Genomic DNA, 60,948 nt, shown 5'->3' with positions numbered 1-60,948 from the left:
TATATTGAGATACCAGACAGATTCAAAGGAAGCAGGAGTGGCAAATTCTACAAAAGATTTATTTCTTCTCTGCAAAGATGTTTTGAAGATGCTTCATTGGAACTGTATAGATGAATACTAAGAATGAGTATGTAACAAATCTATATATATTTATAAACGGGTATGCAAAATTGTCTGTAAATACATACTGGTATGTACAGGATGTTTTGCACCTCAGTGCCACTGTATATTTTTGGCAAGGAGTAACATATTCAAGGCACTACCTCTGAGAAGTAAAATTAGAAGCAAATGAGAAACAAATTACTCATTCGCTGATGTCTGCAGTGAATCTTCCAGTTTTTCTCACTCATTTTTACTCAATAGTTGAATAAAAATCCTGATTCTCAAACACTCAAATAGTTAAATCTACAATTAATGCCATGTTCATCATGTTCATTGTGTAAATCTTCACAAAAATATTTGATGTTAACTGTCATGCTGGTATTGTCATAAAAGCACTGATAGTGAATGAATCTTTCAATTTATTTTGTAATGTGTTCATCCATCAAGGTTTAATGCAGTCTACTATATTTTGTCTGTTTGAGTTTGCAGTTGCAACTCATCAGGTGATGCTGTGTTAGAGTACAGAAACAACACAGACAGGAAGATGTGTTTGGTCAGAGGAAGACACAAATAGAGGACAGAACGTGTTGTCTAAGAAGGTAGCTTACTTCAGTGGTCCCAAACCAAGGGATCAAGCCCCTTCCAAAAGGTCACACAATAAATAAATAAACAAGAAGCAAAAAAAAACAAAAAAACAAAACAAAAAAAACTCTGATGCGCTAATTTGTCTTCATCTGTTTTTCATTGTTTCTCTAATCTTGTGCAATTTGTACCTCTGTGGGCCTCAACCAGTTATTGAAGTGAGACCATCTCAGAAGTGTAGAGAGGAAATCGTTCGTGGAGGAACTGTTCACAAGTCATAGACATGTGAAACCTGTCAAGGGGCCCCAGATGGACTCCAGCAGTAAAAACAGTGAAAAATTTTTTTTTTACTAAACTAGCATTAGTTATTTCAGTGGTGGAAAGTAACTAAGTACATTTACACATGTACTGAAGCACTCTACCTGAGAACATTTTAAGGTACTTGTACTTTACTTGAGTATGTCCATGATAGATAGATAGATAGATAGATAGATAGATGTTATTTATTTATTAAGTACTTTAGAGCGCGTTAACCGTGTGGTGCTTGTTTTCGTTTTACGGTAGAGAAAATCAGATGTGCGCCTTGGTGTAAGCGCGGGTTATTACGGTAATCTGCTGCTCTCGGATTGTTAGCTGCTCCGGTTTGTGAAAGCACGGAGCGCTGCGATGAACCTCCTCACTATCCAGTCTGCTCAGTCACCGAAATAACGGCTAACGCTTCACTGTGAGGCAAACTCTGGACACCACTCCGCTCCTTACTGTGAGTTACACATCTTATATCTTTACTGTTGTTTTCCCACGAACTGCAGTTTTACTTTAAGGTGCTTCAAGATGTTTTTTAGCGTCTGTTCTCGTCTTGGAGAGTTAACAGTAACTGCTAGCTAAAAACATAAGTCATTTCGCGCTGCTTGATTTTAAGAGCTCATCGACCGTTTCTGTGAAGTATATCTAATTTAAGCTTTTATTTGAGTTGTTTTGTTGTAGCAGTAGTTTGTGTTCATTGGGCAACCTTACACACTCTGGGGAAGAAGTTGAGCGAGCGTGGTGGACAGCTCTGTCAAATGAACCGTTGAAAAAACAAAAACTAGATAAATTTCCTTCGTAACATCTGTATGTAAGAAAAAAAAACCCGCCTCGTTAGAGATTGAACCCCTTCATTTCTTTACCTGTTGTTTAGCTCCATAACCGTATTAACGACTGAGCTGCTACACCCCACCCAGCAACCTTAACTGTGGAGTTATTTAGCAGCCAAAGGTTAACATTGGCGAGTAACTAATTATTTTGGTTACCCAGTTAAAAGCTCTCTAATTAAAAAAAAAAAAAAAAAAAAAAGTCCTATCATTATTCAACATGAAAGAGGTCTTTCATACTCTCTTCCGGTTGGGTTTGGCCCACCGAAAACATCCCACATTTTTAAAATCTCATTGATAAATTGTAGCTTAAAAAATTACATAGATTATCGTGTTGAGTAAATGTTGCTTTGTAAATGAAAGTGGATTAACCGGTGTGTTAGGGCAGTGAGAGCCAAAACAAAAGGAGTAGGAAAAACATACACAGTGATGTGCTGTAATGTTAATGTAAAAATTAAATAAGTTTGCTTACATTTATTACCTTTCCCTTGAAATTTTTAAGAAACATTAGGTGCAATAATCAAAAGGCGGTGAGGTGTCCTGGAATAGCTGCAGGTCATTTTCAGGAAACATCGATCACTCACACTGTGAGAAGCAGCTTAACACAGTCTGGGTTAGTGTTCAGTGTGTTCAGACTTGTCCCAAGTACAGTTCAGCAATGCAGCAGCACTCTCAGCATGAACAATCATTTTGTTGGTGTTGTGCAGGGAGATATGGCTTAGTGTTAAGCAGTGTGCGGGGAAGCCCTCAGTCCTGTTTCCCATGAGGGTTGTTAATCGTATGACTTAAATGTAAGCTTAACTTGTTCTTCAACCTCCAGCTGTTGAATTTTTTGACGGCCTTAGGTGGAAGAAGTCACAAAGAACACTTGTATTTTTCCCTCAAAATGACACCACTACTTATTGTGCATGAACATGCCCATGTTTGTAATGGTACAAGCATTGCAACACACAACAAAACCTAACCCAAGGTGCTGGCTTGAGTCAAACAGATGGCAGTGGCATGAGGGAAATGACATGGTGGCTAATGCATTCCTAATATTTCACAATGAAAGAAATATGACATCCTATGGGGAGACAAATGAAGGATTTTACCCCTCAGCACGAAGCCTTGTAAAGTCCTTATTTGGTTTGCTTTTCTCATGACTCCAGCTTTATTCCCATGGCAGCAGTAGCACAGTTGTTCTCTAATCACCTTGTGATCAGGAATCAGCATATCATCCAGGCTCTGTAGTTAGATGGGGGTTTCTCTGTTCTTCAAAAAATTCAGCTTGGTGGAAAATGAATAAAATTGATGTGGAGTGTGCTGCAGTGGATGTCTGTTGAAGATACTGTGGCTGGGCTGATGTGGCCATCAGCAATTTTTCTGGCTGAGGTAGGTGTTCAGCAGCATCTCTGTCCTTTTATTCTATGTAAGCATTATCAAAGCATTAGATATTTTCACTGTTAACATAGTAGCACTCAGCTGTCTGAATGCAGAAGTGGCTCTGGAAAATGGGTCAGGTCTGGCCCGATGATGACCTTTCAGACTGTTTTCCTTTTCCATGAACGCCTGTGACTGCAGGATATTGTCACCTCAGCTAGCCCTCAAAGACTCTTTCAGCTTTTGTTGCAATCTCTCCTGACTAATGGCTCTCATGCAGAACAACAGCAAGGCTCTCTGTGTCACATGGTAATGGTACACATTGTCATACAACTGTGCTTAATACCTGTCTGAACAATGGAAATATTACAGTACGTTATGACCTTCCCATTTAAAGCAGTCACATTCACTGGTGGGTGGGAGTAGTACTATTTTTACTATGAAACCAAGTGAAAAATAAGAATACTTTCTCTTGGCAACTTTTGAATGAGTCCCGATGCACTCCACCAGACTGGATAGCGTTAAGCTGGTCTCTGTGGAGCTGGGCTGTGAGGCACAAATGATCCTTGGAGAGTTAAGCAGTAGCATATGTAGATAGTTCTGTGTCTCTGTGTAGTTTTTGTAAAGAGGCACAGAGGCAGGCGGTAGCGCTGAGTACAGCCCTGGGCAGTCCCACAGGTCCTTCACACACTCTTGGCATGCAGCATGCTGGGTAGCCAAAGCAGATGGTGACCCCTTTTTTTGTTTTAACCCCTCAGTGGTTAATTAACACTTCTGTTCACAACGCAGTCCACCAATGACACAACAAACTGTAAGCATCGTAATTCTATCGGTTATTTATAGTTTAGCTGTATAAATGTACATTTGCAGGCCATTGTATGTGTGATGGTAGTATTTATGCTGCCTGAGGCATTTGTCCCTGACAGATCAGACATAGTAGCACAAATAGTGGCTGTTTAGGATCTTTGCCTCAAGATGTTCTTTTTCATTAATATTTTTTTTATCAATAGGAGAATGGATAGATTGTTTTTTTTCTGTCTTTTGTTTTTTTTTTTTTTAACAGGTATAGCACTCAATGTGGGTCTCTTCTTCTAGTGTTGTTTTGGTGATTGTTGCTTTAGATTTATTCTTAACATTACAACAAATATGATTTACCTAAGCAAAATGATGGTAAGCTATATTTAGTTTCATCTTTCTGTACTGACTTCTGGTTTGTCTCCAGGGACTACTGCGCACTAGCAATATTGTTCTGCCACTGAGGATGGCTTTCTTCCTGGCATCTTCGCTTTTAATTTCCTACTGTCTGGTGTGACAGTGGGTTAGCCATAGGCTTTAATAATGACCCTGCAGCAGATGTTTGCTTATTTCCAGTGGACAAGATTAGAAAAGCTAAGACCATATGCTGCTTTTCAGACTTTGTTGTTTTATGGCAGTGAAAGGCTGCTCAACTCATTGATTATATCTGGGGAAGACAGAAAAGCAATTCCATTGTTGAGTTGTGGCAGAACACTGTGGACAATTTCTGTGTATATTTGGCAAGTCATTTCCCTCAGGCAGTTCCAGCTGCCAGCATAAACTTGGCAAAATCTCATTTTGGATTCATTATCTTTGATTACCCCTTTACTTCATATTGTAATGTTGTACAACATGTGGTACTGCCTTTAGTTGAACTTGCTTTCATCCTCTTTTGTTTTCTCAAAAAAATCTTTGGCTTTTATGAGGCTACTCTTAATTTGGTCAAGACATTCCAGCTGTAAGTTGGAGTTTTTCCATTGTAATACATGGTATAATTTTCAGTTGACAGGTTAACTTTGGGGCACGACGCAGGACATTTGGAAAAACGTGCGAGTAGTGGCAGCAGGAGCATCATTTCCTTTATTTGAGGTCAGGAACTCAGTGTGAACTCCACTTAACCCAAAATCAGTGAGTAAAAGTTTCATTTTTCTTTCACTTCACTGATGTATAATTATTTAGTAATTGGTATGTCTGTGGTAAAAGCCCTGCAGTCACCCGAAATGAGGAATATACCAGGCTGTGCTGGTCAACTGTTCAGTGAGCTATGCTGTGGAGTCTGGTTGTTTGGAGTCTGTATGTATTCATTCTCACAGTAGAGCATTGTGATTACTTTGGCTGCCTCTGTCAGTGCATGCATGGAACTTTTTTTTTTTTTTTCTTTTAATGGTTTCACATTTCCCCATTGCCATTTGGACAAAGTCACCTTTCATTTCTCCTCAGAATCACTCACACATCACATCTAACATTTTCAACACTAGCATTACATATCTGCTTAGCTGACCCCTTGGTAACCTTTTACTGGGAGGACTCAGTTCATGCAAAATAATGGAAGAAATGGAAATGTCTCGGCTGCTAAATGTTAAATATTAAGGCAGCTTTATCGGTTCAACCTGCCACCTCAGAGCCACCCCTATGTGGGTCGTTCTGTCTCTTTCATTTACTCACTGATTACATTAATTGTTGGAGCTCAGCAGCAGCTCATCACTGAACATTTGGATCCCACTGACCTGACAACTGGTGCATGTTTAGTGCATTATGGATCACTTAACATCCCAGTGCATCTAGAGGTAGCGAAATAGAAAACAAGGCACACCATCAAAGTAGTCAGTATCATTGTATCATTGTTGCAGTATCACAGATAAAAACTTAACCTCTGTGTTGGTGCTAATAACTTTTAACTGATTATCAAAATTGTCTCCAATTCCAAATTTGCTTAGTGACTAATCAGTTAATCAGCCATCTTAGCTCCAAATTAACAATGATATTGCTTATTTTAAAACAAATAAAACAGAAAGTTTGCAAGAATTGTCAAATATGGTTGAATGAAGGCCAACACTTTCTCCATCTGTGTTTGTCAGCAGATTAGATGAAGGTCCCTGGTCCAACTTGGCCAATGTGGTTTTTAAATGACTTTTCCTGTTGGGATTGTTTAGATAAGGATGGAAATCTCATGACGCAGTTCTGTGACGCAGATCCCAAATAGTTTTTGTCTGAGTTTTGTATGTTTGGCATAATCACACACTCAGACCCTTCCAGTCCAAAATGGAGTAGTACCAATATAACTGGCCAGACTGATCACCAGAACTCTCTCTAAGCCAGTGTTGCCCATTCCAGTACCATGGAAGAGTATGCAGGGTTCCAGCTTGTATATTTTTTGTTTGTATGACAACCAGCCTGCATAAAATTTAACGTCGTCAATTTTAATTAAGAAGCCACAAATCCTTAATTTGCCTTAAAAGTCATTACAGCAAACAACACCCTCTGTCTTTGTCCAGTCTGTGTATCATTCACAGGAAATTGTTTTAAATACACAGTATTTTAAAAGCTTTAGAAAACGTGGACATATAGACAGCCGTAAGACTGAGTATACTGCTCTGTATGTAAATAACAGAATTCACACATGGTAACTCAACACCAGGACCTCCTGTTTTAAACCCTCACACCTGGCGTGCTGCGAAGAGTTACACATGCAAGTGGTTGCAATACTAAATGTCACCATCACACTCCATACACTCTGTACAAACATGACCACCTGTGGGCATTGGACTTCCACATATTTGCTTTATATGTTTGTTGATTGAAGGATATTAGATTTTTTTTAATTTGAATGTCTTTTTAAAGTTTTCAGACCCCCAAACAAACTCTATTATAGGACAAATGAATTAGTAATAAATCACACTTCCTGAAGGATGAAGCATATTAAATGCAAATGTATGCAAATGCATGCTGATAACTTAGCCCTCAGTTGTGCAAAATGATTGAACACAAAATATAATTCAGGCTGGAAGCCTACCAAGTCCTATCGTGCACACAGACACGTGTGTTCAGTCACACATAGAGTGGGGTCCAAAAGTCTGAGACCACTTTTCCATTGTCTTTGTGGATGTGTTAGTGGGCCAGATTTGCAAACACTTTTGCTTGACACTGCTAGGAAAAATATGCCTCCAGCCCTAATAGGACACCTTAGGTAATAGTTTTTGACACTTAGCTACCTTCCTCAGCTCCAGATCTCCAGCAGCTTTAACACAGAGACTCTAAAAGACTGGTTATAACACTCTGGTAAAAAGGTCATGCATTTTAATGCCTGTTGACTCATATGCCCCACTGAGTAAAATAAAAACTAAATCCATTACATTGCATCCATTAGAAATCAAATACCACCTTTTCAAAGAAAACCTCTTCAACAGCAATACTCAACAGTGTTTCCAAAAGAGTTGCACAAATAAATAGTGCCTCTGCTAAGATGAGAAGAAATTATTACATCTTTATGAAATATAATATTATTACATTTGAATTCATCTAGTAAGTAAAGGTAGGTCATTAAGTAACAAGAAGCTAATATTGATATTGGTATCAATTGGGCTTTGCCAGTCAGAAAATGTATCATTTGCTTCGCAGTAATTAATCAGAGCAGCACCTTGTAATGTCGGGAAAAAAGTAAATCTTTACAAATTGGGGAAGTATGTGAGACATATGGTCCAGTTGGTCACAAAGAGGTGCTAATGTGTGAACACACACACACACACACACACACACACACACACACACACCAATGCAGTTCAGGTCAGACACCTCCACTAATCAGTTTCCCGGGGGGGGGGAACTCTGTCTTAAGGAATTTTTGGGGAATTGCATGGCCCACCACATACTATTTTTGTATTGTGGTTATTCTTCCCTATAGAATGTGCTTGCTGCTCAAAATAAATGTCAGTGATGGTATTCTGCATGTTAACTTTTTGGCAATTTTATGGTACTCTGTATATTATATCCTAAGCCAATATTTTAGTCCGTATATTTACTTCATACATTTATATACTTATATATTCATATTGTGTTGTTTCACAAAACACTGTTGGTCATATTAATGAGCTTTAGCAAATTGCAATTACAGATAAAGAAGTGGTGTTATTAAAGTGTTTTGTTTCGCTAACATTTGCTGTATTGTAGTAAATACATATTTAAAAAAATATTTTTAGTAACACGGAAATTCTCATAACTATATTACCCTGTCTTAATAGTGTCATTTACATCTGTTGATATTTTGTTTAGATGAGTGCTGGTCCTGACAAGACGTCTGACATTAATGAGGCAGAGAAGTGAACAATTTTGTGCTGTTGAAAAGAAAAATTTTCTTCTAAATGGATTAAAATCATGTAGTCACAACCAGGCTCTTGCCAAGGGAATAAACTGAAGCTAATTGGGCCAGGAGACAAATGCAACCTTTTTCTTGATTAGATATCTACCTCATCGTGCTTGAACATCAGCCATCCTGTGCAGGCATTGATTTGCCGCTGGCTAGGGTTGATTCCCTCATTTGTTTCTGTGTAAACTCAGCCGAACCCTCATGGCATTTGTGGTGCTCAGTAAAAACCTGATTAGCAAGCTGCGTGGGTGTATTCACATTTACCAAGAGGCGGCTTTGGCATATCTGAAGATGAGTTAACAATGTAGACTGTGATAAAATTGGGAGTAATGACCCTTTTTTACAGGGAACCTTCTTCTCGATGTAAGTTGGAAACCTCAGAGTTTTGTTTATGGAAATATTTGGAGCAAACATCAGGTACATGAACACAAACAAATTATTCAGCCACAATATATTTTCTTTTCCCACTTTGAAGGTAAAAAAGGCTCTGTTTAGCTTCAGGTCTTCACAGAGATGACCCAGAGCAAAGTCTGCCCACAGTTTAAGTAACAGGCTGTCTGTGTCTGAGCTGTGGTTTGAATGTGTTTAGGGCAAAATGGTGATTTCCCTACATTAAAGGCTTTACACACAGAAATACACACACACACTCAAAAATGCCTGTACAGACTTTGGTGACATATTAAAGCATTAGATCTGTGAGGGGGGAAAAAAATCTGTCGCAAGCTTTGGTGCAGATGAAACCAGTAGGCTTTACAAACAAAGACTTTACTTAGGAGTTCCTATCTAGTTGTAAAATGGGCTGTGTCCACCACTCTTCACGAGCTGTAGACCAAATTACACACCCTCAAAGAAAGAGAGAAAGAAAATGACTGAAATTCTGTTTTTGTCTCGATAATTATGCACAGTTCATTGCTGTCTACTGACAAACTAAAACTGTGATTATCTCTGTAATTAAAACAAATTTGTGTTGAATGACATGCTGTTAGAGGTATTTTGCATTTTTTAAATTTTGTACTTTCTGATGTCAAGAGGAAAGTAGGGGCTTTAGCAAGATTAGAGCATGCATTGTTTTACAGTATTGATTTTCTGTCACAGAGAACCTTTTATTATTTGCACTCTGTCTGCAGTGTGGGAAAGAGATGGACAAACCAATCAGAGGCTGAGTAGTAACAGGAATAGTATGTGCCTGTGTTGGCATTGATGCAGCTTTGTGTATTTCACCATTTGTGGAAGATGCTCTGCTTACTGATACAAGGAATTGATTCAAGTGTTTCTGTCATTGCATCAGCGCACGGTAACACAGAAACCATGACAGTCTGGTGAAATGTTGAGATGAGGTTTCACACAAGCGCATCTTTACTAGGCATTAGCCAGAGGAGCTGTAAGTGTGAATGTAAAGGGGATATTGTACGGACTTTACCCGGCCAGGGCCCTAGTACAAAGTCAGAGTGATGTCCGATTGAGACGATATGTGAATAGAGCATTCCAGAGCTTTCAGAGAATTCAGAGGGAGCTCGTGGGTGTGTTGATGACGTTTCGATTCTGCCTCCTGTACGCTCTACCCAGGCACCATCCTTCGCCTAAACCGAACTGAGTATTTCCAGTGGGTGTGAACGCATCTGACATGAGATGATGTGCGGTTGTGGGCTGCATGTGTGACGGGGCAAATCCGAACAATGTGCTGAAAATGTGCTGATTCTTCGGACATTTTCCGGATAACTGCTTTAGACAAAGGAGTAGCTGAAGACAAGGGCTGTCTCAGGAGAATAGACGGGTATTCAGACCAAAAACATCACTAGGTTAAAGCAGCTGCAATTGTGGGGGCATGTTGTTTCAAGTAGAGTGAGACAATGAAATAGGATCCAGAAGAGATGGACTCTGGAAAGTTTTCACAGAGGCAGTTATTTGATTTATTTATTGTGACAGTTGTGAGGTATGCATCTTAGTCACTCATCACACTCACTGTGAATGTAACTTTTGTTTATTTACAAGAAAGCTCTTCCTTTGTTTAAATAAACAAAGAAAAGGTGATTAAAACATGTTTATATTCCCTAAACTATGACATATAGTGTATTGTATATCATCACCTTTCAACTGATACCTAGTTTGGTCATGATTAGGCATCTGTATAGTCTGCCTGTCCTGAGTCATTCAAACAAACTCTGAAGATGGCAGCAAGCAACACTGATTAAGTGTTGTAGTTAGAGAAGAAAGGCAGCGATGTCTCCATATTGATAAAGAAGTGGTTTAGCTTTGCACATTTCAGACACTGAGCAAACTTCTATGCATAGTAGACAGTAGGGCTGGGCGATATGGACCAAAAGTCATATCCCGATATCTTCAGGCTGAATATCGATTTACGATATATATCCCGATATTTTTATCACAAAGTGAGAGCAAATGTTCAGTCAAAGTCAAAGCCAAATATGACATGTCACATGTCACGATTAATTTATTTAACCTCTATTTAACAATCAGTTTTTCAACAGAGACCTGGTCGAAATAGCAGCATAAAACACAAAGTAAAACACCAATAGCCAAGTGTAATATGTGACCGAAGCACTGCATCCTCAGCCACCCATTCAGCTCTGGAAGCGGTGCTGAGAGCTCCAGGTTAGCAGCTTGCTTGGATCAGATCAGATCAGAATCAGAAAAAACTTTATTAATTCCCGTAGGGAAATTTTTTGAAGTCACACGAGATAGCAATGAATGCACTCGGGTGCGGAGTCTGTAACCGGGCTATTGCAGAGTGAATGACGTCACACGCGGTGTTTGGGTTTGCAGAGGGGGGAACATAAACTGCCACCATGATAACATGAGAAAACTCCCTGGGCAGATAATATGGACGAATTCCGACAGCACACAGTTCAACATCCGGGCCACAGATGCGCTCCTTCACGGTGATGTGAGCGGGGTTACACCACCGATTCGTCCATCTTATTTGCGAGGGACCTCACGTTCCCCATGATGATAGAGGGGAGACACGGCTTAATACTTCTCCTTTGATGTTTCAGAGCCTCCCTCTTCCTCCGTAACTTTTTGTTTCCTCTGCATCCCCGGTGTGTCTTGCGCCAAATTTCAACAGGGATCTCCTCTTGCCTTGTCAGTGAAAAAGCCGGCTTGAGGTCTAACAGCTGATCCCTGGTGTAAACAATGCGGGCCATGTGGTGTTGTTGCGTCGCTACGCCGAAAAAAAGTAACGCAACGGCAAACAAAAGCCCCAAAAATCTCACAACCCACATGTCTCAGTGTGATGAAAAGAAAGTAATCCAACGTATTAAAGAAAAATAACGAAAAGTGCCTCAAAGATAAGAAAAGTAGAATAAAAGTGAAAGAAAATCGGGAGCTGCCGTAACAGACTGCACACGTAGTGACGCATGCGCACTGGATGGATCAAGGATCACAGCGCAAGTTCGAACTATATCGATATATACGATATGGCCTAATTTCATATCCCATTTAAAAATATATCGATATATCTTTTATATCGATATATCGCCCAGCCCTAGTAGACAGTCCCAAGAAATTCAGCACACACAGTGCCGTTATGACATTGCTATAATACTTAATATTTGTGACATGATGATTAATGATGAACACAAAGCTTTTTCATTGCTCTCTAATGCCATTAAGGCTGAGAACAAACTGTATAATATCTGAGATTATTTATTTGACCCAAAGTTATTGCTACCTTTGTTGCTTGTAAACTGTGAGAGAGGCAGCACATCCATGATAACTGCAGTCCCATTTGTGTTTTATATTTGCTTCATTGCCGTAAAACAAGGTAATTTTTCACACTGGTCCTCTGGCAAAAGGAAGTGTCTTCAAAATGGATGTTGTTGAGCTTGGTCTAGTGTGCTTCTGGTCAAGTACTGAAAAGCTGACCTGCACCTGCACACACTAATGTTGATGTTATTGGCTGTTACTGTGGAATCCTCTTGTTGGCTCATTTAAAATTTATAGGCAATAGAAGAGTGTTTATTGCTGTGTGAACCAACCTACGTGTGTGTGTGTGCATGCATTACCACTATCGTGCCTGGAATGATGAGCACAGGATTATATGAAGAGCTGTCTTACACATGTTCATAGGAGGAAGTGAGATGACAAAGGATAAATATGCAAACATTTAATAATCCCAAAATAAATGGCAACATATCGGATATTTTAAGGATCTCTTTTTGACCTTTACCGAAGCAATTAATTCCACGTGAAGAAATCCGTAGTGACGCAGATTGAGCTCTTAAATGAGTACTCTTCGTCATTCAGCAGGGCTGCCTAGCAACCAGGTAGCGCTTCAGCAAACCGGGCAAGAAGGGTCTAAGTTGAAAGCTTGAAATAGTCACATTGTGGCACCTCAGGGATCAATCCTCTGTACAGTCAATGTTGTTTTATTTATTGTCAAACTGACGCTTATTGATTTGTGCTAATCACTATATCTGCAGTCAGAAGCAGCTGTCCTTGGTAGCACGTAAGTATTTTCACATGTAAAGTATGGTAAGACTTGTGGTATGGCGCGACTGTGAGAGACAGAAAGCTGTTTCAGTTGCTTTAACACTTACTCACTGACATGGAAAGAAAGTAAATGTCCCCGGTCCCTGTGGGTTTCCCTAGGAACACAGAAACATGTATATTCTACTTTTAGTAACTGCGGATTATCACACTCCCTTTTTAGTTCTTCAGCACAACGGTCAGCAAGATCAGAGAAGCAGAAGAATGTAAACAGGAAAATTAGAAAGATGGCACAGAGATAAATGGAGAGTGAGTTAGGAGGACGACCAGTATGGTTTTGCCCATTTCCTGCTCTAAAAAATATGTGCAGTGCTTTGAATTATATAATGCTGGAGTATCAATATACATTGTACCCTAAGGCCCAGATTTTAGGGTCAGAAACCCAGACCAAGTGTGCAGTTGTCCCTTTAATGTCAAACTAAAGCTACACCTCTGCAGCCCCAGGATTTATGTGCAGTTCTTTCTTCACAGTATTTCTCTTAAATCATTCCTCAAAAGGGGAGGAAAATAATCTTTTAATCTACAGGCCACAGAGGGTTGTATGTCCTAAACTAAACCTGCCAAATGGAATTGATAGTAGAATAAGACCTCCAAATGATTGTTGGCTATAAAACTAACATTTGGATCCTGCTTCTAACCTTACTAGCCCCAGGGAGCTACATAACACAAAATAATTTTGTCAAATATAATACAACTGAAAGTGCCTATGTTTGATTTTTTTTCCTCCTCTCTGCAGGACATAAACAGTAACAACAGAGCATAGTTTGCACCATTTCTTAACTCCAGTGCCTAACCACTGTTGTGAGTTCAAAATTATCATTACTACTGATCATTAACTCTTGCAGTCTACTTATTAGACAGCTACTCATATTTCTCACAGCTCTTACCAAGATGCACTTGCAGATTCAACACAACCCCATAACCATAATGATTCTTTCCAAGCAAAATTAACAGCACTTTTAAAGGCTCCACAGTGACTTTTGCAATGGGTGTTTTTTAAGAGTATGCAAGTAATAAGTCTAATTGTTACCAATAAGTGAAAAAGTACAGCATTTTAGCAGTTTAACATGAGCTAAATGTAATTCACCTTAATCCACAATGGGCAGTAACACAACCCCTTTTACTGTGATTGTGTCTGTGGTTACCACTGAGATGTTTAAAAAATCTCCTATAATATGCCAACAGTGTTAAGGGGAAAATAACATAGTATGCAGAGTTTTACCCACGGTTAACCATTTGTTGTGCATCATTAACGCCTGCCTCACTAGATCATTTAATCAGCCTTGACTCACAGTTACCCTGGACAACAAGCATTTGACATCTGGTATTTCTTGCTACCTGTGACTCCACAACTACATGAGTTTCCCTATAATGAGGGGAGGCTAAAAAACCAAAACACCTCTCTGTATAATGCAATTAAGTTCAGCAGCACCACAAACTACATCCTCCGAAATGATCATAAAATTGAAGCAATGTCTCTCTAAAACTGTTTCAACAAAACACAGAACATTATAACCTTCATGTAGGTAGGGCTATTAGAACAACAGCATTGCTTTTAGCTAGGTGTATCTAATAAAGGTTCATAGTTTTCTTCAGCTTTGACGCGATTTTAAATCCTGTCGAACTTTTGCAGCTTCAGTTGGTTTCATTACATTAATGAAACAGAACATCTGCTTTTTAACCTGCCCTTCTGTGCAATTATAATTATCACATATTTTAAAATCAGAGTGACAGTGCAGCAATATACGGCTGCAGAGATGAGCAAATCAACAATAACCCTGTTAGTCACTGTGTAACAGTAAAAATAATAATTAAATGTAAGTAGTAATAATTGCTGGTTGGCTGTTTCTCACAGCAGTGCGACAGAGACAGAGCTTTGAAGCTTTGTGCAAGCATTCCGGTCTCCTGTTCTCCATGTGTGCTGGCTCCCTGCTGAGCTCTGATGGTTTTGCTCCTTGGAGGAGATCATTCACCTCCCAGCTGCGCGTGTGCACTAGGTGTCAGCTCTGCTTTACCTCACCATGTCTCTGCAGCTTCGGAGTTGGCTTCATAGTGGGCCAGCCGTGTCAAGATGGTTCCAGAGATAGAAACACCCAATGTTCACTGGCAGTGACTTTATACAACTATGCCCCCCCACCCCCCGACTTCAGTCCCGTGCCCCCACATGAACACTGTGTAACATATGGTAAAAATAAACCACCTGTCTCTCTGACACACCATTAAATTATATGTTGTGTTGTGCATTGCAGATGAGCAGTACAAAGCAGTGTCAAGTCATACTGCAGTCACTCGCTGTGGTTTGTTTTTTCCTGGGAATTACATTTGAATAAGTGGAGGACATATTATATTCAAAGGCATTCTTATATTCACGACACTTGTTACAATAGAGATTGTTCATAGGCTTGTTATTGGGTTAGCAAGTTTCTTTTGTGTCCAATAGTATTTAGGAACCCAGGAAATTCTTGATGAATGAAAATGTAGTGTAAAATAGTATATTTTCGCTATTATTTTCCTCCTTGGGTTTGGTTGATGAAGGAGTTGTAGTAATACAAGGAGGAGGGATGGAGGGCTGCCTTCACAAGAACGAGGGACTGACAGGGACTTAACAGAGACCCAGCTGGACTTCTCTACTGTGAACTCTGTTATTATCCTCAATCCTTACAGCTGAGTTCATAGGACAGTGCTTGAAATTGTTGTTCTGTGATCCACATTCTTGCTCAGTATCTCACAGCATTTGGTTGTGATACCAGTCATTTTTAAACTAGGTTTTTCAACAAAATTACATTGTTAAAAATCTTGCCCCAAGAGATATAGTAGTAAGATCTCATTACAGTAACAGTATACTCGGTTCTTTATGTAATCTTGACTCCCCAAAGATCTTCGGTAACCACTCTGGCAGCATGCTTCCATAATGATGTTGGAGTAAGTCAGCCAACAGGAGGGTAAATTCCCTTGGTTCAGTGTGATGTAATAACTGAATATTAGGCAGGGAAACTACAAATCCCAGGAATCATTAGGACTAGTTCATTCCATCTTAACTGACCCCTGATGATTTAACAGTATTAATCTGTTGGACTAAGCACAGTAATCCATTGATAGTAACTGGGAAGCAGTTCTCCTCACACTGCCTGCGTGTACACATCTTCTCTGTTTTGTATAGAGTACAGTTTCCAGGCCATGTATTGGTGGCCTGTTCTAACTCAAAATAGGAATTCAGTGCCTTCTCCATTGTCTTTTGTTTATCACCAGCTGTCACAAGCACTGCTTTCTATGTTCATCTGTTTTCTCTGCCCTTTTGCCACAACTGAACCTCATTTGTAATTTCCACTACATCAGAGCCAGTATTTGTCGGCGGGGGCGGGGGACTATTACTTCAGTTGTTTTGAAGAAATCTGAGTTTCAGCACTCCTGGAATAGCTGCAGACATTCTCAGTATCAGTCTCTCCGCTTACACGATATAAGGTGCCGAACTTGGCTATCAGTGCCCACCCTTGACTGAGCTGTACTAACGTCACAGTCAACTGAATGTGTCAAATGTGTGATCACGCAGGCCACAGGAAGGAAGAAATCGCCATTGAAGACTTCATGTTCTTCTTCATGTTCATCTGTCAGTAGTTTGTTGCTCCTGCAAAACATTTGCCCCTAATCTTAAAACAAACACAGGGATTGACACAATAAGAGTGTAGAAGTGTTCAAAATAATGCTTATTACAATATAACTGCAACAAATACTTCATTTTTCTTCTGGTTGTATCTGAACTGTGTTGATTCAACTTTGGTAAAATTAATTTTGTATATACGATTTATTTTCTGGTGATGATGTATTGTATTGCATGTTGTCTCATCCACTCTGGTGGGCAGACAAGTTAACAAGAGCACTTTTAATAAAACTCTTAACTAATACAACATGTCAGCTACTACCATGAGACACAAACACAATGGAGGGCAGGATATCATAACAGCCCAGGTGTCACCACCTTGTACAAGCCTGACTGTGTTTTAATCTGCTCCTCTTAGCGGTGCTTGGTTGGAGCTGTAACGACTTTGTTGAAGCTATAATTAGGTCTATTCCTCCCTTGCAGTCTTAATTGACTGTTAATGCACACCAGCACACACTAAAAGCCTTCCACTGGTGCCTCTTCACACTTTTTGTCATTCAGGCTGTGATTTTGTTCTATTTAATTTAGGTTTAGATAAAATTGGTAGAAATATTGTGGAAACGTTTATACAACAATGACAAATCCACACAGAACAAGGCTTTTATCTACAGAATAAACTGAAAGGTTACCCACTGAAGGCTAACATTGCTTGATAAAAGTCGGTCTAACTTTTGTTCTGGGTGTTGTTGTTTTTTTTTGTTTTTTTTGCTAATGAATCATCTGAATCATCTTTTATTGTTGTATGCAGGTATCTGTCCAAAAGACAGATCATGCAAGCATTTCTTGGAGCTAGTGGGAGCTGATCAGTTTATTATTGTTGAGTAGGTATCTGAGGTTGTTGGGGAAATGCGGAGCACTCCCACTCTTCAAGGTCTAGTCCCACAGCAACCCAGATCCACTCCCCTTGGGGCACTAGATGGTTGGTCTACATCAAGGAAAACTCATGCCTTTGTCTTCCCCAGTGATTGGATACAGGCACACAGATTAGGTAACACAACTACAGATTTTCATTCAAAAAAATTTCCAGCTTCTATTCCCAGCAACAAACGATTCACAAAAGGACCAGACAGACTGACAGACCACAAATGTCAACCGCATGGTAGCGATAAATAAAAAAGTTAAAACATCACCAAAGTTAATATGATATCGTCTGAGATCCATGAATATCAGTTTGTGCTCGTCCATCTTGTAGATGTGGAGGTAATTCATGAGATAAATGACAGCTCAGACAAATGTTCCTGCTGCATGAAAAGTCAGAATTTCATTTAAGTCAGTAGGATTTATCTTATGGGGACCTAAATGTCTTTTCCTGATTTACAGCTCCAACCTACGTGGCAGAAGGGGTGGCTTAGTCTGTTGCACCAGTAACACAAACAAGCATCTCCTTAACACTGTTAGGGCATCTGGAATCCAATAAGGGTCAAGGATGCTTGATCTAATTCTAACAGAACATGGGAGACTGGATCCCCCCTGTCCTCACCTTAAAGTTATACTGTGTTGAAGCTCCAGTATTCCTCAGGGCACTGAGAAATCCATACCATTAACAAGAACCACGAGACATAATACATTTACTAAGGTCAGTGATCATCCTGAGTGGGCACAAGAGACAGACATTTCATTGAGGATTAACTGCCCGTACTTGTTTCTAGAGTCTGTTGAGTAGAGGTGTTGTTTTTTGTGTTATCTACTCTTGGCCCCATAAAGTCCTTCTAGATATCCCAAACATGGTGGTGAGGGGATTTAGAGACTATTGGGCAACTGTGTCTCATGTTATTTATGGAACAGAGGAGGAGATGAACAGGCTGTAGAGTCTGCTTTCTTATTTTGAGTAACACATTTGTTCACAGTTGCTCCTCCACACCCACACACTGCTTTGTTCGTATGATACAATTATTTTTTTTACAGAACATCTTTCTAGTCACTAGCCAGAGATCTCTCAGGGAGTTCTCACCTTTCCCACAATATCTTCCTCCTATGTTTAGCAGCTTTTCATTTCCACAGCACAGGTTCTGTCACAAAACTCGCTTAGTACAGCTTCTATGACTCCGCTGCTTAAAAATGGACTGCTGTCTCAATCAGCTTCTCTTCATTCATTCTTTCCATTTTACTCAATAATTTATTGTTTTACAGAAGTCATAGCTTGGATTTACAACTCAAGTAAAAATGTAAGGTTACCATGCTGAGGTACTGAGATCATATGTACAAAGATCTCATTAACGTTAGCTGTAACTGTTGTAGTTACTAAGACAACGGTTTACCAAACATGCATCTACTTTGGAACTTTAAAGAGTAAGTTAGTCCCTCTTGAAGTCTTTTATTCTGACAAGAAGCCACTCATTAGGAAAGCATGTCTCTGCTGCAGTTGACTGAATATAAATCAAAGTCTCTTAATTTATCCTCAAATGTCACCTATGACAGCAAGGCGAACGACAGTGGAGTACCAGTGGCTCTCAGCAGAGACCTCATCATCAAAGGTGCTTTCAATCATGAAAGGTGCTTTCAATAATGAAGAAGCTATTGGTCCATTGGCAGTTGCTAGGCAACTGCATCAGCATTATTCTGGCAAGTCAAGGAGCACTGGTAGGGAGATTCAAAGGGAGAGACATGCAAGGGTATTTTAGCATGTGAGAGAAATGTGGGATTTGCCAATGCATGCAGTGAGGTGTGCCTTATTTACTGTTTTATCACAGAGTTTGATGGGGTCATGGTGGTGGAGCAGATCATCGTTCAAGGGCAATGTCATTGCTGTAGTTTTGCGTCATTTATAGGGATGTCACGCAGTGCATGTTTTGTCTTTGCGCTTCAGACAGCCCAGAGGTGTGGTGATGAAAGCAGGGAAGAATGATTTGCCTTTGTAGTTTTCTCTGAATGGGGAGGTTGTAGAATGCAATTGGTCATTTTTTCTGCATGAAATGAGCAAAGATTTGAAGGTAGACAGAGGGGCTGAACAATATCATTTCAGCCTCGATATAGCAATGTACTCAGGCACGTGCAATAATTACATTACAAAGTATGCAGTGTAATAAAGCATACTGGGCTCGCCATGGTACATTTGATTTTACTGCTTCAAAACTAGTTTGATTTTTTATTTACTGATCTAATAGACTGTTTCATCTGATAATGAATATAAGTTTGCTTGAGGTGAGTGTCTCATCACAATTAAATAAAAACAAACTTAAACAAGCATAAAGTTTACAGGAAAACAAGAGGAAAGATGGGGTTGAAATAATTGGAGGTGGGAAAAAAACATTTCAGCATTGTTATGAAATGCTTTGGTTTTTAAAAAACGATGATGATGTGAAATGAAAAACCAGCACTTGTGTGTGGAATTGCTGGAGTTCTGCATACTATATAACTGGCGAAATTATGTAACTTGTTTAAAAATTGGAATATAAATAACAGTATTTGAGTATATATTTGTATTATGTATTTCTAGTTTCCACCTGTCTGCCCCTCCCAAACACATATGGGGAAGCAGGAAGTGGGTGCTATAAAAACAAGGTAATGGAATATGTCAAATGGAATGAATGGAATATAGCCTGTAAAATGCTGTGTTGCTTGCTTTATTTGTTTACAATATATTCTCTTGTGCAGCCTAGCTGTGCAGTTTAGACTGTATGAAAACAGTATTGGTTGAAATTTACTCAATGCTTACCTTGTGTCTCTAACTATGATGATACACTTCCCTTTTGGTGGAAAACTGATCATTTAGTGTTGTTTCTTGGTTGCACTGATTGGTTTTTCCCCTTTCCCGGGGACAGAACTGTCTCTGTTAGAGATGTTGTTCTCATCCTTAGGAGCGTGGTTCAATAACTGCTCTTGTTTTACTCCTCTAGAGAATTGCCCTGTGGAGTGGCCATCAATTTTTAGACAAGCTGTCCCAGTGTATAGCTGCTTTCACGCATATACTGCATCCCTTTTCTAGACATTACCTGGTGGAGCTGTATGTATGAATGTAGATGTCCAAATCAGTTGAAGTGGACATTAAATGGACTTTACCCTCACACCTCCTTAGTACAAAGTCTGTGTAATGTCCAACTGGGCCTCTGTGTAAGCAGCTCATTGTTCTGAGAATTCACAGAGAGCTAGTGTGAGAGTTGAATGACGTTTCGATGATATGACAGGCCTGGGCTAGCTGTTTAGCATTCTAACTTCAGTAGATATCTGCAACACAATAGAGACGTCTTTGACACAATGTTAAAACTATTATTTTACTTACTATAAACTGTCAGGGATTTTATTTTATTATTGAACTTTTTAAGCTAAAATACTTACGTATAACACCTAAAAGGTTTTAAAAATATTTAAAAATCCTTTTAGACTTACAAAGCGTAACCAGAGTTCTTTTTTCTGCCCAATTTCTTGGTTTTGAAATACCAAATAGCACTTGGAAAAACTGACAAAACCAGCTGGCTGAGCACCAATGAAGCTTTAGTCTCCTTTAATCACACCAGTGGGGATAAAAATAACTCATGCTGACAGTTTAAGGCAAGAAACTGTTTCATAAGTGAGAAGAAAGTAGATGATGAAATCATTGAATGAAGAAGGGGACACTGAGGAGCCATTTCAAGTGAGACATAAATGTCTGTAGCCAAGGTTAGGGCATATTGACAATACAAGCTGACATCAAAACCACTTTCCAGTTAATGAGTCACATGTTGTCAATGGAACTTGATCAATATGGACAGTAAGACCCTCTGTGTCCAGAAACCCCAGTTCTATTTACAAGTGTGTGTGTGAACCAGTAGCCTATGTCGCTATCATATGTACTGGCTCTTTGAGCAGGCACCTGCGTCTGTTGGCCCTCTGGCAGACCTACAGGACATCTGGCTCCTGCTTCCAGTCAGACTTAAATGGAAGGCTTCATGGGTTGTTTGTATTTGCAAGACCCGTGTTATGTAATTGTGTTGCATAAGTCAAGTCCTCAAGGGGATTATTTGTAGATTGGTAGATACCTCTTCCTATCTGTGCTGTACAGAGGAGTCTTCTTCGGAGAGAGCTGTAATAACAGAAGAAACACTGTTATTTGTTGTTTTGTTTTTTTTTTTTAACATAATGGAAAATTGAAACTCAATTTTTCTCGTGTTAATCCCCATCTTCTTTCCTACTCAGTTCCTATTTCATTTATTAATTTAAATCCCCTCCAGCAATACTGCTATGCACACAATGCTTGCCATCCCGGCTACTCAAACCATGTACCTCTTTGCTCTTTTTTGTCAGGTGTGTGCACCATGTCGTCTAAACCTCACCCTCCTCTGATGAAGAAGCACAGTCAGACAGACTTGATAAGCCGTCTGAAGAGCCGGAAGATCCTTGGGGTTGGTGGCGAGGATGATGATGGCGAAGTACACCGCTCTAAGGTCAGATTACTTCTCTTGAACATATTCCAGTCATTTCTATTCCGTAATAGGCAGTAATGACAACAAAAGCAAATAATTTGTGCATTAGTGCAACAAACAGTTTATGTAAGCACGTGTTAAACAGTCAGGAGTCAAATGGATAATATAAAAAATGGCACCAACCACAGATGCATTCATTAACCCTGCGAAGAGCTATGGATTCCTTTTAAAAGCCACAATAGGCTGCTAATTGGCTCATCACTCTCACAATGTCCCATTGTGTGCATTTGCTCCTTATGCTTCAGTGAATCTAGATCACGTAATCCCATGAGCTCCCGCAGCCCCACTGAGATGTAACTGGCTCCCATGGGAGGCTCCCTGCCTCTTGCATCTCGTGTATTATATTCCAAGTCTCCCATGCATTTGCACATTCATATGGACAGTGTACAGTGATGTGTATACCAAAACACAACAGCACACATGCTGGCTCATGCCATTAGACACAAAAATACTTGTCATATTCATGTATGTTGAGCAGCATATTTGCAGACTGTCAGTAATTTCTTGTTCTGTTTCAGAGGGCTCAAGTATCAAGATCCCACTGATTTTTTATTTTTTTTTTTTTTTTTAATCAGATTGCATTAAAATGAACATAGGCAGCGCAAATTGTTCCTCACTGAAATATTAATCAGGCAAGTGGGAGCAGGGAACAGAACAGAAGGGAGCAGGCATACGGTGGTGGCTGATAGCTTGTGATGAGATGTCGGCCCCCTTTTCTCAGCCCTCCTGAGTGTTTGTTTTCTCTCTTAATGTTTTAGCAAGGAGCCTAACCCAGACATCTGCCACTTAGATCCCTTTCACAGAGCATTCTGATAGAGATACATACACTGATGAAGAGAGGGAAAGACTTGCTTCAACATCCATGCTAATAACTCTTATTTGATTTAAAAAAAAAAAAAAAGATTCCTGTGGTTAGATCCTTACTGCAAGGATTGTAATAATGCAGAGTACAGTAACACAATACTTTACCTAATGTGTCCTATTGTACGTGCTGTTTTGAAAAGTGGGTTTCCCTATTTAACCGTGACATTGACCCTAATTTAGAAATTGTTGCTCGTACAGTGTAATTGTTGCTTGCTCTCCTGCATTGTGCTCGTACTTGAATTGTTCCATTTATTCTTGCCGCAAGTGTTTCTGGTAAAGAGACCCATGGGATCTAAAAGTAAGGTTAGGTGCATAGCAAGAATGATTTTGGAGGAGGGAATGGTTGACTTTATCCCAGTGGTTCCTGTAAACAAAGAAGGGAAGTGCTCCTGTGGTACGCTGACTGTCTCTTCCTGCTTCTTTTACTGCTTTAAGATAAGAATATCTGTTACTTATTCTTCAATGAGAGAACGGCTTTGTATTTCTGTTACTGTTTTGTATGTGAGTGCAGCTGTGCTACAGGTATTGCCTCTTTTGCCCGGGGTGTTACTGAAATCTTCCTTTAGCCACTGAAACACTACTTAAGTGCTAAGTTCATGTTGCAAAACAACCATGCTCCGAAGGCATGATGTGTGATCCATGTGTTCATAAATAAGACATACAGCAATGTTTTGTGAAGACTTTGTGTCGCAGAGAATCACGGGCTGAGACAGGCTGAAATGGTGATCACTATCCACTTAATGTCACAACATCCATCAGATGAGAAGTGCACATACTCAAATGACAAATATTAGGTTGGTGGATAACAGATTCTACTTCTCCTGAATATTTTTCATGTTCTCTGGCTGAAATGTTGCATTTTGTTTACTTAATGTAGCTGACTGAGTGATTGATGACAAAACCAGGCCACATGATTAACCGTCTCTCTCCGCAAACAGCATTGTGTGTTTCTTCCTTTTCCTGTTTCTCTCTCTCTCTCCCCCACTCCCTTCCGCTCTGTTCCACCCCAAGCCAGCCCTGTGCCATCCGTTGACGCTTAGTTCCCTTTGAGTATTTCTCATGCCAGTCATGAATATTTATGTGTTCCTGTCAAAAACAGCCCCTGAAACCATGGCACAGGAAGGCTGATTCACCTGGTCACATGATCACAGCTGGCACAGATGAATTTGTGTTCCGGCACCTCAGCCACAGTACATGGAGGGATGTAATAGGCCTAGTCTGTAACTCGTTTTCTTAATATTTTTAGCTTCAAGTGAGTCTTTTCTTAAGGGTTCTGCTCTGAGATCAAAGCCAGCAGCAGCCATGGATGAGAGGAAATGTTCAAGAATCTTAAAAAAACAGTAAAACAGATATAGCATTTCTCCTTCTTATCCTTTTTATTTAGCTTTTTTTTTAAAGACACTTTAAATCATATCTTCCTCACATTTTTTATGTCATAAATAGCTAGTTCTACAAAGCTATCTAAAAATAAGTCTTTGGCATTGGCACTTGTCATTTTATTTGTGTATCGATTAAAGTTTGCTGCAAATAAACACATGCATAAGTATCTTCATATATTTTGTATGCGTTTTGCATAATTGAATTAATGTGGATAATAGAGATTTACTAAAAAAGAAAATCCCATTGGGTCCCATTGTTACAGTCATAATGTATAATAGTTTTGACCTTAACCTCCCTTAAATGGATGAGGTTATTTCTCATGACATGATTTGATGGAATCACTAGGAACACTGTTGTTTTTGAAAATGTTCCAACTGCTCTGCTTAGTAACATTTACATGGCGCAAAATGATAAAAGGCAAAACCCTTGAAAGCCCTTATCCTGATCTCTCTAGTATATGACATGAATAACTTTGTTTCATTCACTCTGACATTTCATGGGCTCATCAAGCAGAAAACTACTTTCCAATTGATAGTGAGTTCTTTGTAAACACTGCTTGCCAGAAAATGATTCGTCTTCTCTGCCTTAGTGGTTTTCATGCTTCAGTGTATTTTTAGTTTCAGTGATGCTATGTCTGACTAGAACACAAGAACAGTTTTTGATTGAAGAGATGTTTAATGATAAAGGGAAATAATTTGATGTTAGGGGAATGATAGGACCCGAAGGCTTTGGAGGAAGGAATTCAACTTCACAGCCAACCAACAATTGTAATTTCTCTGTGGGTTGCTGTCTGTTGAGGCAGAAAACTGGGTTTATTTTTTCTACTTGCCCTCTCTGTGGTTTGTCTGGAACAGTTTTTTTTAACCTCCCTGTCCTTGTGTATTTGAAGCCTTAATCTGAATTTGTCATAATTTCTAAGCCTTTATCCCCTAAATAACACATTAAATGCTCTCTCCCTGAACCATCTCATTTGTTTTTTGGGGGTTTTTTTCATATATTTGCAGACATACTGTGCACTAGATTGGTTCTTTAAACTTGTTGACTTATATGGTAGATGGTACAAAAGGACCTTATAATCCTATAATAGTAAATATATATATAAGCTTCCGGTGATTCTTTTGATTGACAGCTTAACTGTTAATTTTATAACAAAATGTTATAAAATTGTGAAAAATCATACTTTCCCATAGCACAAGGTGTCTGACGAACAGTCTGAAACAAGTTGACAATAATATTTTTGCTCGATAAGTCACCTAAATAATTAATTGATTATCAAATGTGTCATTCATACATTTTCTGTGTATTGACTAATTGTTTCAACACTACATCGTACTAGTCCTTATTCAGCTATTGGTAAGTTTTAGCTAGAAAATCAAGTTGCTGATTATTAGCATTCCAGCATCCTTTAGCATCTGTGATGAGAGATGCTTATCCTAACAGATATTACAAGAGAAGCTCTTGGGCGTGTCTTCTCAATATTGCTGTGTGATAACATTCATTCTCAATGGCATTTCATGAAATATGAACTGTGATCTGTCTTTGTATTCAAACAATGAATGAACAATTGGTTACTAAGAGACAGCACGGCTTACTTAGCTTTCAGTTAGTCAAAATGTCTCCCACAATTTGCTCGAGGTTTTCAGGATTACAAATTGAGTATTGTGGGATACTCATGTTCCTAAGATTAAGAGAATTTGTAGCAAATAAGGTCTCACTTTTGCCATAGACTCAGTAGATGATAATTCATCCAGAATTCACTGCAAGTTGTTGTTTATGACATACCCTCTTAATCTTCAGGGGGTGATTAAGGAGGTGAAGACATTTACAGTCTCTAATTAACATCTTAATAGGTCCTTCTTTGACACTCTTCTCTCCACCGCTTTGTTTAATGTCCTTTCCTTTAGTACCTTGCTAAAGATGTGTTGGCAACATTAAGAATACACCGCCACGGAGAGAGCTTTATTCTTACTTATATAGTGTTTTGTTAAAGGTTGTGGTAATAGAAATCTGTTAAGATGACAAGATTGCCATTACATTTTCCTTCTCATTACTCATTTTTTTTTGTCATGCCTTGTTTGCTCACAGATCAGTCAGATGCTTGGAAATGAGCTGAAGTTTGCAGTGCGAGAACCTGTCGGGCTAAGGTGAGATTTCAGCTGCTCAGAACATCTCACAGTTAACACAGCAGACTGGGTCTGGTCAATGTGTGTATCACTTCCAGTAAAGTTCAACATCTTGTAAAGTCTGAGAAAACAAATGTACAGTCAGTACTGGTTGCAGGAAAGATGCAATATGTCATGTAATGTCTGTCTGTCTGTCTTAGGGTGTGGATACTCATCTCAGCAGTGGGCTTCACAGTTATGGCCCTGATGGTAAGTGCTACTTAAATTATCTAGAGTGAAGAAGTTCTTTCCCCTTCATTACTTTAAAAGTCTTTATTCATTTTTTTGTATAATCTCTGTCAATAAAAGATTCTGTAGTTAAGAGGGAAAATGCACTCTTTTTAGAAATAGGAAAAATCATGTTAAAAACTGAGCGGTGTAGCAAAGGACAGCTAAAGAAACAGCTTTGTCTCTGTCTACCATGTCACCTAAAAGCTCTATATCCTCAGTGTTCATGGTATGCTCAGTGACTCTGACTCACACACAGTAAGACTTTGTCGATTCTGCTGCATTTTTGGGGCCATTATGGGAGGGTTTGGGGAAGACAGAATGCTGTTGTGCTGATATGACAGAGCTGTGTTGTGCTTTTGTTTTCCTACACAGGCTCTGGTGTTTCCCAACCAGCTATATGAGGTTGTTTTTGAGGAGGAGCTCTCCACGACTAGCATTTCCATTCGCCTGTATGGAGGAGCACTGCTTAGTAAGTCTTCACTCCGAAGATGCAAGAAAGATGAACAGATAGTAACTGCATAAAGCTTTTCATGCTTCCTCATGCATAGGTGCAGTACAGGGAGTGTGCTGCATTTAATGAAGGAGTGCATTCACAGTTCTGCCATGATGCTGACACACAATATTTTACTATTTATTTATATACTTGCTAAAAATGTCCACCGGTGTACTGCTGGGTTCTTGTGATAATTCCTTCTAATACATTCATTACAGTTTACACACAAGCATTCAGATAATGTACAAAAGGCTCTCTTCTTGGTGCAGAATTATTCCTTTAGGCTATAAACAGAGGCTGTTTAATTTCACTCAGTTCTATGTATTCACAGTTCGCTATGAGGGCATGGCATGGATACATATACAAACCTATTTTCCAGAGTAGCCAGAGCAGCGACTCCAGTCGCCTGTTTTTGTGGCCTCATATATCAGGTCTAAATCCATAGGGAAGATGGTGGGATTGGCAGGACAGTCTATGTATTGTGTGTGTGTGTGTGTGTGTGTGAGGCAGTGTATTACTCAGTATTCAAACATACATACATAAATATGTCAGGTAATTACGGCATTTGTGCTTTGCTCCCCTCTTACAGAGAAATTAGATTGGAGGTGCGAGCGCTTATTTTAATGGCCTTAGTTTGAGACAAGACTGTCAGTCAAGTCGGTGAGTCAGTCATTCAGTTAGTGATTACTGGGTTTGTGATGGCTCTGTGAAAGAGGCACAGCGTGTCTGTGACAGAGAGGCAGGCAGCACACCGGTCATTCCTTGATGGGAAAGTAAGCAGGGAAAACAAGAAAAGAACAAAGGGTGAGGGGAAAGCCTGAGCATATATTCAATAAATTTTTGTCACTTTCAGCCAAGTCAGACCAGAACATCATGACATGTCATCTTAACATGATAACATGTCAGAACGTCAGCACCTACACCTTATATAGACAAATGGAACACAGTATATTTCTTTTGTTTAATCCGCTCTCTTCCTCCTTCCTCTCAGGACATTATGGGACACAACTCATTGTAAGCATACCTTGATAAATTTTAACAATATAAAATCAGAGCGAATGAAAATTAACCCTCTGTATGATTACATTGCATTCCATGGAGAGATAAAACCTTAAACACATGGCACTGTGGAGGAAGATATGAGTGAACCAGCTTTCAGTCTCATAAGGCCAGGAAAAAAAATGGCTTCTTTATTTTAAATGTCAGGAAGGCTGTGGGGATTAGCGAAGAAAAAGGGTGATGTCTCACGAGACAAGGGAGCGGTAAAGGGGGCAAAGGATGGGGTCTCATCTGCCACACAGATGGAACCTGGCAGGGAGAGGATACAGTCCATCAGCCCTCCCACCTTTCTGCCCACCCCTGCTCGTTTCCAAAGCCTCAGTGGTGTGTGTGTGTGTGTGTGTGTGTATGTATGTGTGTGTGTGTGTGGGTGGATGGAGTGAAATACAGGAATATTCCTACTAAGCTCTTTACATGGTTAAAGAAAATGAATATTCCACAGATATTCCCATTTACATGCAGCTGTGCATACGAAAATTACAAACACTGCCTGTTGTTTAAAGACCTGCCGCACACAGAGCTGACCATAAGCAGGCAAGAGGCCGTGTGTCACAAATGCACTATATACATGTCCATAGAAAATCCTAAAACTCGAATAATATCGGGATATACCATGTCTTTATTGGAAGATGCTAAATTTGGAATAAAGCCACATTTGGAATATCCACATGGAACATGCTATTTACATTTTTGAAATAAATTCTGAATATTGTCATATTTGGAATAATAGTGGAATATTAGTGTGCATGTAAACTTACTGAATGAGTCAGAGCATTCAGCAGGATGAACAGCCCAATTATCGCTGTGTGTACATGTAGAACATAACAGTTTGAGTACGACTTCTAGTAAATTGTTCTCATAGTAGTTCTGTTGGTGGAACTGCTGTTGAAAAGGAAGGAGTCTTCTTTGCTGAGCTTCCTTATTTTTCTGTTTTCATTCCCATGCCCCTGAGCCTATAAATTCCCTTTTATCACATTCTTTTTCAGGTCTGGCCCTCATCATGTGGAATGGTCTGTACACAGCAGAGAAGATCATCATCCAGTGGACTCTGCTCAGTGAAGCTTGCTACTTTGCAATTCAGTTTCTAGGTGATTACACTTTTCCAACACATTATTTTACCGTTCTAGTTATGTGTTTTTGCCCCAAGGTGTTAGAGTCACAGCATCAGAGACCCCCTTTTCTATCTCACTTATTGACTTGAGTTGAGTTTGCTTAGTTGAATAAAACCATTAGAATGGATTCTGTTCGTGTGTTCTGTGTGTATGTGTTGATACTGCCCTCTTGTGTTGAGTAGGTGGAGTCACAGCCTTGCCTTTCACTTCATCAGAAGGTCACACTTTATCAAGTTTTAGAATAATACACACATGCCCATATGTACATTGAAACAGTATGACCATCTCTCCTGTCTGCACTGGATCTGAACTCTTTCTAAAGTATTTTCAGCACAAGTGATGGTAGACAAATTCCACAGTTCTGGTTTTGTGGGAAAATTACTTAAGTTCAACTGAAGCCAATTTGAGGCTTTGGCAGTCTTTTGTACAGAATTCCTTCTTTGTGTTACTGCTCCCCCACTGCTGCTGGATATACTTTACAGCGAAACACACAAGAGGGAATGCTGTACTAAGAAGACAGTAACTTTGGATACCCACTTGATTTATCTGTCAGAAAGACAGAGAATACACAGGCTGGCCTAATGTGTTGTATGTGCCATTTTTAAAATAATGTTTAGGGAAAGAAACGCACACAAGCTTAGGACGGACGGAAAAAAAAAAAACATGTTGTAACTACTGAATGTTGCTCTGTGGTTTCAGTGACATCTATCACCTTAATGGAGATCGGGATCCTGCCCATTGCTGCTATTCTCCTGCTCCTCAGTCGAGTGCTTTTCCTGGTGGTCACTATGGCTTACTACTACCACCTGGGCCGTAAGCCGAAGAAAATCTGAGCTGCGTGTGTGATACTTCCAGGGAGGGGACAGCCGAGCACAGATCACAAACATGGGGTCAGAAGGTTTGGATTATTATTTGACTGGGGCTTGGAGCATTTCTTTTCCAGTGGATGCCCCCTGCCCCTTTCCATGGGACTTAACCTATTGTAACCCCCAGTATTCAACAGATGAGCATAGTCTCACATTCCAGACTCTGCGACAAGAACGAGAAACCTCATAGTCAAAGTGAATTACTGGGCTGTGAGGTCAAGCCCCTCTTGGCACACATTCCTCCTTTGTGCAGTTCTGAGTGCTGTTCTTATAAAGAAGGAGTTAGCAGTATGTAGTACATTGCATTTTTTGTGTCACCTAGTTTTATGATTTAAAATGTACAGTACAGAGTAATTTCAAACATCTGACTATGTTGTTAATGTACAGCTACATGATTTCCAGATTCAGTATTTAGTATTATCTGTTTGATAAGAAGTTGCATCTTGACACCGCATCTTAATCAAACTCAAGGACCAAGGGTTTGTGCTGTAATTTGTTTCCTGTTTGATGCTGTTGGTGTTAACTCAAACTGTATGTGTGCTAAAGTGAAGCCTGGATATCTGTGCTCTGGCATGCTTCTCTGACAGCTCTCCAGTGAACACACTGAATGGGAAACTCATCAGCTGTGCTTAGTGTTAGATTCAGATGCGGTCTGATAAGATAAATGCTGGATGAGTAACTATGAACCTTCTCTTACACTGCTGACAGCTTTCTTGGTCAGCACACTGAGGAAACCCCTCAAGGTCAGTTTATACTCTCAATCATGCCCATCAATCATATTCAGATTTAAACTACCCAAAAACAAATGCTGAATCAAAACATTTTTTCAGGGACATTGTGACTTTTTTTTTTTATTCCTTGAGGTATCAGTTATGAGGTTCTACCAAAGTGAACAGGAATTGTTTTGTACAGAATATCTACACTTCTGGGATTAATACATGTGATGTCGATGAATGCACATGTGAACGGATTACTAAAAGAGTCGTTCTCTCCTTGTTGTGTGTGCACTGTTAGACAGGACTTTAGCCCCAGTGATCTAATAGAAAGTATTTAACGTTCTGACCTTTACTGTAAAACTAGTGTCAGAAATCGAGCATGTCAGTGTGCAAGGTAAACAAACCTGACCTGGTTTCTCTTTAGTGATGTAGCACAGTTTTTTTTACATACATCATATCCTTAGTCTTGCCTTAAAACTACTTAAAAGAACAGTCATCAACACTGCATCATACTTTTTGTATATATGTAAATACAATTATTTGCTATTATGTGGTGTTCTTGTGAACCAAACAGGGAACTTGTTCGATATTAGTTAAATGATTTTCAAAGGCTGATCTTTCTCTTGGTGTGTCTTATTTTGTACCTATTTAAGAGAGATTTGTGTTTTGACGTCATGCATGCAGTGTAATCCACCAAAAGAAATGGCTCGAACTGTGTAGCAAGCTGCCACCATCTAGAACGCGAAGTTAATTTTAAAAAAAGATGTTGATGGGGGTGGATGGATGCATTAGCCAAAAATGACAAAGTCTGAAAAGGAAACGTTAATTTATAAGGTAGTTAAATGCTTTAAAACAGACATAACCCAATGTGTGGCCGTTTTCACCCAATCAGTTTGTTCAAAACATTTTCTACCTCCCATTACTTGGCTGCCCTCAGGTACATGACATCCCAGCTCAGTTTTAGAGCTGTGCCAGCAATGCTAACTCTGATCTCTGCAACTCATACCCTTCAGCACCTGCGGCCAGTCAAAAAGACTAAAGATAGTTGACTCATTTTGTAAATTTAACTTAGAACAAGGAGCACACTGTAGGTCCCGTCCAAAGGTGGTCCATATTGTTGTACAGTAAATGACCAGGTTGAGTCCTGCCCTAGAAGGGAGTGGTCCTGAGGTCACAGTGATTGTGGGTTTGCAGATGCAAGTCCAGCGCTGAAGGCAGATGTGCTTGTTACTTGGGTGAGTTTTCAGTTCAGATAGGGAACGGGAAACATGGGTGAGGTCTCCCATACGTCTGAAAAGTAGTAATTATCCTTTTTCCAGTGTTTAATTAGGTGCAACTCTCCTGAGTGACATTGTATGCCCCAACCTACTGCTCTGTCCTGGTAATTATGGAGTTCAAGGAGAATGTCAATCCATTTCCGTCGATACGACAGGCCTCAAATCATCAGCCTTGTGAAATGTTCAAAGGTCTGTAAAGCTGGTTATTTTGGGAGAGATGGGCAGCGTCAGGGGGCTGGGCAGCAGGAGGGAGGCAAAGAAGTGGCTCTTTCATCCTCCTGGTTCTCTGACGTAAATTAGTCAAGATATTACATTGGCAAGTTGTGTTCTTGAAATTTTAGAGGAATGGTAAGTTGAGCTATTCATTCGCTCTCATGTAGATCCAAAATATATTGTACTGTTGTGACTAGCATACCAGGTCAAACTGTTTCAAGTTGTAGCATTGTGTTTTTATGTATATATGTGCTATACTGTACCTCAAAATGAATTGTTATGGATTTCCACAATTTAGTTTGAAATAAAGAACACTATTGCTTATTTTGAAGACTTCAAAGGTGGTGCAATGAACTTTGTTCCTTGTTGTCCTTTCTGATAGAGATATGCGGAACTGCAGGTAACTGTTTTCATTACTGACTGATTTGCCCACAACTTCAAATCATGCGAAATGTAGTGGAGGATAACGTGAGGATGTAGTCATTTCTGATGTAAGTAATATCACATATTAAGCAGCTACATGAAGTCTCAAATGTCCTCTGGAATGATGACGGGTTCTTCTCAGGTACTTATTTTAGAAGCATTAAACCAATTACTTCAAGCATACTGAGATACTATAAATGCCTAACTTGTGTAATGGGATACATAAGGTGGAGAACAGCTTTCTACTTGCTCAAAACATCCAGCATAACTCCACTCCTGTTTTTGCTGTGAGCTGCGTCTGAGTAGGCTTTAAACTTGTTCTATCATTGATGCCCAGCAGCAAGGGAAAGGCTTTCATTTTATACACTCATTGATGTGATAGCTGACAGCTTAGAGCAGCCTTGAACAGAATACCTTCTGCTTACCTAAAGTAACCTAGAAAGTGGAGAGCCTTCAGTAAAATGTCCTGTTAAATTAAAAAAACAAATGCACCAGAAAACAGAATCTAAAAATTTTGTTCTAACATGTCTCGACAAAGAAACTAAGGCGGCCGTTACATAATGTCCCCCTTTGTTTAGTGTTTTCTGTTTGGAAGTTTTTGAACATGTCATAACATGATCATCTTCAGGTATCCACAAAGATCTTTTCAGTGAATTTAAATGAATGTACCTGGTGTAGCCTACCACATATTTTAGCTTTAACTTTTCCCATCCTATCCCAGCATTCTCTCTCCTCTTACACACACACTGGGCAAACGGTGAAAAGGGGGATTGTGAGGCAGAGGAAATGTGTGTGTGGTTAAGGTTGTTTACAGGCAAAAAGCTACCATGTGTTTCTGTGTGTATGCATTCTCTCCATACTTTCCACTTAATAGACTGAGTCCTGGTTTACTTCTTAAGCCATGGTGGTAAACAGTGTTTTAGAAAGGCTCACAAAGGACCATTTAAAAGGCAATTTAAAACATCTTGTCAGGTTTAACCATCATCTGGTGTAATTTGCATAATTTTTCCACAGACTGGGCAGGCAATGGCTGTAAAAATTTTTATGATGTGTTTTCTTATTATTCTCTTATTATTGTGTTTTCTTAAAACCGTTGTTTTCTTACAATTACAAATGACTTTGGATAATCTCAACATAACCCAAACTGTTAATGTGATCATCAGATTAAAACTGATAAAGTGAAACTATAATACAGAAAATATTAGACGGTCTCTGCCCAGTGTTGCTGCCCACATTTGATATGAGCTCATAATAGTTATTATAGGTTACTGCAGCTGCAACCACATAAAAAGTCTGTAGGACTGAAAACTGAGATTAAACAGATAGCACTTCTAATTTCGTTGTACTTCTTTTTGTGCAGTGACAATAAACAGATTCTATTCTATTCTATTCTACTATTGTTGACTACCACAGACTGCCACTAATTTCTCTATAGAGCTACAATGATTGATAGTGTGTCTGTGATGTAACCAACAACTAGTTTACAAGATACTGCACTAAAGAGATAGAAACTAATGTCTGGCAGACATTTATCATTGTCTACTGTGGAGGAAACAGATCAGAATCAGAATCAGATTTATTGGCCAAGTTTGTGCATACAAACAAGGAATTTGACTCTGGTTTTTCTCTCAGGCAGTACAACAACAACAACAACAACACAACCAACGGAACAACTTTTTTTTTTTTTTCACAGTTACCAATGGTGCAATGGGTCAGTCTGAATGTGGGTAGTGCAAAAAAGATAACTATATATATATACATACATACATACATACATACATGCATACATATAAACTATATATATAACTATAACTATAACTATAACTATATATATATATATATTCAGACTTGAGAAAAATAACGCAGGTTGTAGTGCAAACAGAAAAAAAGACGCTGAAATGAGGTAGTGGAAGAAGTAATGAGGAAGTATGCGTTATTACATGAAAACACACATGTGTAGTGCTGAGGAAAGTATTCAAATAATAATCCAAGTCCTGCACTGAAAGTGTTACTTAAAGTAAAATTATTATGTATTATTATTATGTAAACATAATTAGGAAAATGTTCTTAAAGTAACAAAAGTAAAAGTAGTCAATGCAGATTTTTTTCTCAATTAATCAATCGTTCGTTAATCGTTAATCAATTCATTCATTAAAATAATTGGAAGGAAAAGCAGTTTGAGCAGCATTTGAGAAACGGCAACCATGAAACAGTTCTCAGTGGATTAATCAATTAAGCAGCTAATCATTTCTGCTATGCTAGTACTGGCTGTTGGGAAACTTAATCTGTAACAAAGCATATTTTATAAGCACTTCATGTGTTTTATTCGCTTAATTTGTAAACTAGTCACTAAAGGTGTCAAATACTGACAGTGGACGGGAAAGTACCGTATTTCCTTCTGAAATGTGGAGAATAAGTATAAAGTAGCATTAAAGTAAAATAAAGTACAAATACGTCAAATCGTCCAGTACTTCAGTAAATGTACTTCTGCCACTCTGTTAGACCCACAGTTCTTTGAAATGGGTGGACAGCAAAGACTGTATGGTGGACAGAAGAGGGTTAAAAAAAAAAAAAAAAAAAAAAAAAAGCCACAAGGCAGCTCACCACGGCTGCCGCACGGTGGGGGTGTGAACACTTTCCCACACACACACTCAGTCACACAGATAGAGTCAGATATGCACACATCTTGTTTCTCACCAGCAGAGCCAGTTTAGTCACAAAGCAGGCAGGACAGAAGACAGCCGATCCCTCAGTCATCTGCTACCACCTTTGGAGAAGAAGTCCAAGTAAGTTTTGATCGTCTGTGCACTTTTCTAACAAGCTAGCATAAATAAAAGATTACGCCAGAATGTGTAAACTGGTTGTAAGTGAGCCGCCATCTCCTTTGCTTTTAGAAAACTTTGCGTTGCCCCAAAACAGCGTTTAATGACAATTTTTCTCACCAAATTAACCAAAAATGTTCTGTAACGTTACAGCAGTCAGGTTAGCTTAGTCGGGTGAGGCGACGTCCGTTTTATGGTTGACGTTTTAAAACGTAACGTTAGCTAACTTTTTTTTTTCCAACGGTCGGTAAAGTCGTGGAAATGATTAACCGAAGCGCTTTGGTTGAGAAAAAGTGTTTCAAAGCTGTGAAATAAATAAGCCAATTTAATGTCATTCTGTTATGGATATTACATCTTGCCATTGTTAGCACCGTAAAGACCTTATTATTATAAAGTTGACTTGAGAAAAGCAGCAGTCTGCCAGCCGTGCTCGCTTCGTCACTTTTTGTGACTTTGTGTGCTGTTTTCTGTCAAACAAAAGGGTCACAGTTTTTGAAGTCTGTCTTACGACAATAGACAGGTGCCCAGCTGAACTGTGAAAGAGGTGTTTCATACTGTACTCATTCCCAGTGTCTGTACTGCCCATTAAAATACGCTTTCATACTTCGCTTTTCATATGATGATCACATCAGAAAATGTAATCGAAAGTTTATGTGAAGCTAGTTTGAGGCTCTGCTACAAAATGAGTCAGATAAAGTGGATATCTTCCAAAATTACTGGCATTTTCGTACAAAAGTCCCTCTTTTTGTTACAACCCCCTTACTGTAGCTCAACAGGGAAACACAAAGAGGCAATTTTATACTAAAAAGACTTTGAAAGATATTCACTTGACTAAGCTTCATATTATCATAAAATCAACTTTACAGTCCATTGTGCACAAAGCGAAAGGCTGTGGACTGTGTCCCACATCGCTGACATTGAAGGCGTATTAGGACCGGATCTTTTAATGATCACTATGAACAAGAGGAGCAAAAATGTCCATCAGTGTTCATATGGGCGCTTGGCAATTGTTTTAAGACAGACTTAAACATTAAATCAGATGTCAAGTGCTTCCAAAAATAAAGGACCTCCAGGACTAGCTTTATTTTCATGGGTTCAGCATTATGCAGAAATGTGAGTAATAGAAGTATTAGCCCACTTATGTGTACAGTGTGTCATCAGAGGGTTCAGTGTCTCAGCTTTAAAGTGTTGAACTGGGGACTTACTGGACTCACAGCTCAGGACATATGCTCCCATATGGTGTGCAACCTAACCATTTGGCTGTCAGGTCGCCCAATACCACAGTATTTCTGTGGCAAAACAGAAAAAAACAATATCTTGTAGAAGTAGGCTAATGCCACTTGTGCTGTGTTTAGTCTTGTTGGCATAGATGCTTTGTCATTTTCACAGGATGGTGGGAAGTTACCTGGCACTGAACAAGAGGGGTTTCACCGCTTTATGTCATATGGTACAAGAGTCCCATAGATGCTGAATGGGAAATCCCCGTCAGCCTCCAGATATCATTAAATCTCATCAAGTGATGAAGCATTGTCTAGACTACAGATTTTGCATGACCCTGGTGAATGAAAACATTTTTAGACAATAACAATAATCTGATAATAAAAATGATCACCACTACCAGCTCTAGTCTTCTCACTTGAGAGCTGCAATATTACTTAAAAAAAAAAAAAACGGAATTTACACAAATTGCTGTGTCTAGAAATGTTATGTATGGTGAAACTGTTTCCTCTTACCCAACCAAAAATGCTCACCTTCTCAGTTTAGTCACCAAAACACCAGTGTAGACAATGAGGTACACCCTGTCTATACAGAGGGATAAACGACATTGTTGCAGATGTCAAAAGTGGGATTCTGGCATGGTATTAAGGGCTTTAGTACCAGGATGATGTAGGCAGGTTCATGCCAGCACGATGGCCTCACAGATGTGTAAATGGATTTTATATGACAGGAAGTCGTATGTAAAGGTTGGCACATTGCCTGAGTTTTTGTGTACAACAGGGCTGTAGATCCATGCTGGGTCCATTACAGACACAGTCGCTGCCATCTGTCACTCATGCTGTCTTCATAATCATCACTGTACCCCGTGCTTCGGAACTGGCTCTTTTTTTTTCTTTTTTTTTTTTTTTTACGGTAAACAAGCACTGATTTCAATTGATCATCTCTTGTAGTGCAGCCCACTAAAAGAGGTGTTAACCTGTGATGGTCCACGTGGAGGGGATGGGGGCTGTGAAGGTTAAAAATGGTGTGTGAGGTCACAGAGTTTGGAAAGTTCAGGTGACTCATTTGCGGTTTTCTCAGGGTATTTTTTTTTTTTTGCACATGGTGTTCTTAAGCCTCCTCCAGATGTTTTTTGTAACACACGAGTACAAATAAACTACATTATGTCTTGATTTCAGCAGTATAATGAATACTCCTGGAGCTCTTATACCGTGATACTGTGTTACAATGGCACTGTTTCTTGGAACTGCTGCTTGGCTCTGCTTTGAATTTCCATTGCTCTTTCCAGTTTTTATTTTCACTTTGGAAGAGATTTGTCATTCACTTTCAGGGAGTCCAGTGCATTTGGGTTTGCTTAGGTAGGTTCAAAAGAAATGAAGCTTTAAGCAAGCACCACAGTTTATCTGCTCCATGTTTGAGCTTACATGGCAGTTCTGCAAAAAAAAACCATTTGAGTGTATTTATGGTTTGACTTGTTCTTGCTCCCAAACTCAATATAGTCAGTTCAGTTGGCTGCTTTAGAATGGATTGGTCTGGGTGTGCTAGTGTTTTGTAGTTTGATTTGTTGTTTGAAAAATAAAATTAGTAGCACTGAGGCATTGTTAGGAATTGTTCACATGGAAGGGGCTTGGTCAACAAACAATGGTAGTCATAACTAAGCCTTTTTTAATCTGCACTGCTGCTCACCATCCAGACATAAAGACCAACAATCTCCTTTAAGGATTATGTACTTTGCAGGGGTATCTGGTGTGCGGTTTTGGCTTTGTGCTGTGTTTGGTTTTATTAACATGAAATTGTATTGATATTTAGGTTATAGAGTACATTTAATTGCCTAGTATAGGCGGTTAGTAATAGTCATATCAACCTCATTCATTTTTTAATCAGCCTACTGTACAAACTGTGTCTTCCACATAAAGGTTAAACCCAGCCAAACCATGTTGGATCTAAAAGATATACACTATTTAATTGTCCATATTTGTATTCGGTTACTCTAAATTGTATTACTTGTATTACTGACTTTATCCCACTGACCCATGTAATTGTAAATGTGTTACAGTAATACAGTTAAGATAAAGCAGTTGTTAAAAAAAACACCAGCAAGTAAACAGCATGGCAGCATGGCAGGTGTGGTTCTTTTTTAAATACCCTGCTATGTATTTAACATAGACTGTAATTCATTTCCTGTTGCAATGATGCACATTTCGAAGAGATGACAATTTTGATGTTACCACACTACTTTCCATTTGCATGTGTACACAGACACACTGCTTATCAGCCAAGAGGAAGATAAAAGTCTAGCAGTCAGATGCGACTGACATGGCAGCATGGTAAATATGCTTTATTTGCAAGTTATTTGACTGTTTCAAAGGTTAAAAAAAAAAATACTGGTAACACAACATACTGGTCATTGCTGAAAGGGATACTTTGTTCCATGAAACATTACTTTACATAAATTTACTTATCCAGCCAGCTCTTGCTGTGCCATAGCACAACATTTACTTTTAGCACCATGTGCTTGTTTTCAGTCTAATGTAAAAAAAAAAGAAAAAAATCCACCATTATGAAAAAGAACAATGATTTATTAAAATAAGAGCCTTTTTTGAAGGATTGTAGGTAAATGTATCCTTTGTATTTCAGAAATAATAAAACTAACTAAACTGTAGATAATGAGTTGGTGCTTTCAGAAACAGTAACCACTTTAAGAACTAAACATGCAGTGTGATAGGCTTTGGGAAGGACCTATAGTTTGGATGTTCAAAGAGACAGGGAGAAGAGAACAGCTTGTCATCTGGTACATGGGGAGTTGTCTTCATAGGATATTTTCAGACTCCTCAAATAACCACAATGGCTGGTTATATTTTCAGTTCTCCCCTGAAGGAAAAGGTCCAATTGTGGTAAATATTTTCTTTGGACTTATGGACAGCAGTCTGAAACATGTTGCCAGAGGGTTGTATAAAGTGTCCTTACTGTACCGTATGTGTGGTGCTGGCCTGGCCTGCAGGTGTTTTCTCAAAGGAAAATGTTATTCACAGAGAAGTCACTGAATGTGGTCATATGGGTATGAAACATAAATATACTGTACCTGTGAGTGTGAGGCAAACTAATTGTAAAACAATGCAGATATTACTGTAATATGCCCAGACGTGCAACGTCAGACAGTGACAGAGGGTGTGATTTGTCTGTTATGTGAATATAGTCATAAATAAGCTATTCTTGTTGTACATTTGGCTTGAAATACTTAATAAAATTTACAGTAAAACGTGTGTTTCTAACCTAAACTGTTAGTAAATAAACACAGTTGTATATCGGCTGAGTTTCCTTCTTCTTGCGATGACAATAGTATGCCTAACCATGTTGTCATGGGCTCCAAACAGTTATAATGACTTAACGACTAGCCACTTTGTGGTGGTCTTCTCTCCTATCTGTCTTACTAGGGTGGTTATTCTTGTTTGTGAAGAACAGAACTTTATAACAAACTTTCTTTCAAGCACATACAATATCGCAATAAAGCCTACAACAACAGGCCAATTGTTTTCTCAGAAATAGAGATTAGAGCAGGTTGGGCTGTTTAAGGTTGGAGAAACGTGCCTGTTGAAGACGAATTAGGCCAGTGTTGTTGCTTTGGAGATGAAAGCTGTGTTTAATCAAGAACCCAACTGTGCAGATTTTCCTGTGTCCTTGTTTTGTGCCTCACAAACTATGCTATTAAAGCCAGGCTATCTCAGGGCCAACTGTTTCTGTTTTGTATCTTTTCTCTCTCTTGTGTCTGCTCTTTTTTATCTTATATGCCCACATTATACTGCAATGTTTCAGTCTGATGTTTACTTAAACCAGTGCATTTTGTTCACCTCTGTCTTCCAGAAGCACAACCATGGGGAAAGGATGCATCACAGTCACCAAGTACTTTCTGTTCCTTTTCAACCTCCTCTTCTTTGTAAGTAATTCCATTTCTTCATCTCTGCTTCTTTGCGGCCATCTTGCAATAACTGCAAATGCAAAGCTTGCACGGTCAGAATCATGTCACGTCTGACTTCCACTATGTCAGTGGCTTGGTTTAACCAAGAAAGAAAGATAAGCATGCAATGCTCCTTCAGTTTAATCAGACACGGAGAGCTGTGTGAAGCCTCTCAGGTTTTTATTTGAATAAGCGTCCTTATTAAAATAGCACCAGAGGTTAGTAGAGATACATAGGGAAATGTTGGTGTGACTCTGCCTTGGGCAAGAGACTTTAGTGAGTACCTCAGCACACCCAGGTCTAAACTGCAGCAGATGGTTTCTGTTTGTTTCCTCCTCGCTCACATTGGCCACAACATAAAGTCCAGGGGTTGGTAAAATCCCAGACTCCTAAAACTGGCTGCAAGGATGTCCAGACCTTTCCAATGAGTCTGTGGCTGTAAACCTGATGCAGACCTTTTGATGTAGATGCTCAACTGGTGTCTAAGAGGAAGCGTGTGTGTCTGTGTCAGTATTTGTCCATGTGGACGCATTAGACCAGGGGAGGCTTGGGGAAGCCAGGAAGTGGTGGGCTAATGATGGCTGCCGGGAGCTCAACAGTTCCTCTAAGTGAACAGCTCTTAACCAGGGCTCTAATTATTGTTGTAGGGTTGAGGAGGGGCAGTATAACAAGTGGGATGCTAGTGAATCAACAAAGCCTCTCATCTTTGGATTTTGCCCCCTCCACAGTGCCCCACAACTTCTAAACAAGGGCCCTCTTAATTACATAGAAGTTCTGAAATTCATAACCTTATTACAAGGGTAAACCTGATAATTTTCTGAGGTTTTCAGACACCGGTGACAAAATGTTCCAGTCTAGACATAATGATTCTTCTCATTACTAATAATCTTGACCCCCCCTTACCCTCACTTAACACTACTGGGTTTTAATTGTGATAAAAACCAGAAAAGTGGAGATGAGAGCAGGTTGGGCTGTTTAAAGACTGGAGATATGTGCCTATTGTGATCTTATCCACATCCTCTCTTGCTCTGCATCTACTGTGAGAGAAAGAGACAGGCAGACAAAAAGACAGAGAGAGGAGTTAGAATCTGATTAATCCCAGATGTGACAGACTGAGAATGAAAAAATAACCTCTCTGTTTATGACATACCACCACAGATTCTGCGTTTTACTCATTTTACACATTAGATTTGGTGCCTGATTCTTTTCTGTTTCCTCTCCACAGATCTTTGGAGCATTGATCATGGGCTTTGGACTGTGGATTCTCTTTGATAACCAGAGCTTCATTGCTGTTTTGCGTAAGCATTATATCACACACACCTACTGTTGTGCTGCCACATCCTTTAGTGATAACACTTATGACAGCATTCAGCACCTCTGACCCAGCTGGTCTGAGAGCAGTGGAAATGGAAATAGAGATCGCAGTGTGTGCTTGTCAAGTCCTAAAACCCCTGGCCTACTCTGTGCAGCTTATTTGGGTTTCATCCCCCAGGACTCATTCCTAAGGAACCGCCACAAGGATGTTCGCAACAAACCAAAAATATGACTCAGGGATGAAATTTGATGACTTCCTCAGCCACTGAAAAGCTGCACTGTAGACATACAGACACACACTAACAGACACATGTCTTAAGACCCGGTGGAGTAGGTGGGAGGTGACAGGCTCTCAATTATCAAGGTTTTATCTTGTGCTGGAAAACAGCAGTTTTATTTCCCCACAGCTTCCACAGAGTTATACTTTGAACTTGCCTGTTTCTCACAGTTCCCCAGGTGACAGAGGCGCATAGATAGAATTTCCCACCCTCACAGATGTTGTCACACATCTATTTTTAGACACTGTGTAGTAAGAATGACACCAAAACTCCAAATGGGGTCCTGTAAGAGGCAAACTTATCAGTTTTGCCATAGATGACAATGTGTCTGACTTAGGTTACCCGCTGTGAAGACACTAGAAAAAGCATAATGAAAGCCAGTTCTAGCCTTGCCTGAAAAAAACAGGGAGCCAAGGACGGAAACTCTTAGTTGCCATAAATCTTGTTATAAATGCTTTCAGAGTATTCTTCCCAGATGGAGCATTGCCGAGAGCAACGGTGAAGTTTTCTCCCAGTTTATAAAGAAGAATTCTTTTAGTTTATTATCTGGCAACGTCATACTTTTTGGAAGTCAGATATAACATTTCTTTCACTTCGACTGTGATGCCCCTTTTCCTGTAGGAGATAAACATTTTGAAGTAGGTCGCAAAGCTAGGCGTGCTACGAGTGTTAACCCATTAAAATTAACCTCAGATGTGGTTATAACCTGCACCACTGTGCCAGTCTGAAAGCATGTGAGGATTTGCTGATCTAGTCTGTGTTTTTTTTATTGTTGCAGATTGAATATCTTTTGATTCTGGACTATTGATCAGAAAGAACAAATAATCTGAAGACACCATCTCAAGCTTTTGGATATATGGTTGAGAGTTTTCACTCTTTTCTGGCAATTTATTGATAAAATGATTCCAATCCATAACTAAGTAAAATATTTTGAAAAAGACAGTCTCACTGGTAGAGAAATCTATATTTAGGCTGGAAGTCTGTGCTGCTTTGACTAGTGAGTTGTGAAAAAGTTAAGAGTTTTGACGAAGACCATCCAGAACTGACCTTGTGTCCTGAAACGGTCAGAGTGAGTCTTATCTTTCTATTTCTGCTCTTGAGGTCAATGCCAAGGGAGGAATCACTCCAAGGTTATTATTGAGCTTATTGTGCTTATCTCCAGCCAGGCATTCAGCACATAAAGGCTGTACGGTATCCATCATCCTTAGCAAGCCCAGCCCTATTGTTATGATAATCCAGCTGTTCCTCCAGAGATAGCAGAGATCCTGCTTGACTGATACCCTATGAGGATATCCCTTGCGATGAGGGGCTCGATGACCTTCTCTCCTCCATGTCTCTTTGTTCCCTGTACCCAGGATGGGTCAACCTTAACTCCACCCTGGGTGTATGGATTTCTAACCTTACTGGAAATCTCTTAGCACTCTGTAAAGGAACAAAAACCAAAACTGCACACAACTTTGTTTATTGACTCTGTGTGTTCCCCTCAGAAGTTGTACCATTGCCTGACCATAAACAGGATCTCTGTGTTTTCAGTTTCCATTCTTTATGAGTGATATTAATAGAGGCCTCAGCAGCTGTCCTGATGACTCCAAGTAGGGGAACTTGGGGGAATGTTTTGGTTTCTGGCCCCCTATTTTTCAGTTAAAAGGTCAGCTTCCCCTTAATAGTTTATCCCAGTGATATGATGTCTTGAGTTTATCTTGCTGAAACTTGCCAAAACACAGCTTGCCTTATGTTTAAACAAAAGTCAGCCTTGGAAAGGGGGTCTCTGAGCCAGTGAGTGCTCCAAAGCACAGTTTGGAAATATGCTCCAGATTAATTGAGAAACTTTCCATAGTCATGAACAGAGAAAAGAGAACTTGGTAAGAAAGGGATTTTTCTTTAGACGACTCAAACTCTAGAAACTCAGCACAGAGTTGATCTTATGTTTACATTTTAAATCTGTACATGATGTCAACCATGACTTTTCTCCAGCCGTAGACAAGCTGAATGTGTGTTTCTGGTCATGTTTACAGACAACAGTCCTCCCTCCACCCTCAGCAGCTTTCGTGAAGGGCACTGTAATTCTTGCCTCTTTAAATGGAAAGTTCCGTGGATCCCACCCGAGGAACTATTTTAGAAAATCTAGCAGAGACCTACATGGAAATGTGCCATAGTACACGACAGAACAGCACAGTAACCAGGCGACCACATGCTGACTTCAGTAGAATTGTATGTTTTAGTATTACCACAGAAGAACACAGATGTTAGCTTTACAGCTGGAAACTTGTCCAGTATCTTAATGCATACAAGAGTGTGCCTGAGAGGAAACACTTTTTGAGTTCTAAAAGACCTTCATTTCAAGAGTGTAGGATAGAAACTGCAGCTGAAAAGTGGCTGAAGTAGCTGAAGTCTCGCTGATTGTGTTTCACTGTTGTTATATAGCTATATAGTTGCTATATGATGTAAAAGGATGTAGTCAAACCAAAGAATTGATATAATACCTCAACATGCAAAGTGGTCACAGCAGAGAGTTGCTCTGAGGTTACATTAGTGTTGCTCGATGATCTCTCTAATTCGAGGGTGTATGTTTTTACTGGAACAAGTGTTCATTAGGTTGCAGAGAAACCTACACACAAACCTCTATCTCAATTTTAGTTCCCACAGTTAATAATCATAAAGTATGATCTACATGGAAGAAAATATGTTTGTTTCATTGATTTAATGTTCCAGTTCAGCACTGAATCATCTGTGTCACTGTTTTCTCTGTTCTGTCTTAGCTGTAGGTATTTATTTTTTATGCCACCTACTAACGGGATACCAGTCTCTGTCAAAAGTTTGGTTTGCTTTCGTTCAGCAACACTCAAGACATTCATTGCTTGAAGTTTTCACTCTTCTTGACCGTCTGCAGTCACAGATATTTGTATTCAAAGCATTTCATGCACACCCCCCCAAATTCTGTAAGAAATTTATTTTTTAAGGAACCTGTGGACAGTTACATGCACCGCCTTTACACTCATTTGTTGCTTTTGCAGACACTGGTTGTGTGTGTGTAGGAGTCTGTGTGTATGAGAGAGACTGAAAAAACATGCTGTGCTGGATATAGAACATACAGTATGCTTGTCGGCGTCCCTTTAAATGATAGCCTGTAGCCACATAAACACTCTGCATATGTTGACCCAAGTACTTTTAGCTTTCAATTATTGTCAAACCACCACAACTCTGGTTAACCATATATGTACATGCATGTAATGACATCTTTGTGCATGCGTTTGTGCAAGTTTATATCAAGTACGTAGTCAAGGGTCTTTGAGTACACTGCAGCATCTATGTACAAAAGATGATATACATAAAATATGTGTTTTGTTCTGTTAGGGCTACAACAAACAATTATTCTTTATCAGTTAATCTCCAGCTTATTTTTCTGCGTGGAGAATTAATCACTTGGTTAATAAAATGGTTAATAAAATAGTTTCAGTCTAGACCTAAAATAAAATACCAAAAAGTAATTTAAAAAAATTACAAGACTAACATGAATAGCATGTCAAAAACTGTTTTACAGTAATAAGCGTTTATAAACAAATAAATGTATGATAACTGTTTCAAGCCTATAGATTCAGTTGTATGACTTTTAGTGTTAATTTTAAAAATCTTATCGGTGTTTGCATCTGTAAACAAGCGTAGTGGTTTATTCCAAAGAATTGGCTCATGATAAGAAAATTCCCTGCTGCCCTACAGATTGCTTATTTATCTTTAGTATAATAACACAGCCTGCACCCTGTGAGAATGTACAGTCATTAAGTATTACACAGTAGAGCTATACAGAGGAAGACAGCTTGTTTTATAGTCTGTGATATAATTCATTTTCATAGTGCATCTGCCTGGGTGTATACTATATATGATGATTGCTGCATGAAGCATCAGGAGTTAATATGAGAGAATTTGGAATAGCTACATCTATTCAGCTTCCTAGTGAGCAAGCCGAGAAGCATCGCACATTGCATTATGATCATTAAGCAGCGGTGGAGGTGTCTGTCAGCTTCTTCACTAAATGGATGGGGCTGAGTTATCTGATAGCTCTGACTAGTTTGTTTGGCCCAGGGATCTTTAGGAGCTGAAGCCATTTCACAGTGCTCAAATTCTGGCTTCATCTGCAGACTGAGCTCTGACTCTCTGGAGCTCCTCCAGCCCAGATAAGACAGCTACATAATGGCTCCAGTTTATCTCCTCTCCAACCTTCCAATCTTCCATTTCAGTGCCAGCCCCTCCTCCTCCTTCTGGATCTCTGTGCTCTACATACCAAAGAGGGAACTCAATTAATCTTGCCACACATTGACTTGTCTTGGCCCAACTCTCTCTGGTGGCCTATTAAAATAATTTTTGTGGGAGAAAAGCACAAGAATACTCTGAATTTAGAGGAGTAGAAGTTTTGCTCTGTGAAGCATTTTTGGCTGACTGTAACCGTCTGTATCAAAATGGTTTTGCATGTGAAGAAGTCCTTCATCTGAGCTGCATTTGTTTGCAAGCACACACTGTGGCTAAAGCAGAGAAACAAGAACAGAGATCAAGACCTCGTTGCTGTTATTTTACACGATATTATATTTTGTATCCTAATTGGTTATGTGTTTTGTTTTAAAAAAAGATGCTGTGTCTAACTGAAGAACTGAATTAAACTGCAAACTGTTGCTGTAAAACTGTTGTAGGTGGTGTGCCGTTTGCGGTTCTTTGTAAGCTAAACTCTTTCTGTGTTTTTTTTAACTTTCTGTTTATGTCTGTTTTTACCAGAGGAATCATCAGACACAGTGAAAGTGGCCTCATACATCCTCATCGGAGTGGGTTCACTGTCAATGGCCATGGGCTTCTTCGGCTGCATAGGAGCTATCTATGAAATCCGTTGTCTGCTGGGCCTGGTGAGGAATCACTGACTTTGAGCTCTAATGCTAACATGCTGCAGCTTGGTTTCATTCTGTTTAGAGGCAGACATAAGACTAATACCCACACCAGTTAAAAATCTAAATGTGTGTCAGAAACTCATGTAAGATCATGTTTATTCATGACTTCACTGAAGTGTTGTGTCACATGACGCATACATTAAATAGGTTTCAACCTCTGCTCTGTACAATATATAATATATAATATAATATATATATATATATATATAATAATTTATAATAGGGACAGAAAATGCCTATGCTATAGTTGTTTGCTTGTATCTACAATCCCTCCCTGTTTTGTATTTAAAGTTATTGCACTACTATTAAAACATACAAAAGCGACACAATGTTTTGCATGAAACATTCAGCTAAATGCACCTGCTCAAAAGTGTCAAGCTTGACTAAGAACACCTGATAGATTCTTGCTGACAGTAAAGCCCTTCAGCATTTCTGCTTATGTGTGGGCAGCAGGTTCACAGCATGTGTGGATTTACTAAGAGGAGGGAGTGTGACAGGGATAAAGCCAGCGAGATGTAGGGGGTACAACAAGAGTGGGGATGGGTGCATGACCTCTACAGTGTTAAACCTGCTAGGAGTTAACTGAAAAACTGCCGTGGCCTACTTCTCCCAGTGACAGTGACCAGCTGCCAGTAGACCCCCCATCACACACACACACACACACACACACACACACACACACACACACACACCACCCTTACACTCAGGGAGGACATACATAGATAAGGCCGTGGAAGGATCTTTAACGGTTTATATTATTATTGCTGAAGGCTTTAGGGATTATCTGTAAGATGTGATGTACCTGTAAACGCAGATTACTGACAGTTGAAAATGAAAAGTGTCTGCCCAAGAGTGTTTTACTTTTGTTGTTGTTTTGGCATGTAATGTGGAGGGCAGCAGAAACAACACTGACCAATCGTCAGCTTTTATCACCAAGTTGATATTGTGAACTTAATATTAAAAGGATTGTTTATTTACACATCTGGCAGTTGCAGAGTAATGTCATTAATTTGGAGTTGAATTGTTTCTGGCCACCTGGAATGTAAGTCTTGTATTTGCTCATGCTCTTTAGCTGCTAAATGCTCCATTGTGTTCACCTGCTAATTGCTAACTGTGTCTCTCTGCTGTTTGGTGCTGGGTGGACAGTGCTCAGAGATTTTATTTTTGCTGACAGCAGCTGACTGCTGCAGCCAAAAGCAACATATGAGAGAAGTGAGAGTGAACTAGAACAGCAAAGCTGCAGGCTGAACAACTAAAACTGAGACAAAATTTGTAATGATGCGTAGAGCCAGACAGAGTTTCAGGTGGCCCCTTTCGCTTTGTGACATTGTTTTCACATTGTCATTTTTTTCTTTATTTAATTTTCCATAATTGGTAATAGCAGATTATTGATTTCATTGATTGCTTTAAAAGTTTGGATTATAAATGCTGTGATACTGATATTGCCCTTATTCCCCACAGTACTTCACCTGCCTCCTTCTCATCCTCATCGCCCAGATCACAGCTGGAGTCCTTGTTTACTTCCAAAGAGAGCCGGTAAACTGATTGTACTATATTTAAATCTACTTTCCTCTGTTCCCTTTTTTTCTTATTTTCACTTCTTTATAAATTGTCCCCTCGTTTCTATAGTATGTTTTTTTTTGTCCCTTTTTATTCTCTTTCCTAATTAGGCCTTCTTTCACCCTTCTCTCCCTCCCACCACATTTCCTCCCACTGGTACAGTTGGAGGCCTAATGGGTATTTGTGCTTCCCCTCTTCACATTTGTGTCTGGCTGCATTTAGGTCTTAGCTAAACCTGTTAGTAAGCCCCCTGCTTCCTGTAACGAAACACAGTTTCATAGCTCAACGAATGGAAAGTGAGGGGTTGTCGGTTTGTGACTGATGTGACTGTGGATGCTGGTGAGATGAAGCAGGTGGACTGAATGTTTCTGTTGTTCTCTCATTCTCCCCTCTTGGTGTTTTTGTGTCTTTTCCATTAAAGAGAAAGAGGGCAAACAAATTTTTGGGGAATGCGTGTTGCTAAAGCCGCTGTCTTATGCTGACTTATTAAATTGGTATGCCCAATGTTGCCCTATCTACGACAGTTAATGATCACCCCAGGGACAGAAACCACTTTCTAGTGGTCTGTGATAATACAGTGTCCCCTACAGGCAGGTTTACTGAGTCACCAGCGTTGATGGACGATGTTTCAGTCTTTGCTCAGGGTTAAGTGACAGCCTGTTTTGAAAAACCAAAGTGTAATAAACTGTAAACTGTTTAAAGCCTTTGATAGAAAGACAAATAAGCCGGGGGGAGATTTAGTCACTAATGCTTAGGAAAGACCAAATTAGAAAACAGGTCAGACAGGTCACAACAAGCAAATATTGTCACTGCTCAGTGAAAATTATGTGTCTGAAATGTGGACAGAAGGCTGACGTGTTCCTTTATGGGTTGAAGTTCAGACAAACATTTTAAAAACCTGTTGGATTATCTCTAAAAATGCTGCGACAAAGCTGAAAACAAGGTTGTTTTTCTGAACTTATGCAAAGTTTATGTTTTGGAGAATTCACTTGACAGCTACAGTAAGACAGATGTGTACTGACACTACTACTATACTAACATGCATTTCAGTTTTGCTCAGGACGCTGCCAATAAGTTAAAGGATATTTCACAAGTGATGTATCTATAACGATATCAGAAAAAATGTTAAACAAAACCTTAGAAGAATAAAAAAAAGCAACATCGTCAGATGAAGGTGGATGTCAAAAATACTTTCGATACTACCGAATACATCCAAATATCAGAGTGTTTGTGACTTTTACATCTGTAGAGCATTTGTACATCTTAATGGGTCACTCAACACAAATTATATGGTACCAAATGTGCCATAAAACAGTGTGGCCATCAAACTGAGGTATAACTTGAACTCTCCTCCTGGCTGTTTTCTCTAAAACCTCTTCTATCAAACTGGTGATGAAACCAGCACTTGATCCTTAAATAATGGAACCATCCTTGTGTGTTTGTGTGTTTGTGTGTGTGTGTGTGTGTGTGTGTGTGTGTGTGTGTGTGTGTGTGTGTGTGTGTGTGTGTGTGTGTGTGTGTGTGTGTGTGTGTGTGAAGGGAGTGTTGCATTTGAACACACCAACCACCATACCGGTTTCACACTCTGAACTTAGCCATGCCCTCCCAGGACATAAAAAGCCTTTTCCTTGATAAACCTCACCCCTGTAGGACTCAGGATAGGCGGAGGCTGCTGTTGCCCTTTCAGCTGTTAGTCCCCCAGCATGTACGCATGTGTGCACATGTGTTTGTGTGCAACTCTTATGTGTGTTTCTAGGCTTAGACGCGCTCTCTGTGTTTAAGGCTCACCACAGGGCAGGGCGGTGCCCTTTCCCAGAATAGGGTGAGGCTCTCACTCATCTCCAGTAGAGCTCTGAAGCTACATTGCTGCCACTGCTCTGTGGTCTTGCACATATAAACACAGAGTCATACTCATGTCTTAGCTGTACTTGTGCAATCATGGTACTTCACAGGGTAGTACCACCCGAGATGCTGCCCTAAGAAACATTAAGTTCAGATGTTGGTAGTAAATTTCAGAAAAAAGATTTAGTCTGGGTGTGTTTGTTTTCTTTGCTTCAACACTGTCTCTCTGCCATGCATCAAAGATTGATTTCTTTGTGGACAATCTGTCAACTCTTTTTTTATGGCTTATGTGCAAACATGCACACACATACTGATTATGTCTCAACCTCAAGTAATCACAACTCGTGTGACGTTTACACTTTGCATCGCTGATTGTCATCTCATTTCCAGTTGAAATATGAGATGTCCAACATCATAAAGGGCATGATAATTAACTACACCGGCGAGAACAGGACCACAGAGCACACATGGGACTTCATTCAGAGGACGGTGAGTTGACTCTTTAACCTGGTTTGTACAACACACACACACAAAGGTGTAATATACTTGACAGTTTGAATATTCATTCTTTTAACCCAGATACAGAGTGTTGAAAATTAAAATGAATACACCAATTACATCAAACAAGTCTATTTGAATAAAGTCAGTGTTTCCATTGCTGGTACCTTTAATACATGTAAATATATGCGGCAGGTCACTTGGCCAGAGTTGTTGTTATCTGAAGTGACTCTTACTGTAACATCAGTGTGCATATTTTTAATGGGCTTCTCTGGTGTGAATTTAAACCTGCAGTGTGAGTCGCACATTCATTTCATTATAATGCTGCATCCACATCGTGTCTGCAGGACTAGAAGAAGAACACCACCATCAAAACCACCACTCACCTAATTTAGCTACTTTTGTGGGGTTGTGTATTTTTAGCAGTTCTTTAACAAATGAAACCACATACATGTTACATATTAAATAGCTCCTTTGAAATTAACTCAATCCCTTGTATTAATTCTGATGTTGGATTTTATTTAAATGTAAGTTTTTCTTGACACTACATTGGTTCCTTTCACCTAGTGGGAGGTATCATAGCTGTCAAAAATCCCTGTTATCTCTGACAAGGAATTAGAACTCAGAGGCTGAAGTAAATAGTTTGGTTTCTTCTAATCATGATCTAAATGGTACAATGTGTACTCGCCACAATGTACAGGACTGTGCTGCAGTGTCACTTTCAACAGATGTTGAAATGTTTTTACATATCCCTAGTGGTATTTAGCCATGCAGACAGTTTTGGTTTAATGTGCCCAGGTTTTGAAATCAGTCTTTAAGTTTCCTGCCACGACATCAGTACCATAGAGAATTTTGTTTGGTGCACAGAGCTTTGGAAAATGACTTTTACATAGCTCAACAGCTACTTGTCACTTTGGATAACCCACAGACCGCACAGTGAAAAGTTTTTATTGGAGCCATTTTCTATTGAAGAAATAGTCCCTATGAAACCTATTCACTTAATGGTCTTTGGATTATCCTGAATGACTCAGACGTTGTTTCAACAAAACCAAGTTGCTGTTGAATTTTAGTGCTTTGAGGAGCACAAACTATAGAGCTAATTCTGTTAACTTCCATCAGTTTGGTCTGGCAATAGAGGTTTCAGAGGTGGATATCTTAGATCTCAGTGCGTAAAACTGAAACTGTTTTCATGAGCAGCCACCATTAGGGGTAAGTGAGAAAATATGTTTTTGTACTTTGGATGGACTGCCTCACTGAACTAACCAGCCCAGAGCAAACCAAAAATACAGTCTGAAGCAGGCCAAGGTCAGATTTCTCCACACTATGATAAAGTTTGTACATTTTCTTCACTGTCATCAAGAGATTGATTGCAAACACCACAACAGAAGCATCTTATTTATTTCACCATTAGTCTGTGCCGTTTTTCATTTGTCCTTTTTCACATCCTGCCTCTCTTTTTCCTGTCACCAGATGAAGTGCTGTGGATGGACTGGTCCTGGAAACTGGTCTGAGAACCTTTTGATCAAGAACAGCTCCAAGCACCTGTACTCATGTTCCTGTCGAAATCCCGACTTGCCTGGCACGGACATCCAGGAAGTAGGACTGTGTGAGCACACGTCCTCAGACAGACCCGTCTATGAAACGGTACTTCTTAAATCTGTTGTGTTGTTTCTACAGTATGTGTGAATGCATTTTAATTATAGTGTAGCTTAATTCTTCGATTGGTTATAAAATCCTTCCAAATGTGTCTGTACACTGTTTTTTTGTGGTCACTCACTTATATAAATATTTAAGTGCCACAATATAAAGACACCTAATTACAAGTAAAAGTCCTGCACTGAAAATCCTGGTATGTACATATAAAAAGCATTTTAATGTTGTTAAGAGACAGCAGGTTTGTGAAATGTCTTAAGTAATAAATTCTACCCGGCCCTGCTGAGGTCTGTGTAAATGGAGGCATTTTATCTTTAGGTCCAGACCATGAGTCGCGTTACTTGGTGTTCCTTCAGCTGGGTGAACAATGCTGCAGCACGCCTGCATTGTCCTGATAGACCTCACACCTTCACGTGTTACATAAGTCAGTTGGACTCGTGTTGTGTAACTCCCGGTGCCAGCTCAGGCACCGTGGCACTCTGGTAGCTCTTAATCAGCACAGTGAATGCTGACGGCTGAGGCGTGTTGTTTGTGCTGTGTGATTTGTTCAAATACCAGGAAAGCTCCACTGTTCTGTTGTTTGGTCTGCGTGTTTCAGGAACTTTACTCTCCCTCACTCTACTGTTTTCCTCAGCCCAGCTAAGCCATGTTATTCTTCTCCTCACTGACTCGGTCCAAAGCCAACAGTTGTGTTTTGAAAAGGCTCTGTTCATGTCCGGCTGGGATCACGTAGTCATTCATCTCTCCTCTGGACGTTGAATCCCCCCCCTCCACCACCACCACCCCCCTCATGTCTTTCTCAGCTTCATTCTGTCTCTCCTTCTTCCTCTCTGGTTCTCTCCTTCAGGGCTGTATAACCAGTGTGGAGAAATGGCTCTTGGACAACTGCGGTGTTATTCTGGGAATGTGTGTCGGTGTGGCAGTCGTGGAGGTACAGTATTTATCCCTCCCTCACACTAGTCTTAGAAGATATGTTCAGATTGTTGTCAGGACAACAATCTGAACTTATCAGATTAAGGCGGTACGAGTTTCTCATTCCCATACTGGCCATGAATCTATTCCTTACAGAACTCCATTGTAAAAACAAAAACTGGACTCTTAGTTTAGACAAAGCTAGTATGTGACTTCATCAGTCTGAGTTAAAAGGAATAGTTCACCATTTTGGAAAATATGCCCGTTGGCTGTCTTGATTTTTTTTGATCATTTTTACACAGAATGAGGAGTGCAGATTTTTGTCCACCATCTTTTTCAGTGGAGTCATATCAGGATGGGATCACTTCATTTCCAGTATGAGGAGGAAGAGAGAATACAGTAGCTAATAACTCTTTTAACTAGAGCTGAAACGATTAGTTGATTAAATGATTAATCTCTTTGTCTTACATGATAGTAAACAGAATATATTGAAGTGCTGTAGAGTTGGTCAAACAAAACGAGCAGTTTGAGAACATCACCCTGCGCCAGGAGAAATTATAATTTGATAGGCATAAATAGTTTGTTACAGCCTTTACCTTTAACACATCTGTGATACAGTAGCAATGCATAAATCGTGTATGTGATTTAATTCTTTGGTTTCAACACATATTAGTTTGAGTCAGTGCTCCTCTGGTCAATTTCAACTGTGATAACTAAGGTGATGACTCCATTTCCTCCAGCTCCTCGGGATGATTCTTTCCATGTGTCTGTGCAAGAGTGTCGTCCAGGAGGATTATACCAAAGTACCGAAGTACTGAGCTGAAGACAGAGCCAGCTTCACACCACACACAGATGGATGGACTCTTTCCCTCTCTCTGTCTCTCCTTGTCTCACATTTTTATGTACACACACACACACACATAAAATAAGACAGCTGTCTCCCCCGTTTGAGCTTCTCCTGCCTTGACAGCTGTGCAAATTTCTCACGCTCCCTTATGCCCCCCCCCTCACACACACACACACACACACACACCTCTCAATCAAACTTGACACACTTGTTGGACAGAAGTTCACAAATTACCATTGTCGTCTTATCATTTGTGTTTTCAAAGGAGACATTTTTGAAATTGTTTGTGGTGGAAGTCAGAGAATTTTACAGTTCGATACTATGCAAATGTTCATCTTGTGTTTTGGTTTTCCTTGGCTGACCTCAGAGAAGCGCTTAATTAACGTAGTAGTAGTAGAGAGAGCACTTTAGTGACATTTGGTGAGCTGAGAGCGGCAGCATCTTCTGACTCCAGGGCAGGGAGATGAGAGGGAGGCAGGAGGGTGTGGGTGTGTGCGTGGTATACGCTCTTAAGGATTAATGCCACTCTGTGATCCTGCAGCTGGTATTTTTGGGGCAGAGGGTGGAGGAGAGGCCCAGGGCAGGGCTGCTGTGGTGGAGGTTTTGGCTTCTATCATGAGCTCCTTGTACCCAGTAGCCCTGATGTAAACCTTCGTTTACACCCCCCCCCTTCGCCGGAATCCGTCATCTGTTAGCATCTCTTATTCACATCGCTGTCTTCCTCTCGGGTGTGTGTGACTGGTAACCAGTACTTTCCAAACTCACTAGTTTTGCATGAAGTAGGTGTGTATGATGTGTTGAGTGAGTATTTTATTTCTTCTTGTTCTTCTTTTTTTATATTCTCATGTCATCTCTGTTTTTACAGCTGTATATATGACTTTGGTAAGGGATTGTGGCACTTCAGTGCTTGGTCAGCGTTATATATGGGAAAGCAGTCACCCACATGCTCTTGTTTTAAGAGTCCTATTGTTCTTCGTTTCCTTTCTACTGCTCATGATGTACAGAATGTGGCTGCCACAGCAGCTCGTCAGCACTGTTGTGGTCTGAATCAGAGAAATTGGAACCCTTAGAGTGAATCTGTCATCACTCATGAAGCTATACTTTCAGTTCTTTAGCATAGTATGAGTTTGTGAACAGTCAGTCTATCATTCTTTAAGCTCTTCACACCTGCTTTCATTTTGAATTTTTTTTTTCCTTTTAACCATTGTCCCAGTAACACCAAAATGGCAGCTGTGTGACCACAATGTAGTTTACTTTTGCTGCATGATTGTTTATGTCCCGAGGAGTCGTGTTGCCTGGTTTATATTATCAGTAACAAGAGCAGGGGAAAAAAAAGTTGGAAGTTAGCAGCGACTGCATATTTTCAGAGGCCGCTGTGACCAGAAAATGACCATCAGCTCATCCTATCTTAGCTCAATATGTTTTACAGAAACGTTCCTTTGAGTTTCCTCATCCCGCTCATTATCCATCTCATCATCTCAGTCCTTCCACTTCATTTTGAACACACTATTATGACTGAATTTATGGTTGATATAGTGGATAGATTGCACTTTTATGTGGCTTATAGTTTTTCATGCCATCCCACATGAGTCGTTTCAAATCATGTTCATCCTGCTGAAGTTACGCATGAGGGAGGAAACTGGCCACTGTTGAAAAGAACAGTTCACATTTACAGTCAGCCTCTGTTTTATGACCTGCCAAATTGAAACATTAATTTAACTTAATGAGAAATGAAGGCTTTTTATTGTGTGTTTAAGGTATTTTTACACTTTTACAAAAAAAAAAGATTTTGTTCAGTAGAAAAAGTATTTGTTGACCTGTAAGCCATGTTTAAAAACATACTGTGTATTTGTTTTTATTATTGAGAAGTATTAAATTTAAATTCACTAGACTCTGTTGAACACCGCATCAGATTCATCTTATGTAAAAAAAAAATCTACTTTAACAGAACATTTATTTAGACATTTAATGTTTGGTAGGTTGTTGTGCAGGTTACTATTTGATTTGCCTTGTTGGCACATGCCAGGTTTTGTACCTAAAGCAGCCAGAAGGTGGCAGTATATACTTAACAGTGTCACTGGCTCAGGCAGAAATACATTTGGACAAGATGAGCAAAATCAGTAGGTTATGGCATTTTATGTGTAAAATGCAAGATGCTTCATCATTGGATTCATTATGTTTTAAAAACCTGATTTGTAAAAGCAGCAGATTTAATTATGGGCTTTATGCAGATTCTTAAGAAATTAGTTATTTCACCACCGTCCTAGTTCTACACCTCTAAGCTAATTCATTTCTCTTTTTTGATTACTCCTTAATTTAGTCTTTGCATTTTCTTGTTAATTTAGTCTGACTACCCTGTGGCTGAACAGAACAAAGAGCTCCACATCCATTCACTTCTCTGTGATAACAGGATTTATCCTCTGCAACAAATACAAAGGAGTTCCTCTCACACGATTTAAGAGCAAGGACTCTTATCAAGGAAAGGGAGTCTCATGATGTCATATTATGCCAGAAGCTAATACCTCACCACTGACCAGCACAACTTTTAAGCAAAACAACACAATCGCAGCACAGACCTTGCTGCTCTAATCCACTGTTGTCTTAGACACTTAACCTCAGTATAATGACTACAGCTTAGTGTTTTCTCAGGAGACTGTTTTCAAGTAACTGAGCAGAGCTGCATCTCATCAGGGAGCTCTGTCCATGCTGAGTGCTTCGAGCGCCAAACATCAATTTCTCGTTTAAAATGCGATATTGAACTTAAGAATAACAGCTGTGGGCTACAGGGGAGGGGAAAAAATGGAAGATATCCACACACTGGATTAGATCTCCCAAAACTTTATTGGATAGAAAAAAGGCACCATTTCTACTGGGTCTTCATCTTGATCTTCATCATGCAAATGGCCAACATGACAATGGATAAGGTTTATATAGGCACGAAACTGATTACATCCTGTTGACATCAAAAACAAAAATATACTAAAATTGAGCGCCTTGGTAACTGAATGGTTGCAGCACATGCCTCAAAACTGCAACAGCCATGGGAGGAGTCTGGCCTAGGACCTTAGTTTTATGTCATACCTCTCTGTCTCTCTCCTTGTTACCTGTCTGCCTCGTCGCTTTCAACTATTCTATAAAGGCAAAAACTGTCCTAAAAAATACAATATTTACAATATGATCTTCAAGACGCGATTAAAAGCCAAAATAGCTGTTCATTTTCAGTACAGCTTACTGTTTCCTGTTTCTAGATACGTCAGCTCTAGTCTTACTGAGTCACTGTCTCGCCACTAGAAGGTAAAAATGTGCTGAAACAATTAGTTGATTAGTCTATCAATAATTTTTATGTTCAATTAATCGTTTAAGTAATTTATCAAGCAAATATGTCTTTCATTCTCTGGCTCCAGCTCCTAAAAACTGACAATTTGCTGCTTGTCTCTGTTTTATATCAGCATAAATTGAAAACCTTGGAGCCTTGGAGTTTGGATTGTTGGTAGAACAAAGAAGCCAGAAGATGTCACCTGAAATTGAGACAGGTTCTTTCTTTTCTTTCTTTTCTTTTTTTTTTAAAATCATTTTGGATGATTTTCAGGCATTTTACACAGACAAAACAATTACTTGAAACAAACATTGTAATCATTAGTTGCAGCCCTAAGGGATCACTTGAAAAACAAATCCTCAGATTCATTGACAATGAAAAAAAAATAATTGTTCCAATTCTGATGCTCATGAGCTGGATTTATTTTCTTTGTGTGCAAGCTGTGAAAAAAGTAGATGGGCCTAAAGCCAGGATAGTGTGCTGCTGCTGAACTCATCAGGGTATTCACACACACACACACAGACATTGCACAGGCCAAACACAATGAGGAAGGAAAGCTTCCTCTGTTTTTTCCACACAACTGTCAGTCAGTGAGTCCAGGGCAGAGGAAGTGGGACAGATGATGATCCCGCTGAGACCAAATGAAATAAAAGGATGAATAATGAAGATGTCAAGCCCACGTGTTCAGTGAGCACTGAGTAACCTGGAGTGGTTTCAAAGAATATGCTTATCTGAGAAACACGTCTCTTGAGAATGTGAGACAGGCAGGAAAACTTTTCTCATGCTGTCTTTTGTTTATATGGAGTATTTACATGTATTTTACACTATTGCATGGAGCTTATGCAAATGAATGCAGGTGGATGTTTGCTCTGTGTTAGCATTTCAATGTGTCTGCTTTTCTTTTTTAACTCTCTAACAGTGTGTGTTTTCAGTCCAGCCTAGTTGATGGTGAGGGACTCTCTGCAGCTGCCTCCACTGCCAGCTGTGCACTTCCCCTCAGCATCCTCTTCACATTGTGCCATGTTCAAATGGCGCCCCCCAAATGCTCCCCAGTCACCCCCACAATGGACCCCACCTCCACCTGCAGGCTGACCCCCCCCTGCCTGGTCCCTGCCTGGTCCCTTCCTCCTGCCCTGGCTTTCCTGTTTTTAATCTCTCCAAGGGATCATACATAAACAAACAGTGAGCACTCAGCCTGTTACACATATCCGCCTGATAGATATGTATAATAACATAACTAGCTGGGTCTATCCCTTGTCTGGTGCAGATTACTTTTAAGCCTGAGGAGCTCTAATCAGAAATGAGCAGTGTGAGTCACAGTGCCCCTGTATGAGATGGAAAGAGGATCAGCCTAGTTCCATTAGCTGTTTAAATTGTTTCTGTGATAGGCTGAGAGGCGGCAAGTGGCTGCAGGTCAGTGGGTGTCCTCTGCCTCATTTCCTGCCCAGCGGCTTGTATGATCCAGCACCGGAGAAGAATGATACACTGACTCACACTCAGAGCCGCCTCCCTTTCCCTCTTCTTCTTTATACCTCTCTCTCTCTCTTTACTCTTGCGGGCTAATCCAGTTTGATAAGGGCAAGCTCTCCTTTCCATGTGGCCTCTTTGGCCCGCGGAGAGTAAAGACCTCTGAAATCACTCCAGCACAGCTCCACTGCCTTGCCAAACACCGGTGAACATCAGCAATATGAGTCTGTGAAAACACACTGTTTCCATTCCAGCCCAGTGAGATGGAGGCAAGAGACAGAGAGAGGGAGATGGACACAAAGACTGAGTGAAACCGAAAACAACGAAAATACCACAGAAGCCACAGGTTGTGAAGACCTCTTTAAGAACTTGTATCTCAGTTGAATATTTCCATTTAACGCTACTTTATACTACATTTCAGAGGAGCTTTCCCTGTTTCTGATCCTTTAATTCATATTATATTTATCTGACAGCATTACAAGTTACTGTACACATCAAGCACATGTGATCAGTTCATAGATAAGATGCATCATTGTAGATTTAGCTACCAACAGTATATTAGGCAGTTAAAAATCAGATCCGGTTTGACAAGCTACAACATTAAAATGGTGTTTAAGCAGCTTTTTGTTCAATAACTAAATGTGGATATTGCATGTCAGTACTTTCTGTCAGTAGAATCAAGTACCAACAGCTGGAATTGAATTGATTGGTTAGGTTAATTTGTTCTTCGATCAGATATTTCTTTATTTAAATAACTTACTCTGCTTTGTCCTGCTCTGTATTCCAATTTTGTTTTTTTCTTCTTTTATTTTAAGCCCTTTGATTGGTTGTGTTTGGATGTTTCACTGAAATCCAGTCTGGGAGTCGTCCCTAATTTCTCCCACTAAAGTTTTATGTACATAAGGCTTGTTCCTTAAGTTTTTTTTTTTTTTTAATCATCACGCCTGAGTTTTTGTAACGCAGGTTTTGAGCATTTGGGGCTGATGATTGAACCAGGAGGATTTCATGCTGAACCTAGCTGTAGAAGTGCTCCAACTGTGAGTCAGGTAACACCGGCTGTGGGAAAAAATGAATGGGACTTTTACTTTCAGAACCAGGGGTGCCCCAAAATAGTAACTACACCAGTGAGAAGACACAAAAATACAAATATCTCTTGCAAAAACCAAATTTGTTTGATGGAAATAGTGTATTCGTGTCTCACCCTCTAGAAGATAATAAGAACTTTAATGGGAATAAATGTTTTCAGGGCCTTTAAGTAAAAAATCTGAACACTTTCTGCCTATTTCTCCAGAGATCATAGACTCCAGTACCAGATGTAGTTAACATTTTTTATGATCACAACTGAAGGCTGTGCTTCAGGTGCTGATTATCTCTCATTGTGCCCATAAATACCTCATAATCACACTGTAATCTTTTGTACAAAATCGTGGCCACAATATTGTTGTATCACTGTACCACCACAAGCTATAATGAGCTATCTCTGTAATGAATACTTGAGGGTGTTTGTATGTGTGTCTGTATGTGTTGGTATACTGTATATACCTGTGTGTGTTTGTGAGTGTGCTTGGTGCTTGAGTGGGAGTTTATGTCGGCTCTGATTGATGGAGGTGGTAGAGGAGACAGCGCTCCCCTGATTGCA

General features: G+C 39.7%; 2 protein-coding genes across 4 annotated transcripts; both read left to right on the top strand.

The window, feature by feature from the left end:
• The first annotated feature begins 1,337 nt into the window (after positions 1–1,337).
• On the top strand, positions 1,338–32,607 carry LOC121182123 (tumor protein p53-inducible protein 11-like). 2 transcript variants are annotated; one of them, XM_041038473.1, is made up of 8 exons: positions 1,342–1,444; positions 4,974–5,099; positions 21,722–21,861; positions 26,230–26,288; positions 26,468–26,516; positions 26,910–27,006; positions 29,076–29,177; positions 29,901–32,607. In XM_041038473.1, exons 3-8 carry the CDS (start codon positions 21,733–21,735, stop codon positions 30,032–30,034), a joined length of 570 nt encoding a protein of 189 aa, XP_040894407.1. In that variant the 5' UTR covers positions 1,342–1,444; positions 4,974–5,099; positions 21,722–21,732; the 3' UTR covers positions 30,035–32,607. The 2 variants fall into 2 exon arrangements, with proteins under 2 accessions (XP_040894408.1, XP_040894407.1); XM_041038474.1 differs by lacking the exon at positions 4,974–5,099 and having other exon boundaries at positions 1,338–1,444.
• A 2,739-nt stretch (positions 32,608–35,346) lies between these two features.
• LOC121182070 (CD82 antigen-like) lies at positions 35,347–56,417 on the top strand. 2 transcript variants are annotated; one of them, XM_041038384.1, is made up of 9 exons: positions 35,347–35,482; positions 40,598–40,670; positions 41,917–41,989; positions 47,048–47,172; positions 48,676–48,750; positions 51,007–51,105; positions 52,585–52,758; positions 53,615–53,698; positions 54,420–56,417. In XM_041038384.1, exons 2-9 carry the CDS (start codon positions 40,608–40,610, stop codon positions 54,495–54,497), a joined length of 771 nt encoding a protein of 256 aa, XP_040894318.1. In that variant the 5' UTR covers positions 35,347–35,482; positions 40,598–40,607; the 3' UTR covers positions 54,498–56,417. The 2 variants fall into 2 exon arrangements, with proteins under 2 accessions (XP_040894318.1, XP_040894319.1); XM_041038385.1 differs by lacking the exon at positions 54,420–56,417 and adding an exon at positions 53,920–54,403 and having other exon boundaries at positions 53,615–53,785.
• The last annotated feature ends 4,531 nt before the right edge of the window (positions 56,418–60,948 follow it).

Source organism: Toxotes jaculatrix, chromosome 5 (assembly GCF_017976425.1).
Source record: "Toxotes jaculatrix isolate fToxJac2 chromosome 5, fToxJac2.pri, whole genome shotgun sequence".
NCBI lineage: Eukaryota > Metazoa > Chordata > Actinopteri > Toxotidae > Toxotes > Toxotes jaculatrix.
The sequence above is the reverse complement of the archived record's forward strand: the minus strand, read 5'-3'. Positions and strand labels throughout refer to the sequence as shown.

Bases quoted from the DNA above. Each gene is read 5' to 3' on its own strand.
- LOC121182123 (XM_041038474.1), top strand. From the start codon at position 21,733: ATGTCGTCTAAACCTCACCCTCCTCTGATGAAGAAGCACAGTCAGACA. The intron at 21,862-26,229 runs GTCAGATTACTT...GTTTGCTCACAG, and splicing joins GCGAAGTACACCGCTCTAAG to ATCAGTCAGATGCTTGGAAA. The intron at 26,289-26,467 runs GTGAGATTTCAG...TGTCTGTCTTAG, and splicing joins CGAGAACCTGTCGGGCTAAG to GGTGTGGATACTCATCTCAG.
- LOC121182070 (XM_041038384.1), top strand. From the start codon at position 40,608: ATGGGGAAAGGATGCATCACAGTCACCAAGTACTTTCTGTTCCTTTTC. The intron at 48,751-51,006 runs GTAAACTGATTG...TCTCATTTCCAG, and splicing joins TTTACTTCCAAAGAGAGCCG to TTGAAATATGAGATGTCCAA. The intron at 53,699-54,419 runs GTACAGTATTTA...CATTTCCTCCAG, and splicing joins TCGGTGTGGCAGTCGTGGAG to CTCCTCGGGATGATTCTTTC.